General features: G+C 48.0%; 1 protein-coding gene across 1 annotated transcript; it reads right to left on the minus strand.

The window, feature by feature from the left end:
- Positions 1-48,242: 48,242 nt before the first annotated feature.
- On the minus strand, positions 48,243-49,100 carry LOC146851632 (uncharacterized). The gene has a single exon (XM_085650845.1). It carries the CDS (start codon positions 49,098-49,100, stop codon positions 48,243-48,245), a length of 858 nt encoding a protein of 285 aa, XP_085506971.1.
- Positions 49,101-72,089: the final 22,989 nt, after the last annotated feature.

Below are 72,089 nucleotides of genomic sequence, written 5' to 3' on the forward strand. Positions count from 1 at the left end.
TGTGGGAGAGCCAGATCTCTAGATTCCCCCTTGATCTACCTCAGTTTAGGCCTCAGCCTTGTCCAAGCCAGGGAGTATACCCCTCAGGCCATCCAAATCTCTACAAGCTGGGATTGGGTCAAATCATCCCATAGTACCTCAGGAATGTGAACTGATTTTCAAGTGTCACTGTTGGCTTTTATTATTTATTGAGAGCACTGTATTTATTGTATTTATCCTATTTATTACCTCACAGTATTTATTGCCTCACAGTATCTATTGTTTCACAGTATTTATTGTCGCACAGTATTTATTGCCTCATAATATTTAATTGCCTTTCATGTAATGCACTTATATTTATGCCTTGATTATTTATGATCTACCTTATTTATTGAATCGTTAAGATGTTATTTATTTGACTTACCCTTCCACAGGAAAAGCCTTGTGTACTGTGATTGTATTATTATTTATTCAATCAGCAACTAAGAGAAAAGAAGATAAAGAGATATATTTTCAGTATAATTTTTAAGGTGTAGTGTCGTTTTTGGAACGGATGCACGCATGGTTATTGTGTGGGTATGACGTATGCTTAGCACGGTGCCTGATCCCTGACCACTCGAGCCAAGCTACCACAGTGTATGTCGGGGAAAAATCCCATTACCACCCTTCCGGTGTGGGAGTGGGGTTTTTTTCTAACAGGTATACAGAATAAAGGTAGTTGGTCTGAATAAGACAGTGCTTAGCGGAGTTGGTGGGTTCCTGAGGGGCAATAAGTGCGTCTCTCCAGTCCTCTTCCTCCATGGGGCCTATCCAACCCTCCCACCAGGTCCTAATGTGGTCCAGCGATCTGGGAGCATTGATAACAAGTGTGCTGTAAATTTGAGAAATCCTTCCCGGCCCAGGTGCCCCATTAATAGTTTCGCTTCCAAGGGCTTGAACTCCAGGAGAGTATCCGTTGGGAGGGAGTGAGCATGAAGGGAGAGTCTGAGTAGAAGATATTTATAAAACTGGGTATACGTAAGCCTGTATGCCTGCCGGAGATCTTGAAAGGAATGCATATTCGTCCCCAACAATACATCCCCCAGTCTTGTAATGCCCATGAGGTCCCAAAAACAGAATCCGCTAAGAAACGCTGTTTCCTTTAACCAAGTTCTATGTCAGAGCAGTGTCTTCTGCGTAAGTTTAGCCTCCCGTTGTACATGCCACAGGGCCGCCTTCCACGCATGGAACAACACCCGGATCACCGGGGGCAGAGAGAAAGAGATTGGAGCCCCATAGAGCATGGCTTGAAGAAGGGATACTTCCAGAAAGAAGAGTTCCAACCGGTAGGCATGGTCTGACCACTCCCCATTAAACCAATCATGGAGGACAAGCAGATGAGAGGACAAATAGTAAAGATAGAGATTGGACATGCCCTGGCCTCGTCATAGGGCCCCCGTTGACAATGCACAAAGGCAATGCGCGGTCGAGAGCCCCGCAATAAAAATGTTTTAGCTGCACTGTCAAGAGCAGAGAACCAAGTTCGGGGCAAATGAAGCGGTACGTTTTGGAAGACATAACGGAAGCGCGGGAGAAACATAGTTTTACAGAGGGCAATATGTCCTTGGACGTGCCTTCCGAACCAGAGGCTGGAAATTAAGGGGCCAGGTAAGCTCGGGGTGCAAGGTGATCCATATACCCAGGTATTTAAAGCTAAGCCAACAAAGAGGGATTGTCATTTACCAGTCAAAACTGTCCCTAGATGGCGTCAGAGGAACCAACACTGACTTAGAGGGGTTCATACGAAGACCAGAGGCCCGCTCAAACTGCTCAAGCAACAGGAGACATCTGGGTCCACTCACCGCTGGCCGGGCAAGATATAGCAGGACATCATCCGCATACAACGCAATGCGATCCTCATGGCATGTACCCCACATCCAACCAGTGTAGTGGAGGTCTGCGCGGATGAGTACCAGAGCAAAGAGGAGGGGAGACAGGGGGAAACCCTGTCTAGTCCCCCGCTCTATGGGAAAGACGTCGGAGAGGACCCCATTTACCCAGACTCAGGCAGTGGGATTGGAATAAAGAACCTGGACCATGCCCCAAAATTTTGGTCCAAGGCCAGCCCGAGCCAGCACCAACTGGATATAGCTCCAGTCCACCATGTTGAAGGCCTTTTCGAAGTCAATAAGAGGCAGAGCTAGGTCCGGAGGCAGTCGGTGACGGTGGGCTAGGGCCACAAGCAGCCTTTGGACACAGTGTCTCATGCTCTGGGATGGCATGAAGCCACATTGGTCCTGGTGCACTAGCCCCACAAGGACCCACCTAAGCTAATTCAGAAAATGGCTGCAAAACGTCTAACTTCCCAGTTAAGGAGTGATGTCTGGCGGTAATCCGCACATGAGGTGGAGGGGGGCTGCGTCTTAGGTATCACTACTATAGTGGCTGAGTCTACCTCAGTCAGAAAGGGCCCGACCTGACAAGCCTCTGGGTGGAGCTGCAAAAGATAGGGGGTGAGGGTTTCCCGGAATGTATTATAGTATTCCATGGGAAAGCCAACTGGGCCTGGGGTTTTGCCTGGCGCCATGCTGGACATTGCCTCTCCGATCTCTTCTGCTGTAAGGGGCTCATCCAGTGAAAGGGCCTCAGAGGGGGACAAGCGGGGAGTGAGTCCAGAAAAGCCAGAGATACCATTGCGTCCCTAGCCATGGTTTTGGCGTATAATTTTTAGTAGTAATGTGCGAAAGTCTGAGCTATCTCTGGGAGGGAGTGCCGAGACTGACTGTCTGCATCCAGGACCTCAGGGATGGTCCTGTTGGCCTGTTGACGGGAGACCAACCAGTAGAGTAGTTTCCCGTTTTTTTCCTCCCAGCCATAAGTCCTGGCAGTTGTGGCCCTCCAAAGGTGCTTTCCCACCTCAAGGGAGTGCAACCAAATAGTCTCCCGGATGAGGCTTATCTGGCGGCGCCCATCTGAAAACCGGACCCCAGCTGCTGCTCCAGCTGGAGGGCCTGTGCCTCCAGCCGAGCAACGAGAGCCGAACGGTCCTGTTCCCGGCCCCTGATATAGCTCTTAGTTCTCGAGGTGGAAGTTCAGGTCCCCGAGGAGGATGTAGTCTGTGGAGGCGAGGGCGTGTGTGCGGACGAGGTCGGTGATGGAGTCGCTGAACTGTGCTCATGGTCCGGGAGATCTGTAGATGAGGGTTCCTCTGAGGGTGGTGTTGGGATCTGTGTAGATCTGAGAGTGCAGGTGTTTGGCGGTGCTGAGGGTGTCGTCGGTGTTGGTTGAGACTTTGAGAGAGTTCCTGTGGACGATGGCGATTCCTCCTCCTACTCCATTGGTGCGGTCCCTGCGGGTGATTTTATAGCCTTCCGGGATGGCTATGGCGATGTCGGGTGCCGAGGAGGGGTTCAGCCAGGTCTCCGTCAGCAAGGCGACGTCTGTGATGTAGGAGTCCAGTTGGTCCTAGAGTTCCACGGAGTGCGGAGCGGTTGTTGAGAAGGATGCATCTGAGGTGGTTGGGTTCTTTGGTAGGTGGGTTGGCGGGCCGGATGCTGGTGAAGCTGCAGTTCCGACAGTAGAAGGGTCCTTGGGTGCGCTTCGGGGCTGCCAGGCAGCAGGTGCGTGATCGTCCGGCGTTGAGTGCGTGGAGGGTGCTTGAGGTGGGCGTCGTGGCGTTCGGGGGGGCCAGCAGGTCCTGGTGCTGGGCGCGGTCCAGGAGCGGACGGGCGCAGATGGGTTTGCTTAGGCGCGCCTTCGACACGCCAGCTGTGCGGCCGCCATATATGGGGGGGTGGGAGGAGCAGCTGGGAGGCGGGAGGTGGGAGGTAGGGGCAGCGAATGGACAGTCAGGGGGCGGGGCTGCAGGGGATGCAGCGGCAGGAACGGGAGCAGTGGACGGCACGAGGGCAAGGGCACAGAATCACGGGGGCACAGAAAGGAACAGGGCACAGATCACGGGGGCACAGAAAGAAAAATGGGGCACAGATCACGGGGCACAGAAAGAAAGAAAAATGGGGCACAGATCACGGGGGCACAGAAAGAAACAAAGGGCACAGATCACGGGGGCACAGAACTTACCTCAACAGCGGCAGCTGGGGCAGGGACAGGACGCACAGGCGGTGCTGTGCGGAGGGGGAGCGACCTACCTAACAAGGTCAAGGGTTGCTCACCTCACCGCGCAGTGGCTGCCATATATGGGGAGGAGGGAGGGAGGAGCAGCTGGGAGGCGAGAGGTAGGGGCAGCGAATGGACAGTCAGGGGGGCGGGGCCGCAGGGGATGCAGCGGCAGGAACGGGAGCAGTGGATGGCACGGGGCAAGGGCACAGAATCACGGAGGCACAGAAAGAAAAACGGGCACAGAACACGGGGGCACAGAAAGACAAGCATTGGCATAGCCAATAGGTCTCGCCTTTGGGATCTTATAAGTGTTTTGTTATCCAGCACAATATCCTTGGTGCAACAACATCAACTGTTGCATGGCTGAAGACTTATATGGTTCCAAAGGCGAGACCTATTGGCTATGCCAATGCTTGTTAAGTCTGGGGGTTGACAGTGCCGTTGTCAAACAACACTATTGCTAAAATAGATAGGGGTTGGCTTGGGTCTGCCCCATTCAACTTTTGTCTCTTTTTGACCAGTCTCTTTCAGCCAATTGTATGAGACTTTTATCAATCACGTCTTGACTCCGCCCATTGGAGTATTCATCTCTCACCTAAAGCTATTGTCTGATCGGTTATATCCTTCCACCTCTACTCCAGTGCTTGCATTGAACTGCACGAGAGGCTGTTTTACAACTATATCCCCTCTCTGTCCTTTCCATGTGTAGCACTCTAATTGCTCGTCACATGCGTAAGCACAATAAACCCAGAATATTGGCTTCACGAATATTGTTTTTTTTTTTTTTAGTGCTGTAGGCTGTTTTGATGTTTTAGTCAGGACTCAGATTGCAAGCCAGGCTTATTGGCTTTACCAACTTTTGTTGATCTTCTAGCATTTGGTAGTCTACTCTTACTTCCCCAAAACTAACAAACTAGGTGAATGATGGAATATAAACCTGGCCACCAATCGACCGTGCTCCGTGTTCTTGTGTAGTGTGACTTGGTCCAAAAGCTATAGCTGAAGTAGTGGCAACATAAGTCATTGCCTACCTGCTGATGTGCCAATGCAGACTAAGTCTGTCCTATGGACTCCTCTTGAAAGGGGTGAAATGTGTATTAGGACTTTGGAATTTCCTGGTAATTCTGCACTCCTGTTCCAATTGCAAGACCCCTCTAGGGTATCCACGCACTGAACCCATTGAGGGGGACATATGCAGGGACGCAGGAAGAAAGGCAACGGCTTAATGCTCTTGTTAAGATCTGTTTGAAAAAGACAATGTGTAAGAAAAGATGAGGGTCTCCTTTTCCAAACAGTCCCCAGTCTCTAGTGGGGAGTGGGGAGACTGGCCACATTTATAGAAAGGAGCAGAGAATGCTTGCTAAATCAGATTTAAATCTTTTTTGAATTCTGCATCAAGTGCATGTACACAAGACCACTCTTCTTCCCCGCAAAAGCACCGGTAGACTTTCCTAGGACGATTTTCAATCTGTCTTTATCATTTTTGAAATAGGGTCTTCAGAACTGGTCAAGGAATCCCACATTTAACCCCTTTGCTTGTTCCTTGGGGTTCTGTGCTCTACCTGCGTTGCTTTGCACCTGGTTGTATGAACTGAAGTTAACACCTACAAGGCCGTTTCACAGCTCTTCTGAAGGGCACCTCATTGAAGGGATTCCCTTTAAGGAGTGACAATAAGTATTCCTACTTCAGATATTTGTCTGGGGCATGGGCCTGTACATGAAACTTTCTTGTGGTATTGAATGGCCACCAGAGCGGTCACAGACATTTTGAACATGTGCAGCAAAGATGATTCTCCCTCACAAATGTATAGTATTTTTCTATGCAACGGCTGAGTGCATGCAGTTTTGATTTCAATTATTTCCAGTCTTGTTATCTCTAAATAATAGTATCTGCATGTGCCAGTAATGTACAGGTGTATTCCTATCTCGAAGACATTGAAAATTATTTTGCACTGTTCCCAAGCTTCTAAAACACAAACAGTGGATGACGTAAACAGAGTCTGGTGTATTTTTCCTTTAGCTTCTGCATACATTGGGCCCGATTCACAGAACTAACTTAAGACAAAATCCTAAACTTACTACCATTTTGGTATTCACAGAATGCACTTACTGCTTTTGGTATTCACAGAATGCACTTACTACTTTTGGTATTCACAGAATGGATTTACGACTACTAACTTTACGTCCGCACTCGGGTGGAGATTTTGGCCATGGCTAAATCTCCGCCACTGGCCGGAATCCCCACCGCCGGGCCGGAAGCTCCGCCTCCGGCCCGGAAGCCCTGCCTCCGGGTCGGAAGCCCCGCCTCCAGGCCGGAATTTCCGGCCCGAGTGCAGACGTAAAGTTAGTAGTCGTAAATCCATTCTGTGAATACCAAAAGTAGTAAGTGCATTCTGTGAATACCAAAAGTAGTAAGTTTAGGATTTTGTCTTATGTTAATTCTGTGAATCGGGCCCATAGTGTCAGATCCCGGAGTACTTTCTGATATCCTCGAAACCCAAAAAAAATATTGGATTCAAAGCTGTGATTTATGAACCAACATTGTACTCACACATCCAGCCATAAGTCCAGCATTGCTTTGCTAGACCGGAAGCACCGTGACCTGCGGCCTCTGCGCCACGGTAATTTACACATAATACCTGCTTTCTGGAGCATGGGCCTTTCAACTTGTGGCACCCATTCCACTGAGGGAAAAGCTTGTGTGCAGTGAAATATAATCGCGGCACCGCAAAAAGCTCCGCACTGTACAGCGGCACCTAAACATTACAAAAAAAAATACGCTAATGTGTGCGCACCTAAAAAAAAAACTACCGTGCTAGGAAATTGAATATTGCTACACAGGCTCGATGTTATTAACAGAAAGCCACAAACTGGGTAACGGGGCTGTGGCCAAGACATGCAGGAGAATGGAATCTATTTACAGCGCTCCGTCTGCTTTTGCCATACCTTGTACAAATCCTGCAATAATTGAGGCCCATGAGTTCCGGTCGGGTCCAGCGTTGTCATCCAGGGGAGTGAGAGCCTGTGGGGCTGCATCTGCCATGTTGGAAGCCGCAGTGCACTGGGAGAGCTGGACTCGGCGACACCCGTACCATGCTCTCAAGATGACGACCGGAGGAGCGGCCACAAAGCCAGGGGAGGTTAGCGCAGCCCTACTTGAGTGCCCAGTTGTACTTGTGAGCTCCGGGGGCTGCAGAAGTGCTGACCCACGAGAGAAGACCACTGGCCCCCACAATACTCTAGAATGCATGATGGCAGCCAGCGACACGACGAAGAAGCCCGCGGAGGCTGACGCTGCCAGCACAGGAAAGAGATGAGCAGCCCGATGGGTGGGCTCAGCCAACATGGCCAGCAGTGCTGTTGAGCGCTGCGAGACCTGGGTGGGGCACTCAAAATGATGGCCGAAGGCACGCCGAGAGGAGGTGAGCGGCTCGGTGAGTGCAGCGGGTACTGATAAAGCTCAGGGGTGTAGGGCTGATTAAAAAAAAGCTTTCCCCATTGCGCAAAGGCAGCCGCTTGCTTATATTTGCATTGTGCTTTCACTTTAAGTTATGTTATGTTATATTTAATTTATAAAGCGCACGGCTACTCGAAGTGTCCCGGCGCTTGCCCCAGAATGTTGAGTGCACACAGATCAGAAGCTAAAAAAGCAACGTTTTAAGTTTTTCTTAAAAAGCAGTGGGTCCTGAATGTCCCGGAGTGCCAACGGTAGCATGTTCCAGGCCAAGCCAGCTTTACGAACAAAAGGACTCCCGCCGAGCCTTTGGCGATTGAACCTGGGGATCTGTATCAATAGCTGGTCGGACGAGCGAAGCTGTCTACTAGGTTTATAAAAGGCAAATCTCTTCTGAAAAATAGATGGGGCCTAGACCATAAAGGGCCCGATGCGCAATGGACAGCATTTTGAATTTTAGCCGAGATTCAGCTGGGAGCCAGTGGAAGTTACGCAGATGGATACGAACACTATGTCTAGAGGATAGTCCCAGTAGCAATCTGGCTGCTGAATTTTGGACTACTTGACTTGCAAGGTAGCCTGGACTGCCAACCAAAAGAGCGTTGGCATAGTCCAGTCGGGACAGGATCAGAGCCCGGACCACAGTTTCCTTGGCACTATCAGGCAGAAGAGGGAGAAACTTCCTCAGGATTTTCAAAGTGCCAAAGCAGGTCCCTGCCAGTTTCATCACTTGTGTCGAGAAGTTCAAGTTTTCGTAGAACCAGACACCAAGGTTTTTGGCTGTGCCCTTACCCACGGTGGGTCGGGGGAAATCAGGGGGCCACAGCCATTCGCTGAAGTCCACTGGAAACGAGCCACACAGGAGCACTTCAGATTTTCCTTCATTGCACTTCAACTGTGCACTCGCCAACCAGTGAAACACAGAGGACAACAGTGCTGCGTCGCCACAACAGAGTCGTCGCCCTTCCTCTAGGAAAACAAAAGCTGAGTATCATCCGCGTAGGCCATCTCTTTAGCCTCCAGTGACTCCGCGACATAAACCAGCAGAGTCACATAGATGTTAAAAAGGAGAGGGCTGAGTGATGACCCCTGCGGTACGCCAGTTGTCAGCTGCATAGGCATAGAGGCACATGGAGGTAGCCAAACCTTCTGCGACCTATTTTCCAAGAAGGACCTGATCCAACACAGCGCAGATCCAGAAATACCAACTTCCACTAGGCGATCAAGGAGCAAAGAATGAGGCACAATGTCGAATGCCGCCGAGAGATCAAGCATAACCAAGGCTGCTCTCCCGCCGGCATCCAGACACTCCCGGATCGCTTCTGTCACCTCCAACAGTGCTGACTCCACGCTATAGGATGGGCGGAAACCAGATTGTGCTGGATGAAACAAGCCAGACACCTCTACATAGTTGGTGAGCTGAGACGTGACAACCTTCTCGCATACTTTGGCCAGACTTGGCAAGAGCGAGATGGGACGGTAGTTCTCAGGAACCAGAGGGTCAAGTGATGGCTTCTTGAGGAGGGGGAGAATCAACGCCTGCTTCCACGATAGTGGAACACACGCCTCGCGGAGCGACTTGTTGACCATTAGATTTACTTCAAAATTAATAGTGTCTGCCACTTCGGACAGAAGCCTAGCCGACCGTGGGTCGTTAGGTGCTCCAGATTTAAGTACCTTAAGAATTCTAAGGGTGCTAGGCGGATCAACAGGTCTAAATGCAGAAAAGATGGAAACAGTTTCTATCACTTGCTTCCCCAGCGAGGCAGCAATAGACTTCCTGGATGTGGTCGAAAAAGTATCCTGTATGCTGACAATTTTGTCCCTAAAAGATTTCGCCAAGGTGTTACACCAGGTATCCGAGGTGGGTACCACCAAAACCTGGGTGCTGGGAGCCACAAAACTCTTACACAATAGCAAATATTTCTTTAGAATTATTATTAGCCCGATCAATGCGAGCGGAAAAATGCCGGCTTTTGGCCATTCCAATAGCCGCATAATAGATTTTCTGTTTGGCTCTAAGAGCAAGTTTGGCAATGGAGCAGTAGCCGCTGGAACGCCATGCTCTCTCCAATACCTTGCAGGCATGTTTCAAAGTCTTCAGCTCAGGAGTAAACCAAGGCTTGGAGGGGGACTCTCTCCTCAGCTTAAGCTGACCTGGAGCAGAAAGAGCGCCGACCGAATCAGTGATCCAATCTGCAAACCTGGACACATTATCCTCTAGGTCCTCTGAAAGGGAAGACACGAGGCTGCCAAGCAGTTGCTAAGCTGCCTAGTATCCAGTTTCCTAGAGGTGGGAGGCCGATGAGAACTAACTAGTCGTGAAAGTGAAAGCACGATGCAAAAATAAGTACGCGGCTGACTTTGCCAAAGCAGAATGAGAAGAAAAAAGTGCGTACCGAGTAATGAAGGAGAGAGTGTCATGCCACCAGTAAAGCATCCAGTCCAGGTGGGCGGGGCTAAAACTGGACAGAGTGGCAACTAGGAGAGACTAAAAAGCCTTACAAACAATGGGAAGCCAGGGCTTAGCATGCACAATGATGGTAGCTAATGGAAACAGGGGGCGGAGCCTACACTCCACTTCCAAAACTGTATCGATTAAAAGAAGCCCTCTCATGGCGAGAGCAGCGCATATGCGCTGCTAATGCCTGCGAGACCTAAAAAGGGCCCCCTGCTATTGGGTAGGGCTTTCTCTAGGCAGGGAAAAATTGAAATTGCAAAATCCTAGGGCAACTCAAAATGATCAAAGAATGCGACAATGGTTCATACATAAACATGAAGGGACAGAAATACCATGTTCTAAACCACGAGTAATCATAGTACGGCCCGCGGGCCGCCAGCGGGCCGGCAAGCCTTCCTTGGCGGCCTGCGGACCTTGCAGGCAACATACCTCTGTTTTTTTATATCGCCGGTTGCAGCAGCGCGGAGCTATGGGGGCCGGGCGATTCTTTTAAAAACCATTCACTTGTTAATAAGGCTTTGTTGTATTTCACCTCTTCTTAGCGCCCCTGCATCTCCACTCTGATTGAGTGGATGTAGCTTGAGCCATTAACAGTTTTATTCATGAGAACATTATCAAAGTAACATTGATGCTGTCTACTGGCTTTTTTTGTGTATCCTTTGAAAATACAAACTGCAGTATTAAATCCTTGGTGCTTCAAAAATCCATTTTCTCCTGCATCATTTGTGCACCTCTAACCTGTTGAGACATTGTTGTATGGTACTATAGTGCACCTAAGTCTCTACTGGGTTTCTGGGTTTCTCCTGTTGTCTTTAATCTCTCCATGTTATAGCCTTCAGGCCAGGGTCATTTCCACCAACATCCTGGGCCATTGTCTGCAGTTTGTTGGAAGTTCATTGTTATCCATGCACGTGCGTTAAGAGCTGTGATGAAACTGCAGAGAAGCTGTGGCTGAGAGCTGAGATGTGCACGAGGCCTTCATCTATTGTGACAATTTCTGTATTGTGGTTTAAAAAAAGATTTGATTAAATGGCACGCCTGGAGTCTAAACTAGAAAAACACATGCTTGACCCCACTCTGGGGGATAATGCTTTTTAAAGACATCCATTGTAGTGTTCACATAAGCATGACGTCACCGGCGCTTGGGTCTAGCTGCTCCAGGGTGCGTGTGGGAAAGAGAAACACTGCACTCTTATGGGACCTGATTTAAAAAGCACGTGGTAGGCAGGACCAGACCATGCTTTGGATAGCCAGTGCGTGGCAATAACAGGCACCGCGGTGCGAAGGGCCATGTCTGCTTCTTCTTGACCGTGACACTACAGAGCTGACCAGTCCTGCTCATGAATCCGCCCTTACCATGCTCCATGTTCAGCGTCCAGTAGGGACTCCGTGGGGCATATTATCAAGCCGATAAAATTATCGCCGCTTTAGCGGCAGAAAACTGCCGCTATAACGGCGATAATGGGCTTGATAATATGCTCTATGGAATTCCAATTGAAGCCCATGTTAGACGTCCTTCACATCTAACATGGGCTTCAATTGGAATTCCATAGAGCATATTATCAAGCCCATTATCACCGTTTTAGCGGCAGTTTTCTGCCGCTAAAGCGGCGATAATTTTATCGCCTGGCTTGATAATATGTCCCCGTGTTCTTTGGCGTGGAGCTATGCCTCATGCGATCTTGATCTGAGTCATGCGCTTTCAACTGCACTAGAATGCTGAAACATTAACCAATATATATTAGGGTGGTCCCAGTATCATAACATCATTAGTGTCAAACAAGGGAAACAAAAATACTAAACAGTTTTTGAGAACAAAATAGGGAAAACTTTATGAGATTTTTGCCCCTCCGCCATTGATTTGTGAGAGGATCTCCCTTTCACTTATGGTAATTACATTGATTACGCCCACAGCTTTGGGCCTTTCTTTTAAACCCTTTCCAGTTTTAGCATGGATGTGTTATACCATCCTTTGTCTCCCTAGGTGCTCATCAACCCCACACTCCCTACTCACTGTCCTGAGGAAGACCCCGCTAGTAAGGTCTGGAAGAGCCTACACGAGTACTGGGGTCGAAACGTCGACATTCTATTAATGTAAGCTCTTCCAACAGTGCTTGGTTGACTGTAGAATTATAAGGTTCATGGCAATGGTCTAATAATACTATGTAATGTGATTAATCTACGAATGATTTTTGTTCCCCAAGCATATGAAGAATATATGCTTGAACTGTTTGTGATTCCTTCATCGTTATCTTCACTTTGCCTACTTCACTACCTCACCTAAATCACAACCTTCCCCTTCCTCCTCGTTCTTTGGGCACTGCAATGTTAATATTTTCGCAGAAATGTATGACTTTTATTGCTTGTCTGAAGAAATTTGTATGTGTTTCAGTGTGATTAAATAACACTGACACTCATAAAGTTTTCCCTATTGTGTTCTGAAAAACTGTTCGGTATTTTTGTTTCCTTGTTTGACACTAATGATGTTATGATACTGGGACCACCCTAATATATACTGCCTTATACCCAGGTCCCAGTGATTCCGGGTTAACCCTTTTGTGTAACCGAAACATTAACCAAGGCTATTTGTTCTTTCAAGATGGTGGGCAGTATTCCCCAATCCAAAATGGTACACAATATGCCCCAATCCAAGATGGAGAATGGTATCTCCTATTCCATTATGCGAGATTACATAATTAGGAAGGATGAGAATGGGAATTCAAGGTGGGAATTCTGATTATTTAACTGTCATAGCCATATTTCACCTGCAACAGTAATATCTAAGTCTGCAATCTACTTACTATATAACGGTACTTGAATTCCTTAAAACAATGATTTAGAATCAGTAAAGTAATAAATGCGTTTTATTGGTTATATTGTAATCTCGTTTTCTCCAGGTCTTTCAACTGTGCTACAAAATGTTAAGCATATGTATATTTACAATTTCTCAGTAAATTGCTGCTTTGCGACTGGGTTTTGTCCAGTTACTGTTGAGAAGGATGTTTTTACTTGAGATGAAGTACTGATTGATTTGCTTCTAGGCACTTGTGCATAGAGTGTTTTCGTGGCACTAGTTTGTGAGCATGCAACACTGAAGTATCCAACAAAATGCAATTTGTGAGCATCTCAGGCACGAATCATGTACTCAATAACGTACATATTTAAAGGAATGGATATTTGGGGCATTGTGGGTTCAACACATAGATCCTCTTCACCCCTCCCTTCTTTCTACCACCCACAGGGTACCGGTTTATGTCATGATCACGCGCCTCTAGCCCTTCAAATAAACGCTTTGAGCCACTATATGATGTTTGTTCTTTCATTTTCATTCGTGTATGTTTTTGTGTGTTAACTTATTTGTGGTTGTATATAGCAGGGAGTAGGCCCGGTCGGGCGTCGGAGCGCTGTACAATGTTCAGGGCCAGGTGTACACCCAACATAGTGAATAATGTAAGTGATGGTATCGTAGCACCGTGTTATTTTATAAAATACACGCATGGTAAAAAATTGTGAAAAGAGGCGTGGTGAAACATCATAGAGTCTGGTTACACAAATAATCTTTATTGTGGTTTATATAAATGATGGACAATGAGGGTGGGTGCAATCCAATTCAGTACACAACTGAGGACAGACAGGGACAAGAGGCCACACAATGTTATGGTGATTGCATCTTTGGTACTAGAGGTGGGATGAGGTATGAGTTGCTGTCTGGGTCTGATAATGTCCTTTGAGGAAGTGTCTTGAAAAAACCACCATTCGGATGTCTTTCTTGAAGTGAGCAAGAGATGGGGCTTGTCGGAGGTCGGGAGGGGTCAGGGGGCAGGGAGGGGGGGTGGTTCTAGATAAGTGGAGCTCAGCCAGAGAAGAAAGATTGGGAGAACACGGTTTCCTCAGTATGTGGATGTGGATTAGAGATTTGATTGAATTGTGGGGGTGTCCATCTTTTGGGTCCTTTCACTGCTGATGCTGTGATGGCCTCCAGAGACCTGGGTCTTCTGATAGGTGTCCTGAGAAGCTGGAGAGGGTTGCTGGGTATGTGATGCGGCTAGTTTGAGGGTACAGAGATGCACTGGGGGACCAAGTTAGTATTTGTGACTGATCTTCTGGCACCTGAATCAAGACAGATGTTAGATTAAGTACACTGGAACAGGCCTGACCTTCAAAGCACCTTCAACAAGCATTGGCCGCACGGCCGTAAAAGTAACGGCCGAGCAGCCGTGAAAGCGAAAGTAATCGCGATCAAAGCGAAAGTGATCGCGATCGTGAGGATGGGACGCGCTGTGTGGTAAGCACGCGAATGGTGCGCGTGCAGCAGTGATTGGCGGCTGCGCGCGTGCACGCTCGCGTGAACGCAAGTGTTAGGCAGCGTTAGGTAGCACTTTGGAAACGCGTATAGAAAATGTCTCTCCGGGCAGCGCATGCGCTAGCTCAGGCGAGACCTAAAAAACGGGGCAAAGATCACGGGGGCACAGAAGGAAAAACGGGACACAGATCACGGGGGCACAGAAGGAAAAACGGGGCACAGATCAGGGGGGCACAGAAAGAAACAGAGGGCACAGATCACGGGGGCACAGAAAGAAAAAACAGGGCACAGATCACGGGGGCACAGAAGGAAAAACGGGGCACAGATTACGGGGGCACAAAAAGAAACAGAGGGCACAGATCACGGGGGCACAGAAAGAAACAGAGGGCACATATCACGGGGGCACAGAAAGAAACAGAGGGCACAGATCACGGGGCACAGAAGGAAAACGGGGCACAGATCACGGGGGCACAGAAAGAAACAGAGGGCACAGATCATGGGGGCACAGAAAGAAAAAACGGGGCACAGATCATGGGGGCACAGAAGGAAAAACGGGGCACAGATCACGGGGGCACAGAAAGAAACAGAGGGCACAGATCACGGGGGCACAGAAGGAAAACGGGGCACAGATCACGGGGGCACAGAAGGAAAAACGGGACAGAACTTACCTCAGCAGCGGCAGCTGGGGCAGGGACAGGACGCACAGGCAGTGCTGTGCAGAGGGGGAGCGACCTACCTAACAAGGTCAAGGGTCGCGGGTTTCTTCAGTTTCTTCTTTTCTGTTGGGTTCGCTTTGCTGCCACTATACGACTTAATGTTCAAATTGGTTTGTATAATGATGACGTATTTACCTTCTGCTAATATACCTCTCGGTACCATTGTTAAACGCACCATGTCATGGAACTGTATACTGGCATGGGCGGCAGAGTGAACTTTATCTTTTATTATGTTGGATTCTTCGGGTCTCCTGCCTGAATTACTACACTTACTGTCAATACAGTGTTGTTGCTGGATGTTGTTGTCACGCAGATGTTGATGCTTTCATTATGTCAAAACTTAATAAAGAAGTATTTTTTTTTAAAAGGACAGAATCTGAATCTGGGCCCACAATTGGCAATCGAAAGCGGGTAAGAAGCAAGGTCTATCCCGGAGTGGGTGTATTGAGCCACCGAGGTGTGCGTGAATTGCTGACGCCGGGGGTGCCTGAATCTCCAAGTGTCACAAAGTCCCCAGGCCTCGGCCCAGTCAGTTAGACGACGGGCACCAATTTAACGGGAAGCCGTGGTGGTGCCAGAGCAGTCCACGTCCAGATCAGGCACTGCATTAAAATCTCCCCCTATCACTGTGTGCCCCTGTGGGAGGTGTGTGAGAAGATGGGAGAGGTCTTGAAGACCAGAGGACAGAGATGTGGATGGAACATAGACTCACACCAGCAAAGCCACGTGGCCCTCTAAGGTGCCCTCCAAAGTGATATAGCGCCCTTGCAGATCATGTATCACACATTTGACCACAAGCGTAAAGGAGCAGTGCAACAGGATGGCAACCTCCCTGGCCCCCTGGGAGTACCCCGTGTGGAAGACTTTATCGTTGCCTTTCTGGGCTAGGAAGAGGCATAGGTTGCCCAAGAGGTGAGTTTCTTGCAGCAACCGGATTTCAGGGCAGTACCGGTTGGCGAAAGTGAATACCGCCGCACGCTTCACTCGAACCAACAGGCCGTTGACAAACCATGACATAACTCGGAAGGTCATATGGGTGTGGGTTTGTGGTTATTATGGAAGATGTGTATCGGTCCGCCCATATAGCGGGGTGCCCAAAAGGGCCGATGAAACCCTAAAAAGTGTGCTAAAGGTGTGTAGGACAGGGATGATACCCCAGGACTGTGCATAGAAGTACAGCAAGTGAGTGTGCCAAGACCTAAGGAGGAAAACGAAAGATTAATCGGAGCAACAAATAACAGTGTACAAACATAGCCCCACACACCAATGCCTACCCCTCCTCACACTTCTACCCCAGACCCATCCGTCGCCCAGAAAAAAAAGTAAACAAAAGAAACCAATTTCCATAGCAGCATTCTGTATGTCTTAACAGGTGGCAGAGAACCCCCATCTTAGCATAGCAAGATAGCAAAAATCGACCAAAGCTGCTGTCAAACAGGCCGGTGGGAGCCGCATAACCGTCTGGCAGGCCCGAAGGGCCCATTGGAGATAACTAAGCCACATGACGAATAGGCAAGTAAGGCAGGGTAATGATGAGAAGGAAGCATCATCATTAGATTGAGGTTCTCGCTTGTAGAAGGATTACAAGACACCCCGGGACCAGCAAATGGGCCAAGAGGCATATTAGGAGGAAGGAGGCCTTTCCCTCCTCGGGTGCCACAGTGTCTTCACCCGTTGCCAGTACAATTCCTCGAGTGGGCTGGAACATATGGGGGGGGGGAGGTATTCACAGTCTCCTGGCCTCCTCTGGGTATTTGTGCCAGCACAAGAAGGCAAGTGAGGGCTCGCTTAGATCAAAGAGTAGGGCAGTGAACTGACCATTAGATCACGGGGCTGCGGGACAAGTTGGAGTCAACGTGGGGGATAGCCAAGTCCCGAAGTGAGGCCCCCTGCTCTTTAGTCGCTACTTCTTCCTCCTCACATCTGGAGGCAGGATTTCAGGTTAGCAGAGAAGATGTGGGGTGGAGCTTCTTGGGGGGCCACATGGGACATAGTGATCTCCCCATCATGCGCCCCCTCTGCGACCGGTTACGTTGTCTGCATTCCCAGGGTGACGGCTCCTCCCGGTGTCGAAGTGGGGCAGTCAACAGGGCCATGCAGTGGACACTCCTCCATGAGCCACTGCCAGGCAGATTCCGGTGTGTCAAAAAAGTGTGATTTGTTGAGATGAAGAACCCGAAGGCGTGCCGGGAAGAGAAGGCGGTAATGAAGCCCCATCACCCTTCGCCTCCTGCTTAACCTCTGTGTAAGAGCGCCGGTGTTGCTGGACCTCACTGTGTAGTACGGTAAAGAAGTACTTTAGTGTCTCCATAGCGGAGGTCAGGCTGTTGTCGGACTTCTCGAAGAATGGCATGATGGGGCGGGGCGGAGCCCCTGGTGGAAGCCTGAGAGTTAGGGCTCTGTATGCTCTTTCAATGGCAAACCATGAGGATATGTGATCAGCTGGCATCCAAGATTTTATCCACATCCATCCATCACCTGCTGAGGATCGTCTCCCTATGCCCGCTCCGGGGCACCAATCAGGCGGATGTTGTTGCGCCGAGAGCGATTTTCGGCATTTTCAGCATGCCTTTGGAAATCCGCCATTCTTGTGAATAGAGTGGAGACTTGTTTTTTGAGAGTGGAGATATCATTTTCAGTGGAGGAGATCCAGGATTTGGCCTCCGTGAGCCGTGCCGTAGCATTACGGTGGTCCAGGCGCAGTAGGGCAACGTCCCCTCGAACCTCCCCTATGTTGCTCTGCACCGCTGACTGTGAGGTCTGAATCGCCTGTAATATCGTGGTACGGTCTGAAGTTGAGGGGCCAGGCCCGTCCGGCCGACGTGAGGGACCAGTGGAAGAGCCAGGCGTGAACTGATTTGCGTCTGCGTCTGTGTAGGTGCCAAGCGGGCAGACCTGTCTTTGCCCATCCAGCTAAGGTGGAGTGTGGTCAGACCGGCAGCGCAGTGTCGGGGTGCTTCACTTCTAGGCCACCAATAACAACGTTGGAGAGGGGCGAGGGGAGGACGCCCGGCCCCAGGCGAGCAATCACCCAGTCCAGTCGCAAGGAGTGGAGCCACAGACACCGAGGCGAGCCCCTCCACGGTCCTAAGGTATGTCCCCAGGGCCTGTTCAGTCACCGTGGCACCTGATCCATGGGAGGAGAGGGGAGCACCGGGGGCAGCTCAGCAGGAGACCGGCGGATGCAGGCAATGTGAGGCCAGGACCCCCCCCCCACTAGGCTCCAGGGGAGCCCCTGGCCTACTCCCACGAAGACTTGCAGGGGCCACGGACTAACCCGGGAATAGATCGCATCTGCATGGACTCAGCAGTAGTCCCCCCTCCTCCAAAGCTGCACCCAGTCGGGGCCTGCACCACAAGCAGTCAAGAGCAGCTTGATGGCAGGGGCACAGGTGCAAGGCAGGGGTCCAGGTAATGAAATCGGAGCCCTTCACCAGTCACCTGGCTCAGGAATCCCCCGCAGAAGGATGCAGGTGGACAATACAGGTAGGGGGTCCCACCCCAGGTGGAGAATACAGGTGGGCACCCCCTCACAAAGGCGACGTACCTCACGGGGCCCGGGCTGATCCGAGCTGCAGCTGCTGCGAAGAGGCCGCACTGCCCCAGCTCCCGCGCTGCCTAATCTAGACCTGGGGGCAGTCGGATTCGAGATCACAGCAGCCCCGGTTCTAGTGGGTGGGCTGGGTGGTCAAGGCCCACCCAAAGATGAGCCTGGCCCACCCAAACAGGAGCCTTGGCCCTCGCAGTGAGGGCTTGAAGGCAGGGGCACAAAGCACACGTCGTGTGTGTCAGCCCAGGCCGAGACAGCTTCCCGGGTGTTGAGGGCCACACGGCCTTTACGCGCACGAACATAAGCACGCTCCTCTCGTGACCGGGCTCGGTCCGAGGGTATAGAATAAATGGGCCGAGGTCGCATGTGATCTTACGGCCGGAGCATACTTATGAGTGGTCGCATACATGATTGTCCGGCACCTAGTCTAGGCCGCATGCCCCGTCCCAGCACCTCTACACTGGCGACGAAGGTGCTTTGCGAACCTCTGCTGCAGTCCTCCATTGTGTCTGCCGGTGTGGTGAGGAAGGCGCGCGCGCCCGCTCCACGCAGTGCGCGTCAAAGAGGTGGCCGAGTTCCGATCGGCCGTGCAGCTGTCCCGGCATTCACTGCTGTGTAGCGCGACTCCGGTGTGAGTCCACGCGATCGAAGGAAGCACTGCTGGGAGGAGCTCAAGCGAGGCAGAGGACTGGTGGTGCTGCCTGACTCCCAGCAGGGACTGTGAAGCTTTCCTGATGGTGCAGGGGTGATTACTTCCCCAACGGTGGACACAACCTACACCTACCCCCAGCTGAGGAGGAATGAAGAAGGGGAGAAGGCAGGCTAGAGTGCCAGCAAGCGGAGTGCAGTCCCAGCATTAAAAGGGGGATATAGAAGAAGGGCACATCACCTCCCCTTGGACCAGGCCCAGAAGAACAAAATTACCTGACAAGGGTGCACGTCCAGAACAAGGTCTTCTGCACAGTACTTCTGGCTAAGCCTTACCTCGCGGTGTTCGGTGTTGCCAGTCTGCGGTGCATAGCGCGACAATATGGCGGATGACCCGGCGGCCCCGGCCCCAATCGTGCACTCACATGCCTCTGTGACGTTCCTACCGCCTTTCAGCCAGTTGGCTGATCCGGCCACTGCGGCGCCTCGGTGGAAGCAATGGGTGGGCCGCCTCAACCACTACTTTACGGGCATGTGAAAAAACGATGGCAAGGTGAAGAGGTCCCTCCTCATGCACTTTGGAGGTGATGAGCTCTACGAGCTCTTCGAGTCGCTACCGAACACCGGACAGGACGACGACTACGATGCCGCGATTGCAGCTCTGAACAAGTACTTTGATCCACAAATGAATCCAGATTATGAACGATTCAAATTGAGACAGGTCCGCCAAGGGGAGACGGAGACAATGGATATGTACTACGCGAAGCTCATGAAGCTGGCGGCCACCTGCACAGGCATAGACCACAACAATGAGATCAGGGCACAGCTAATCGCCGGATGCAAGGCCGTGTCGTTGAGGCGCCTTATCCTGCGACAGCCAGGTATCTCACTGGATGAGATTCTGATCCTCGCCCGCTCACACGAGCTCTCGGACAAACGGGCAGAAGAAATGGAGACGGTGAGGCTGCGGAACACGTCAGGGGCGGTGGCACCCAAACCAGTGCGGATCAAGGAAGAGGTAGTGGAAGTCGTACAGAGATGCCCCGGAGGTGCATCACGACGGAGTACAGGACCAAGGCCCAACAGTAGGTGCGGATACTGCACTTTTGACCACGGAGACCAGGAGAGGTGCCCCGCGAGAGGGCAGGCATGTGCGAAGTGCGGGAAAGCCAACCACTATACCAGTGTATGTCGGGGGCGAGGAGGTAGAGCACGTGGCGGTTTCCCCCAGGACGCCCAGACACCTCACACTAGAGGACAGCGAGTCTGGGGTGTCGCCAGATGCGGCTCCGGAGACGGCGTACTACGAAGACGATGATGACGGTTTTGTCATCTCATTCACAGGACGCGGGGGCAAGAAGAGACGCCCACCGCCCATGTGCCAAATCCAGGTCAATGGATCGCCCATACAAGCCCTAATAGACACGGGAGCGTCCGTGAATGTCATGGATTCTCACCAGTTCGACGGGCTACAACCTAAGCCAAGGCTCATCCCGAGCAGAACCAGGATCTTCACGTACGGGGGCACGGAGCCACTTCCCCTGCGGGGTATGATCGAGGTAGAAGTGTCCAGTGGCACTCACACACTGACCACGACATTCCATGTCACGGAGGGGGGAACAGGCACGCTCGTTGGGTGCCATACGGCGGAAGACCTCGAGCTAGTGTTCTTTGCACGACAGGTGCACGACATCCATGCGGAAGACATCATGAAAGACTTTCCCCAACTCTTCACGGGGCTAGGGAAATTAAAGAACCTCCAGGTAAAGCTGCATATAGATAGGAGTGTCCAACCAAGAGCACTCCGGCACCGAAGGATACCACTGCACATCCGCCCGCTGGTGTAGAAAGAGCTGCAAGCACTCGAAGACTTAGGAGTCATTGAGAAGGTGTCAGGGCCCACACCATGGGTGTCGCCCCTGGTTGTGGTGCCCAAACCCAAACAACCTGGAACCTGGCGCCATTCGCCTGTGTGTGGACATGCGACTCCCCAACCAAGCCATCAGACGGGAGCGGCATGTGACTCCGACGATGGACGACATCGTCGCGGACTTAAACGGGGGACAGTGGTTTTCCATATTGGACCTCAACTCAAGATACCACCAACTGGAGTTAGTTCCAGAGAGCAGGTACATCACAACCTTCTCAACACACGTGGGGTTGAGGAGGTACACCCGGCTCAGCTTTGGGGTGTCGTCGTCGGCAGAGGTTTTTCAGAACGTGATTCAGGAAACCCTGTCGGGGCTTGTCAGAGTGATCAATCTGAGCGACGACATTCTCATATACTCCAAAAGCCTGGAAGAACATCACGCCAGACTCCGGGCGACGCTACAGCGGTTAGTGGACTGTGGTCTCACGCTGCATCGGAAGAAGTGTGCATTCTATCAAAGCTCGATCGACTTCTTCGGGTACGTGTTCTCCAGGGATGGGCTCAAGGTGGACCCTTGGAAGGCGGCGGCCACCCGGAATGCTCCAGTGCCGCAGAATCCCACGGCGATAAGAAGTTTCCTTGGCATGGCAACATACTGCAGCCGGTTTCTGCCGAATCTTGCCACGCTGTCAGAGCCACTGAGACAGCTAACGAAGACCGGGACGCCGTGGGCATGGACACCATGGGAGGACGCTGCGTTCCAAGAGGTGAAGAAGGCGCTACTGGACCAAAAAACGATGGCGTATTTCCACCCGGGGCGGAGCACAGAGTTGGTGGTGGACGCCAGCCCGGTGGGGCTCGGCGCGGTACTGCTGCAGGAAACAAGGCCAGGAGTCTACGCAACCGTGTCATATGCCAGTCGGGTGTTATCACCAACGGAAACGCGATACGCGCAGATCAAGTGCGAGGCCCTGACTATCCGCTGGGCCTGCCAGCATTTTCATCTATACCTGTTCGGTCACCCATTCAAAGTCATAACGGACCACAAGTCTCTGCTGCCGCTGTTCAGCGGATCGAACAGACTGGCGCCACCAAGGATCGAATGGTGGGCGGTACAGCTGCAAGCATATTCACTCCAAATGATCTTTCGCCCAGGGGCCAACAACCCAGCGGACTTCCTGTCAAGGCACCCACCACTGGGGGACGTGCGAACCCCTTCAGACGACAGCATACGAACGGAGGCGTTCATGCAAATGGTGGAGGAGGACGCTTGCCCGTTGGCAATCACCAAGGCGGAGATGTGCGAAGCCACGGAGCGAGACACCACGCTTCAGCGAGTCAAAGAAGCTCTCGCCACGGGCCGCTGGCACAGGTTCCTGGACGGAGTAGCAGGCCTGGTGGAAGATGAACAATATGCAAGGAGGCAGCTTTGGAAAGTGCGGCACGAGCTAAGCACAGGAGAGTCAGGCCTGGTGCTGAGGGGCCAGAACATCGTAGTCCCACAGGACCTCCAGAGGTGTCTGGTGACCATAGCACACCAGGGCCACCAGGGAGCTGGGAAGACGAAGGCGAGGCTCAGGTCCAAAGTATGGTTCCCGGGCATGGACAGGCTAGTCGAGGAGGAAGTGCGGACATGCCACTCGTGCGCAATAACCGGGGCAGACCCTGTTCCAGCACCGGTAATTACAGAGGAGCCCTGCAACACGCCCTGGATGAAGGTAAGCATTGACTTCGGCAGCTTTCCGGACGGACGACACACGATGGTCATCATGGACTCGTGCACCAGGTTCCCGGTGGTCAAATTGGTGTCATCCACGGCGTTCACGCAGGTACAACCCGCCCTGGAAAAGGTGTTTGCAACGTTTGGTCTGCCGGAGGAGATAAAGTCGGACAATGGCCCGCCTTTTCAAGGGCAAGAGTTTCAGGACTTTCTACAGCGGAGAGGGGTCAGACACAGTAGAATCACGCCCCAGTGGCCTCAGGCCAACGGGGAGGTAGAGCGTTTCATGAGGACCCTCAACAGGGCAATGCGCATAGGGGTGGAGCAACACCAAGACCCCAAATGTGCCTCCATCAGTTCCTGTTTGCATATCGGCAAACGCCACACGCAACGACCGGGTGTGTCCCGGCTACACTCCTTCTGAAGCGCCATCCACGGGATCTCATCCCCGAGGTGACTACCTGGATGCCGCCGGACCTAGATCCAGTGCGGACACAGCAAAGGCGCCAGCAGACCAACGACAAGACCACCGTGCGCCGAGGGGCCAGAGTCCCAAACATTCAGGTGGGGTCGAGAGTGATTCTGAAGGACAGGCACCCCGGCTGGAAGTTTCGCACACCCTATGAGTCGGAAGGATGGGTAGTGACCCAGGTGAACGGGACAATGGTCACAGCACAGAGGGGGCGACACACAGTCGTAAGGAACGTGTCATGGTTCAGGGTAATACCAAGCAACCCGCCTAGGGTGCCCCGCGACCCGGAGGATGGTGAGGACCATCAGGAATCCGACACTCCGCGCAGTCAGGAAGAGGGGATCACCGGACCGGAGCCCCCGTCAGCGTCGCAGCCAGGATGCGAGGGCGAACGTTCTAGGAACCCCAGCCACAGTGTGGCCGTGGAAGAGTCCGGCCCGGCCGGGCCTCACAGCGGGGCCACAACCGCTCACCAGGAGCCAGAGTCTCGGAGTCAAAGATATCAGCTAAGACCGAATCCGGCTTCCAGTCAAAAATTGAAGGACTACGCCTGTCGAGTGGACGGCAGCATGGGGATGCCAGCGCGGCCTGGACCGGAGGCGCTTTGAGAACAGTGGACACTGGTGTTACAGCTACATGTCTCTCTCTCTCTCGCTCTCTTTCTCTCTCTCTCTCCATCTCTCCCTCTCTGTCTATCTTGGTCTCCATCTCGCTTCTCCGCTGGGTGTTTGACCAGCTAAAGGTTTGGAGGGCTGTAGAGGGCCACACGGCCTTTACGCGCACGAACGTGAGCACGCACCCCTCGTGAAGGGGCTCGGTCCGAGGGTATATAATTAATGGGCCGAGGTCGCATGTGACCTTACGGCCGGAGCATACTTATGAGTGGTCGCATACATTATTGTCCGGCACCTAGTCTAGGCCGCATGCCCCGTCCTAGCACCTCTACCTTGCCTGATACTCCCACCTCAGAAACCTCCTCTTCCCATCAAAGGAACATTACATGGAAAAAACACTTTTTTGAGAGTGATAATATTTAGAAAGAGATTTGGAAAAGAGTGCGTTTTACTGGGCCTTGTAAGACTAAGAAGAGATAAAGGAGGGCCCTGAAGCAGGCCTGCCTAGACATATATGCGACAAATTGTGCCCGCAGTGGCCCACCCAAATGCACTCTTGGCCCACCCAAATAAAAATTCCTGGAGCCGGGCCTGGATCACGGGCCCCACCCAATGCTCACTGGGAGCTCCGCTGTGGAAATCAGGTGGAAGGGGGAGCCCAGGCTCAAGAGTCAGGGCCGGGGTCTCAGGCAGGCAGGTAGGCTGACGGCAGGGTCGCAGGTGCAGGTGCAGGGTACCAGGCCAGAAAGGTCGGAGCCCTCCACCAGTCCCAGGGCTCAGGAAACGCTTGCGGCAGCGTGCAGGTGGGCAATACAGGTAGGGGGTAGAGGGGCAATACAGGTAGCGGGGAGGGTCCTGCCCCGACAGCCACACCACAGGTGGGCACTGCACAGTCCGGGCCTGTCGCAAATAGGGAGTGCAGGTGGGGGGGGCCTGGTGTCCACCAAATCCCAGCCGGGACACAGTACCTCTCAGGGCCTAGGCCGACCCCAGTCACTGCTGAGGGGCCGCACCGCCCAGCCCAATCCAGTTCCAGGGGCAGCAGGAGCAAAAGTCACAGGTCTCAGGACTCACCAGGGCCTGCGCTGCGACAATCCGGCGGGAGAGGCAGCAAAGGCCTGGAGTCAGGGTCACGGGAGAGTGAGGCCCTCAGCGGGCAGAATATGCCCCGGCAGCAGCCTCGCAGCACTGCACGGAGGGGTGAATGACCAATCCACAGCACCCCTACACCATGTGGCGGTGGATACTCGACCCAGGTGCCGGTCCCCGTCAGGTCATAGGAGCCAACAAGACACCCGGAGAGCACAAGGAAGACGGCCCGTTGCTCCTCAGAGCATTCCAGGCAGCCTGGACAGCCGATGTCAGCCACTGGACCAGATTAGGTTTGGATCTCGGGGGCTTGTTGCGGAGAGGCGTTAGGTTGTGTCTGTCATGTTGGTCTCCCTGGCCACCCCTCCCGTATTCATCATTTATATGGGTACATCTATAAGTGCTCACACATATTTCATAAGTAGCATCACGCCCCGTTTCACAGCGGAATGGGATGGACCCAATGATGAAGCATGCCACCAAGGGGAAACCCTGGTGGGCGAGGGTTATCTAAAGAAAACATCATGTTTTCTAATACATGTGGAAATTGGTAAACAACGTTTACCACAAAACTTTTTCCCCGCAGGGAATCAACGCGGTCATTACAACGACCGCGTTGTGATTCCACATACCATTACTCCGCAAGTCGGAACAACGACTTGCGGAGGGGGGGAAGGTGTTGGATTTTAGTGTCCGCACAGACTGGAGTTGGAATAGTAAATTATACTATTCCAACATCCAGCGCCCCCCTCCTCAAGTCGTTGTTCCGACTTGCGGAGTAATGGTATGCGGAATCACAACCCAGTTGTTGTAACAACCGCGTTGTGATTCCCTGCGGGGAAAAAGACTGCGGGATGACGACATACATTCTTGGAAATTTAGTCCATAATTAACAGACGGGCTATTTTTGTTCTTTGACATTAGAAGGAGATGTTTCACCACAAGGTGACATAGCTCTCAGTGAAGGAGATTCCTCTCTCCCCATTGTCGGGATATCTTTTGGTTGACTTTTCTGTAGCTAGGATTTTTTAACACAGTGTGGTAGCAAGCCCATCCATAAGCCTCCTCCTTTTGCAGCCAGGCTTGAGACTGGCCAAGGCAGAGTTAAAACCCCTGCACCGCACCAGAAAATAACTCTGCAGGAAGTGAGAGTCACACTCTTGCTTTCCCTCCCTTTTTCCAGGTGCCAGACTCCATTTGGGGCCAAGGAAATCCACTGGTTGTGATTCCAAAAATCCTAGGGTAATCCACAGTATTGATGCCGAGTGGGAGCAGGGTCACATTGGGAAGACAGGCAATTGACATGTGCCTGAAGCCCAATGGCCGAGGCCAGCTGTGGGTCATTTCCCACCGGCCCCCTGCATTTATTGATGCGCTGCTTCTGCCAACCCCAAAAGTGTGCATCAGCGCTGGGAGTCATGATCTGGGCAGCATAGACCTCAACCACAGACAAGCCTAACAAGCTCTGGGCAGCATAGACCCCAACCACAGAAACTCCTAACATGATCTGGGCAGCATAGACCCCAACCACAGAAACTCCTAACATGATCTGGGCAGCATAGACCCCAACCACAGAAACTACTAACATGATCCGGGCAGCATAGACCCCAACCACAGAAACACCTAACATGATTTGGGCAGAATGGAACCCAACCACAGACACGCCTAACATGATCTGGGCAGAATGGAACCCAACCGCAGAAACGCCTAACATGATCTGGGCAGCATAGACCCCAACCATAGACATGCCTAACAAGATCTGAGCAGCATAGACCCCAACCACAGAAACGCCTAACATGATCTGGGCAGCATAGACCCCAACCATAGACATGCCTAACAAGATCTGGGCAGCATAGACCCCAACCACAGAAACGCCTAACATGATCTGGGCAGCATATGCCCCAACCACAGAAACTCCTAACATGATCCGGGCAGCATAGACCCCAACCACAGAAACTACTAACATGATCCGGGCAGCATAGACCCCAACCACAGAAACGCCTAACATGATCTGGGCAGAATGGAACACAACCACAGAAACTTCTAACATGATCCGAGCAGCGTAGACCCCAACCACAGAAACGCCTAACATGATCTGGGCAGCATAGACCCCAACACGTTGTCCGGATTCTGAAACGTTTCAGACATCGAGTCACTCGCAGGGTTGCAAAGCACGGATGACAGAGCAATGCGGACTGGGCTCACACTAACTCTAGACCACACAATACGTTTGTACTGGATATCCTCACTTCCAAGTTAGCCTTAACAACACTGACTCAAAGTCAGTATTTAAGACCCTTTTGAGATAAAGCAGATGCAGTCTAGTTGCTTTCGTTCTCTGATTCTCTTTAGTTGTCATCCAGTTAACTGTTCTTGTGCTTTTGTTGTTGCTCCCTTTACTGGTTCTCCACAGTTTGGACTTTTCCCCTAGTTCGCATCATTTTTATTGGTCCTTGTGCTACGTTCCTTGTGTTTTCCTGCTGTTACTTTAGGTTCTCAGATTGTGATCCGACTGTCTACTGGGATCCTGAGGTCCCCAATTGGTAACCTGGCTTGACTGGAGCGTGCCTTTATAATCTCATCGTTTTACCATAATTCATATTTCCAACAACTGTATTCTATTTTCCTTGAAGATGGAGCATAACTCCTTGAAGCCCAGATGTTCCCTGGTAGAAGTCCTCAGCTGGAGCCACTGAGGGGATCAACTGAGGGATTCACCTAGAACCGAGAGGCAGAATCAGTCCTGGTTTCCACTTAACTCTTTTCCCCTATTTTGCTCCAGTTACTTCGACAGGTGTATCCTCTACCTGATAACTCTGCACAAGGATGTAGGGACATCAGTGGTTCTTGGCAGGTGTGAGGCATGAGGCCAGAGACGTGCAACCTCACCACGCAGCGCGCTCAGATCCCAGTGAGGCGCCGCCTTCCTCTAACTAGCGGCCATCTTGAGTAAGTACCAGTCACAGATTTAACATAAAGACACTGTGGGAGAGATGGGTAAATAGAGACAATTTACAAACTGTTTTATACAATCCATTATCATCAATTCCTACATATTCAGAAGTAAATCAATGTGAGTGGCGTGAAAGCACAACTTATCAAAGAGAAATGGGAAGAATTCCAAAGATACACATTATACACCACAGCTTAAATAGAATAAGAAAACATAAAAAGTGGTCTCCTGGGATATTAACGGTTCCAATCCTTGGAGAAGAAAGACTGCATTGAAAGTGTGATTTAAAATATATTATATAGTCCGCCTCCAGGAAAACTGGGCTTCAGACCCTCTGATATTAGGTGATTTTTGCTCCTTTTTCTTCAGTGCTTGTGAATCTGCCTTCTTGTTTCTCTTGGAATACCACTCAAAAGCATTGCTCGATTTTTAAATATGACTTCTACAGTTAATATTTAAAATCTATGTTATGAAAACACAGTCAATAATTTAGAATTTTCAGTCTATTGCTTTTATTTATTGCAGTTGTTAAAATTATTATGTGTATGAGGGCATCTTTGCCTAATATTACATCAAAATGCAGTGGTATAAAACACACATTGAACAGAAATATAGAAAATATTTCTCTGTCAGTTCCCTGTGATACGGATTTCATAATTATAATCATGGCCCCAAAAGCCATTCTGCAGAGCTCCACCACTCTCAGAGCTACTCGAATTGGATGGCACAGAGGACCAAATAATGTGGCAATGTAATCTAAAATATGTTGTGAAAACGCACATTATGTGTCGTATCCTACGGCTGTATTATTTTCATCCAGATGAGCCAGAAACAGTATTTCAGTGAAATCTGCAAAAAAAAAAAATTGTGGCAAATAATATGGAAGATTCAGTTAATCCGTAACTGTGCAGTAAAATATGCAGACACAGAATTCACATACATCCAAAGACCTCAGAATTGTCCATTGTTTTATTAACAATGTATTTAATAAAGGTAAACAAAATCTAAACATAGTCATTCCAGTCAGTGCCTATTGTTAGCTGCACTCTGAAGAAAGCAAATTTTTTAAGCTAACTATCCTAAAATCAATGTGCAATATAAAAAACACAACTGAGGGTTCTGGTGACCTTTACAAACCACTTAGCCGTCAGCCTAGTTGTTTATGACATCATCAGAATTGCCTTACAGAATTCAGTACTGAACGTGCTCCTCGTGGGAACAGTTCACACAGAACTGCCAGGCACGACCCGCTTCAGAAGGGAACACAAGAAAGCCCAGACAGTTGTGGTATCTTGTATTCGTTGCCATGCATCTTTCCTACTTCCCTGCCTTGCTGCTCAGCCACAGTGCATGTGGATGTGCTGTGGAATGCTGGTGCATGTGATGTAATGGAATGCTGGGGATGCCTGGTGGATGAGGGTCAGTTGGGAGTATGGGCTGAGCAGCAAGGGAGCTGCTCCTGGCGGGGCTCACTAATATCTATATCCTGATCTTACCATCTACAACCTTTATCAATAAACCATCTTCATTTGATCCATACCTCGGCATCCAATGGACTTATTTATATTGCAACAACAGTGTTAACCTGTTCGGCCTTGTCAGTGAGTATAGCTTGGACCCTACAGCACGGTGAGCAAGGGACCCATGACTGGGCATACCCATGTCCACTTAGGGCATTACATCAATCACACAAAGATGATGAGTTGAAATGCTACCCTGAGCGATTACCAGTGGTTGGACTTACTGCAAGCGTTCCTCCTGTCACCTTTTGTGTATGGAATGTACCACCGTAGGAGGTCAAGGGTTTGCCCATACGTGGGTCCCTTCCTCACTGCCAATGAAACCCCGCTATACCCAAGTGAAGAGCCCCAATCAGGGCGAAACTCATCTTTGGTTGCTTGTGTTCCGGTTCCACGAGGGCCTGGCCTGATATTTCGGGATCAACTGTTCCTATTGGAACATGGACAAGACTGATTTGCATATGGGTGGGTACAAACTGAGGTGGCATGGTGGGCAAAAGAGCGATGGGTTGGAATGCTACTCTGAGCGATTGCCAGGGGTCAGACGTGTTTTAAACGTCCACCTTATATGTGTTTGATTGACATACACACAAACACACACATATATGAGATGATGCATACCATATATGTGTGTAAATAGATTGTGGTATCTGGTTCTCAGTGCTATGCATCTTTCCTGATCCTCTGCCTTGCTGCTCAGCCAGAGTGGATGTGCTTTGGAAGGCTGGTGCATGGTGAGGCAATGGAATGCTGGGGATGCCTGGGGGATGCGTGTCAGTTGGGAGTATGGGCTGAGCAGCAAGGGAGCTGCTCCTGGTGGGGCCCGCATTATAATCTACAGGCTTACCCTATGATCTACAATAAACCTTCATCTTCTATCTACACCTCGGCTGCATGGACGTATGTACTATTACCACATTTGGCAACGATCTGGAAACATCTACGTGTACCTGATGGATTACAAATTTTCAATTCTGAAGAAGTTACAAGGCAACTTCAAGAATCTTTTGAAACTACAAGGCAACTAAAAGTATCCCTTGAAACTACAACCTATGAATTTCAAGACAAGGTAAAGAACATTTAAAAATTACCCGATACATATATTTATTGCATACTGGCACCCCTGAGAGCCCCACCAGTGACCACTTCACCGGTCGCCCACTCACCAAGTGTGCCAGTCCCTGCTGTAATTCACTCTTCTTCTGCGGCCTGCTGTTCTGCTGCTCCCGGTTTCTGCTACCTACTTGCCTTTAAGCTTGCCTCTCCTGCTGTTTTGAAAAGATGTCGCTGCCTTCCTGCTCCTGTAATGGAAGTTCTCCAGATTCAGCAGCGAGCTTGAGATTTCCGTGTTTGTCTCAGCTGTGATTCTCTACATCAAACTGCTACAGCGCACCAAAAGTTCATCTTTGCTATCATCCCTGTGGTGGACTGGAGAACTTATTTTCCTGTTATAAAGAGGAGCGAGCAGTGTGTGGTGAAGTTATTTTAGAGAAGGTTTAATTGGGATTGTGTTTTGTTTTTCCCACTGTTGAGTGCACTCTACTTCAGCACTCGTGTGTTTGAATTGCTATTGGGTGATTGTCATTAAGCGTGTATGGGGGCATATCAACAAGGGCTTTATCTCTGCTTTTTTGGCTTTAAAAGCCAAAAAAGCAGAGATAAAACCAGCACCCTATCAACAACAGGGTGCTAACATGCAAATTTGCATGTTAGCACCCTTTTACTCCACGCTTCCCCTTGCATCTCTAATGAGATGCAAAGGGGCCGTTCCAGAGTAAAATAATAGGAGAAATGTCGCAAAGCAACATTTCTCCTATTATCAAGAATATCGCTAACCCTGGTAGAGACAAAAAATGCAGCACTAACCTCGGTTGATGCTGCTTTTTTACGTCTGGTAATCTTCTGACTTAGCCATGATATCCTATGGAAGGAGGATATCATGGCTAAGTTTGTCTGTCCCTATCAACAATCTAACGTGAGATTATCGCTGGGTTTCCAGCGATAATCTCACGCTAGCCACTTAGCGTGAGGATTCTTATCGCTATTGAGATAAGCGTTGCTAATAGCACGCTATCTCAGCGATAAAAATCAACGCTAGCCGGCGATAATTATCCTAGCGCTAAGTGCGCTTAGCGATAATTATCGCCGGTTGTTGTTGATATGCCCCATGGTGAGTCCATTTTTATCTGCTTTTGGGAGCTCAGACAAGACTTGGTTATGCTGCCACGAGTTCTTTGCAAATTGTTCACGAGCTCTGTACAGAGCGCACCCATTTTCCGCGCGCAGCCTTACCCTTTGTCAGAGTTTCTGCAACGTGACGTCCCTGTTTGTTCGACGAATTCTTACTGCGTCACCTCAGCTGTATGGCAATTCTTGAAGCGTCTTCCTGCCATGAGCCACCTGGTTTGAACGTCTGAAACGTGCCGCCATCTTAAGTTTGGCCTTTTCTATAAGTTATTGTGCTATTTCTGCACATTACGTGTCCTGCCAACCACGTTTTTCAATGAAGTCATTTTAAGTTGAAACTCCACGCATGGCACGTTTAGATTTACCGCTTCGTGGGAGAACATTGGATATAGTAGAGGTACTGTTCACTGCTGTATTTACAGTGTTATTAGTGGTTTACTATGCCAATTACAGCGACGCACGATACCAACTTCTTAGTCACTCATTTCTTATTACAAATCTCAGCAACAGCAGTACGTTTCTATCTCAGCAAGTCCTATTTATCATTGCGATACAGCGTCATATTTTTTGTTTTAGTTCCGGTCTTCCTGATTTCAACTTTCTCCTGATTAGTATATCCAAAACATTTTGTGGTTCCTGGACTTTACACGGACTTTGGGTGAGGAGTCGCTCACCGGAGAGAAGTACCAGCTCTTTAAACTGCTTTGTTTCTAATGTTCAATGCTTTTTACTGTACTGTTGATTTTCACTTTGACTATTCAAATTACTTTCTTCATTTTTATTGTTTGCCTTTATGTGTTTATCCACCTTTTGGTGCATATCTTTGCACGTGGATTCATCACTGGCTGTGTGATGATGATTTTAAATTTACATCTTCTTGTATGATAATTTAATTTTTCAGCAATTTTTTACAAATGTCCACATACATAGAACTCTTCGCTGTTTGAGGTATGATTTATAATAGTCTTTTGCTATGTGACTTTCCACGTCACCTTTATTTTCCTTGCATGATTTGTTACATTACAGTAATTTGTTGACAAGTTTATTTAAATGAATTTTTCTTATTGAAGTATGCTTCATAATAGCTTCCTAGCTATGAGACTTTCCACGTCACCTACATTTTTCCTTGCTTGATATGTTACATTACAGTAATTTTTTGTCAAATTTAGTTAAATGAAATTTGCTCATTGAGGTATGCTTTATATAAGTCTCTGGCTCTGTGACTTTCCACCTGTGCAATTCTTTTTGCGTGGACTCGTCACCTATGTTTTCCCTGCATGATTTTACAGTATTTTAATTACAAGTTTACAAGAAACCTTCCTCTTGTTAAGGCACTAGTTATTATAGCTTTCTAGCTATGTGACCTTCCACTCTATGCAATTATTAATGTGTGGATTTGTCATCTACATTTACATGAGATTTTACTTTACAGTAATTGTTTTACAAAATTCCTGTTATTGGAATCTTTTGCTGTGATTCTTATTTATTTCTGTCAAGTTCTATTCTACCTTTGCACTAAAGCATGGTAATGTGCGTGGATAGTCTGGCATTTGAGTTTTTGTAATCAAATTTTATCATTGTAGGTACTTCCAGCGGGTGTACTTTTCACCCCTTTATGTGTGCGTGTATGAGTGTCCTGTGTGTTTCCCGAGTTGGGAGTACCTCTTCTCTTTCCTGGTCGTTCTATATTTTCATTTTGGCATTTGCTGTTTGTCATGCATGCTTGTCTGGCCAACTGGTGTGTACTGGTGTACTCTGGACGTTTTGTCCTGTGTTCTTATCTCTGCTTGTGCTTCTATTACTGCGCGTTTGGTGAGAATTATGATTTATGCTCATATTCTTCTTTCTCATTTAAGTGCTTCTTGCAATATTTTGTTCTCCTTCAGGCTTTAGAAACTTTGGGGCATATTAGCAATAACATGCGATATTCATTGCAAAACGTGCTTAGCGCGTTTATTTTTATCGCTGCCTATCGCTGGATATTTTAGCGGAGAAAACATGCTATTGGCAACGTTTATCTCCACTGTGCTAAAATATCCAGCGATATTCACGCATTAACGCCATGGTGGACTTAGCCTAAAGATCGCCTCCCATTGAGAAATACAGGTAAGTCAGGTTTCCAGCAGGTGTTAAATACCAGCGATAATCGCGCTTAGCGCAATTTTTTTTATTGCTTCGCCTGCGTTGGTAATGGGCGATAGCTGTGTTAGCGACTGCATTCAGTCGCTGCAAGTTTGGGTACGCCCACTTTGCATGTCATTAGCGATAAATATCGCTGACATGCAAAGCGGGCCCCGATGATAGGGCGATAAAAAAATCGACGCTTTAGCGGCAAAAAATGCCGCTAAAGCGGCGATCAAGCCCTTGCTAATATGCCCCTTTGTTTTTATTGTAACCAGGGTTTGTATCTTGCATTTTCTTGTTATGTTTTACTACGAAAAGGGGAAGATGTGTGTCATGTTTTCATCTTATGTATTTATTGATTGCCTTCCCGTGATTTCATCTTATGTATTATTGATTTCCTTCCCATGATATGCTCTGTGCTGTCCTGTTTCCATTACGTTGTGGGCAGCATGTTATTCTTTGTTGTTGATTTGTAAAGGGGGAAGATGTGTGGTATCTGGTTCTCTGTGCTGTGCATCTTTCCTGATCCTCTGCCTTGCTGCTCAGCCAGAGTGGGTGTGCTTTGGAATGCTGGTGCATGGTGAGGTAATGGAATGCTGGGGATGCCTGGTGGATGAGGGTCAGTTGGGAGTATGGGCTGAGCAGCATGGGCGCTGCTCCTGGTGGGGCTCGCATTATAATCTACAGGCTTACCCTGTGATCTACAATAAACCTTCCTCTTCTATCTACACCTCGGCTGCATGGACTTATTTGCCATTACCACATACATACCGATATAGATACAGATAAGTAGTAAGTAGTGCATTTTCTTTAACTGCGAAACAAAGAAACAGATGAAAAGAAGAATTATTGGAATACATATAAGAATAACACTTCTATGTATAGGCCTCATCAGGGTTGTCTATGGCGCCCTCTGCTGGGGCCCTACAAAAATGGCAAGCATGCAGTCCCACGGTGTTCTGCAGAAGGTATGGAGCAGAGAGCATGAATGCAGCTTTAGATGGTATCTCAGACGCTCCTTCTTATCTCAGAACGGGGGTCATGGCGGTATACTGTAACTGCTGACATGTACTACAAGACAGCAGGGGGCTGCAGTCTGGCCTTCAGCTTCCTAAATGTACAACTGCCCCATAGACAGGCTCAGGTAACGAAGTCTAAATTAATTGTGAACTGTAGAACACCACAGGGACAGAGTGTTAATTTTGGCACTCTTCCAGTGGTGGCTGGAGAGATGTACGCAGCTCACTTATTAAGAGGAGTAAATGTGAGTGGGCATTGAGAAGATTGCTGTATTTACAAACAATTATAGCCCCAAATCTGTAGCCCACTGCCTTCTGTGCACTGAGGGCTTGGACGCTTTTATCAGGGCGCATCCTGTTTTATCAGGAAGGAGCCTGCTTCTGACTGTAATAATAATAAAAACTTTATTGTTGGTAAATTAAAACCTTACAATATTAAAGCATGCATCGTGTTCATAAAATGGATACATTTCTTAAAATTGTTGGTATAACATTTTAGTTAAAACTCTACTTGGCTTCTTAACTGTTGTTAAAAGTCTCTTGGACCAGGTTCGAATCAACAGTTTGTTAATAGCCGACAAGGCGTTGGTGTGTCCAATGATGGAGTTTCCCTCAGTTCTAATGGGACAGGGTTGGCAGCCCCGATAACTTCCAACTGGCTTAGTACTTTAGTTACAAATTTTGTTAGCCCTATATTCAGCTTTGTATTATCCGGGTTGAAAGCTGCTTTTATACCTTGGCGGCAAGATCGAATTCCAAGTCTTATCCATTCTTCTCACAATAATGAGCGTCTAAAAGTGAGCATTGTTGGGCATATGCAGACGTAGGGCCCGATTCACAGAACTAACTTAAGACAAAATCCTAAACTTACTACCATTTTGGTATTCACAGAAGGCACTTACTCATTTTGGTATTCACAGAAGGCACTTACTCATTTCGGTATTCACAGAAGTTAGTAGTCCTAAGTTTAGGACTCCTAAATGCCTTCTGTGAATACCGAAAGTCTTAAAATTAGGATTTTTCGCAGTTTAGTAGTAGTATAGTTAGGACTCCTAACTTTAGGACTCCTAAATGCCTTCTGTGAATACCGAAATTCTTAAAATTAGGATGTTTCTCAATTTAGTAGTCCTAAGTTTAGGACTCCTAACTTTAGGACTCCTAAATGCCTTCTGTGACTACCGAAAGTCTTAAAATTAGGATTTTTCGCAGTTTAGTAGTAGTATAGTTAGGACTCCTAACTTTGGGACTCCTAAATGCCTTCTGTGAATACCGAAATTCTTAAAATTAGGATTTTTCTCAATTTAGTAGTCCTAAGTCTAAATTTAGGACTACTAAATTGAGAAAAATCCTAATTTTAAGACTTTCGGTATACACAGAAGGCATTTAGGAGTCCTAAAGTTAGGAGTCCTAACTATACTACTACTAAACTGCGAAAAATCCTAATTTTAAGACTTTCGGTATTCACAGAAGGCATTTAGGAGTCCTAAACTTAGGACTACTAACTTCTGTGAATACCAAAATGAGTAAGTGCCTTCTGTGAATACCAAAATGAGTAAGTGCCTTCTGTGAATACCAAAATGGTAGTAAGTTTAGGATTTTGTCTTAAGTTAGTTCTGTGAATCGGGCCCTAAGTGTTCCAACCCCTCGGTGTGGTAACCGCACAGCCTGCATTGGGTGTGGCTGTCTTTCCGGCGCCATTCTGGAAGACTGCTTCTGACTGGTGGCTGAGAAGGAGACTGTCTAGGACTCAAAAATGCCTCCTTTGTTGAGTGACATTTTCTTCATCACATGGGCAAACAAGCATTGGCAAAGCCAAGAGGTCTGGTTTGCATTTGGAGTCCAAAGCAAAACATTAAAAAAAGCCTGCTACATTGTAAAAACAAAACATATATGATTTTGTTCTGCATACAATGCATCTATGAGATGCCAGATTGAATGTATGGTGATTCAGATTTCTTTTTGGATGGTAAAACAGTACCTCATACATTGGGATGCAAACACTATATAGGAGCCAGAATGACACATCAGACATCCAATAGCTTAAGGTGAGAGGTAAGTACTCCTTTGTCAAAGCCCATTCTATGTACACATAATTAAGTGGTAACAGGTCTGCACACAGCTGTGTTGTCAAGCAAACATTTTAGCACTGTTGTGTCCTAGACTAGGCTCTCACACATGGCAGGTGTGTTTGGGAGAGGCGCACCTCGCCGGGTATGCGCGGTATAAGGGAGGCAACTCACACAGGTCATTGGCTCCGGACTGAAGCTGATGCACACCTATATCCATTTTATTCCGCCTGCTGTGGGAGTGTGTCTCTTCTCAGCACTGACATCCAACCTAAGATGTCAGAGTGAGTGCAGAACATCAAATCAATACCTACTAATGACAAGAAAGCATCTGGTGCAATATGGAATATTACAATCAGAGGGACAGTACATGTAATCTGCCAGTAGCACTGAGCCTTTGTGAGCTGCTGATCTATTCAAAGGTTATATCTTCCTAATCTAATTTCTAATTTAAAACACTTGTAGAGCGCGGCGTACACCTTGCGGTTTCTTGGCGCTGGAGGTTCAGTAACTGAGGAAAAAGGACCATGGAAGGGTGGAGTAAGTATTAGGCGGGGAAAGCCTGGCTGAAAAGGAAAGTTTTCAGGTCTCTACGGAAGGAGAGATACTGAGTTGCAGAACGGAGATTGTCTGGAAGTGAGTTCCAGAAAGTAGGGGCCAGAGTTGAGAAGTTAGAACCGCCCCACTTTTTGCGTGAGAAGCGGGGGGTCTGGAGAAGGGACTTGGAGGAAGACCGGAGATTTCTAGCGGGGACATAGGGTTTAATTAGTGAGGCGATGAAAGCGGGGGCAGTGCCCTGGCGGGCCTGAAAAACCATGCATCCGATCTTGAAAAGGGAGCGTTGTTTCACGGGGAGCCAGTGAAGCTTTTTTAGAAGGGGGGTGGAGTGGTGGTAGCGTGGAAGGCTGTATATCAGCCTGGCCGCCTGGTTCTGGATGGTTTGGAGTCTACGCAGGCTGTACGCTGGAATGCCATGATAGAGGGCGTTGGCGTAGTCCAATCGTGAGATTACCAGGGCGGCTATGATGATCTTAAGTGCCTGGGGAGAGAAGAAGCGGGAGACAGAGCGGATAGTTCGGAGAGTGAGGAAACAGGAGGAAACCACGGAACTGATTTGTGAGTGAAGAGTGAGCTGATTATTCATTTTAACACCCAGTGTTTTGACCACGGTGGAGGGGGATGGTGCCGGGCCAAGAGAGGGGGGCCAGAAAAGAGAGTTCCAGGGGCTGGATGAACCACCAGTGAGAACCAGCTCGGTCTTGTCAGGGTTCAGTTTAAGATGGTTGTGGTTCATCCAGTCCCTGATGAATGTCATAGTTGACTGGAAATTAGAGACCGAGAGAGGAGAGGGGGACAGATCAAAGATGAGCTGGAGGTCATCCGCATAGTTGTAAACAGTGACCTCCAGCTGCTGGAGTGCATAGATAAGAGGAAAGATATAGAGATTAAAGAGTAAAGGAGAGAGAGAGGAGCCCTGGGGAACACCGCAGGTGACAGAGAGAGGGGTGGAGGTGAAATCGCCTAGTCGGACCGCCTGAGTGCGGTCCCTCAGAAAGGAGGAGAGCCAGACCAGAGCTGATCCCCCGATGCCGGCCGCCTTGACACGGGCAAGTAAGATGGTATGGTCCACCGTGTCAAAGGCGGCGGAGAGATCAAGGAGGACCAGTGCCTGGTGGTTGTTGTCATCCATACCCTTTCTGAGGTTGTCTAGGACTGAGACTACGACCGATTCGGTCGAATGCCTGGGGCGGAATCCTGCCTGGCGAGAGGCCAGCCCCCCATTCGCCTCGATGTGAGCGCTCAATACCGCGGTGACATGGCGTTCCATCACCTTGCCCAGGAAGGGCAGCAGGGAGATGGGGCGAAAGTTAGCCGAGATGGAAGGGTCCGCGCCGGGTTTCTTCAGCAGAGGCACTATGGTGGCGGCCTTTAGTGCAGGGGTCACAACGCCCTGAGCCAAGGAGCTGTTAAGAAAGGCGATAGGGGGATCAGGGCAGCTAGAGTAGATTTGCTGTAAGATGCGTGCGGGGCAGACGTCCGCCGGAGACCCCGACTTTACTTTGGGAAGTATTGCCAGAAAAGATTCCTGAGTGAGGGGAGGGATGAGGGTGAGAGGGTTCTGGACGGTGGGGGGGGAGGGATCAACAAAAGCAGACGAGGGTAATGGAATATTAGCCTTGATAGTTGTGATTTTGTCCGAAAAGTAGTGATTGAGTTGATCACAGAGGAGCTGGGAGGGAGGGATTTGGGACGAAGTTCGGTCAGAGAATGCCAGGTCATTCACAATGCCAAAGATTACCCTGGGTTTGTTGTCGGCAGACGTTATTTTCGTGGAGAAGTAGTCGGTTTTTGCAGCCAGGATTGCTGATTTATATTTAGCCAGTGATGCCAGGAAGTGGGTTTTAGATGAAAGGCTATAATCTTTCCTCCACTGCCTCTCCGCCCGTCGGGCGCTCAGTTTGAGTTCTTTTAGGTGGTCGTTAAACCATCTATTGGAGTCCTTGAGTCGGCGAATGGAAATGCGACGTAGGGGAGCCACTAAGTCGCAACCTCCAGCCAGCCAGGTGTTAATGGCCTTGGCTTGAGAGGCAGATGATAGGCCAGAGAAGGAGGGAATGGAATTGCGGAGCAGGGAGGTCAAGGAGGGGAGATCCAGCCTGTTCCAGTTCCGCGCCCAGGTGTTTTTGGCACGCGGGGTTTTGGAAAGTGGGTTGTGGAGGATGGAGAAGGAGATGAGGGCATGATCAGACCAGGGGCATGGAGAGACAGCCACCGAGGCCAATGGAAGGTTGAGAGACCAGACCTGGTCGAGTGTGTGCCCGTGAGAGTGAGTGGGGACAGTTATATGTGACACGAAGTTGAAAGATAGTAAGGATTCTGTAAATTCCTTTGAGGCAGGGCACTCGTGTGGGTCTGAGGGCCAGTAATTAAAATCCCCCAGCACCAGAACCGAGGCATAATTGACCACCAGATTGGCCAGTAGGTCTTGAAAAGCAGGTAAAAATGAAGGTGAGGGCTGAGGAGGGCGGTACACGAGAAGGCAAGTGATGGGAGGGGAGGATAAAAGGGAGCGGACTACTAAGAAGTCAGCAGGGAGCATAGGGGGAAAAGGAAGTGATAGAAAATGCAAATCTGACCTGGCGATTAAGGCGACCCCTCCGCCAGCCCTGCCCGCCGAACGATCGGCACGTAGGGCCACGTAGGAAGGCGGAAGGGTAGCCAGGAGGGCGGGGAGGGAGGAGTCACAGTACCAGGTTTCGGTCAGGAGCAGTAAGTCCGGTTTCCTTGTCTTCATTCCCCACAAGGTCTTGATGATGTGAAGGTTCTGGAGTTGATGTTCTAGATGAGCTGTGGTTTGTGATTCCAAGTACGTCATGGACACGGTCAGGGCTCTACCACAGGTCTTCAGAATATTGGTGCAGGCAGCAAGCAAGGAATATGGCCGCCCGCCCAACGTTTTGGTTGTAAACAAATATGTATAAAGTGCAGTTTGGCCTTTACATCTCTTGGACCCCAGTGCCACTGCACCTGCTGCCCTGCTGATAGCTATGCCCCAGCATCAGCATCTTCAAGATGATCGGAGGGAATGGATCACGTGTGGACAACACACCTGGAACTGGCCCTTTGGATCTGTTGAACATGCTAGCATCTCAGGTGACCTGTTTCTAGAGTTTTTCAGCAGCGATCATTTTGCATCTGCAGACTGTTAGTGTCCATGAGGCACATTTGAAAGCCATTTGAAATGTGTTTCCTGGGTGCTTGTCTTACACAAAGACTGTGCCCCCTACATCTATCCCAGCCACTGAGCTTGTTGTGAAGGCACGGTCTTCTTTCATTGTCTGTGGTGATGGTCTTAGTGGGAATCTATGTAGGTCTCCCCAAAATAGCATTAAGGCTGTGGCGCAGAGTATGGAGGACTGACAGCTCTTTGCAAAAAAAGGTTGTGGGTGTGATGGAGCGGGTTACCAGCTCGGGTTACTCACACATACCATATACTCACTTGGGCTCATAACATTCATACAAGTAAGCTAGTAAAAACCCGCTGTCATCAATTTTGTGATTTACCTGTAATTTTATATTCACCTTTACCAAATCTTACCAACTCGATCTCTTTGTCAATACATTTCCTTTGCTCAATGGATCAGGTTGCTAAGTTAGTTTAAAGTAGAAATGACACTAACTTTACTTTGAAATAACCACAAACTCGAAAAGTTTTAAAATCTTTATCTAATCAATAATTTTGTGAGTCAAAGATCAAATACAATGTTAACATCGAGCTTCATTCAGGAAAGAAATCAACTTTAGTTCAATAATAAATCTCAATAAAGTATTGCAATGAAAGTACCTGTAAAGGGTGGAAAAGGAGAACAGGTACAAAGGCAGATTTCACAGAATTATATTTATCTAGGGTGATAGATGAACCCAACTCCTTGAAGATGGGCCAGACGGAGTCCACCGGGACAGGTGGAAGACAGAGGATCAGGACAGGTTCAGAACTAGGAAGGTGACCTCTTCTAAGTGCAACGCTAGCGTCGCACCCCTCTCTGGCACTACTCTCCTCGATCTTTCTTCCGCAATTCCCCTCCTTGATGATTGGTTTATCGATCAGTGTTTCGGTCTCTGGAGCAGGGTCTCTGGCATCTGCAAGGTCTGAGACAGCGTCTCGCACAGCGTCTGTGGCAGCATACGTGTCGGGTCAAATTCGGAGTCAGAGTCAGACTCAGAACTAACTAACTTACCTCAATTATACTATTCTGTGTTCATGTACCACCCCCCAATGTTTCAATATTGTGTTTTCACCTATTATGATTGGACAGGGCAAGGAGGTGAGTTCATCGCACCATACTAAAACTAATATTTTTCTTAAGACCATTGTTCTATGTTTCTGACCCTTAGTTTACTTTCCCAAAGCTTTATTCCCACCCGCATTTCACACTATGATCAATAAACTTTGAAACATTATTTTAAGTTTCTTCCTTTGCCCGGGTCAATAGGTTGAGTTGTCAGGTGTCTCTGTCCAGTGTGGTCTTGGCTGAGTTTCAACTGTGCCATCATGGTTTCCGCTGGTTTCTGTGCGCCTGCGCGCAAGTCAGGTGGAGTAGGGATTTCAGTCACCCTCTGAGGCCCAAATACGAACTAATAATAAAGTCAGAAAAAGACATGTTAGAATACGAAAATAAATGAATTCACGGTATACCACTTATCTATACTCTATCCCCATTTACTTATTTTAATGTTTCGCATTAGTGTTTAGTAGAACTTATTAGGTTTAGTTTAAGCAATAGCAAGCACCTTATCATGTGAGTTTCAAGTGGCCATATTAAGCGCTATTGCGCAGCTGCAAAGTTTCCCTCAACCATAGAAGACGTCATACTACGTAGATGCAGCAGACGCATGCGCAGTGAAGTTCCCACATTTTTGGTGGCCATTTTAAGACACTCGGGTTACTTACACATATAAAAGCTTCCCCTAGATACAGTATGTCGTGTGTAAGGCAATATTAGTATTTACCAAACAGATTGGTTACGTGATTACATGTTATTTGAGAGGATTGCATACAAGCAAGTTTCTTTTATACAAAACCTTGCTCCATCAGGTGGTCCCTTCCAAATCAGACTGATGTTCGCCCTCTATTTACAAAAAGAACAATTGATGGACGGAATGCTGAACAATGTCAAACATTCACCCCCCAGTACAGAGATCTGGGCCTAAATGAATCGTTTTTTTGCTTACCACACCATTCCAGTTTGGACCCAGCCATACGCTTATCAGTCTTGACGCCTCTTCCCATGAGAACAGTCCAGTCTGAACTGCCAGGCCAGGTCCTCCCTGGACTGAAAAGAAGCATTATTGTGAAGGATTGTGTGTAAATCTGCTCTCCCTTCGCCACTGGACTGGTGCCATTTGGACATTACTTTCTGATGTTTAAAGGTTACGTTCAGTACATATCTGTCATCAGTCTTGACCTCTAACACCTCTAGACCATATGTGGCAAAGGCAACTGCCTTAAAAAGTTTGACTGGGGAAGGTCTGCAGCAGACTATTTGGTGCGAGCATCTACAAAACCTAGCAGGGCTTGTGCGTCAGAACATTGAGGTTTCCAAGATATCAAGTGCCCACATATCATCAAGGTAAGTAAAGTAATGTAAGCATATATTTCTTATTCTCTATTCCACGCCAAATTACCTATCTATACATATACATTCTTATCTTCACAATATTGTGGTAGTCAATATTCTGGATTCAATATTTTTGCAGGTCAATGTGAAAAAATCAGTGCTCTAGTGGTACACCACCAGCAGATGGTCTTTGTCCCGGATGATGTTCGGCATTCCTTCCCTGGAGAGGGCAGTTCTGAGTAACCTGAGGATTCACACATTGGGAACTTGCTATTTCCAACTCTGGTAACCACACCTTCCCTTGAATCTGGACTTGGTTTTGACAATGACTTGATATCTCTGTTGGGCTGTTGGGGTACTGTGGGGACCATGTTGGTTGGTATGACATTTTGTTCCTCTATCTTACTAGGAATCATTGATGTTGTGTCTGACTCTCCAGAGGGCATGACGTTTATCATACAACTCTAAGTCCTGATGGTGTTGTCCCTTGAGGAAGTGTTTTGAGCAATGGTCCTGATCTGTGGCTTTAGCGAATTGAAAATGAGGCATTTTACAAGACACGCTACATTTCGTCGACAGATACCACCTTGGACATGCACCCTGCATGCGTTCTTCCATCGGGTTGCTGCTCGCTCTTCTCTTCTGCTCTTTGGTGGGAGTGGGAGCATGGCACAAGCAGTCGTTGGATGGATTATCCACTCCTGGTCGACAGAGTGGGTTGAAACTGTCCATTTGTAGTGAAGCACCCACTTTTTATTCAAGGGGGTCGGATCTGGTACCGAGTCCAAGACAGTGATATCAGAGATTTGTCGTCAGAGATTACATCAACAGAGTTTTCCAGCAGTAAGAGATAGAGATCTATGCAGCTGCACTTGATTGCTAGAGATTCCTTCTTCATTGCTTAAGACAGTCTCAACATTTGAGAGGCTCAGCTGGCACATGAGATGGGGGACACAGGTTCTATTTTCCCTGCTCCTGCAGCAGGATTACAAGACAACGTTGACTGCCATCTACAAACAGCTTTTGCCTTTTTGGGGTCGACATTCTTCACGGTAGCTTCTTGGACTAGGACATCGTTTGCGGCTCGAAATGTAAAATATACTCTGAGATTATCGCCACCAACAAACAGGAGCTTGGGGCCCCCAAGGCCATACAGACCAAATAATATTTCAATATTTAAGGGAGTAAAGGGGCTAGAGGGATTAATGAGAATTTTACCGGAAGTCACCAGGGGACTGCTGGTACAGGTATTACTCTGTATTGTACGTTTGCCCTTTCTGCAGGGTCACCTCACATGTTTTTGTCGGCATTCTAAACCTATTTCTTTCTGGCTGTAGAACTCTCTGCAGTTTACTCCGGCTAACCAGAGTAAAAGGGCTTGTGCTCCTCCTTTCAACTTGGTAAAATCGGTATATACCCAATTAGCATATTTAACTTACCTATACGTCCCTAGTTATTGATGCAAAGTGTACCCAGGACCTTTCATTTAAATGTCAGAAGTGGACTACAGAACCCATTGTGCCACTGACTACAGTGACAATGTAAACATGGCTGCAGGCCTGCCACCAGTAGCCTGGCTGGGCAGGTTTTTATTGCAAAATCGACCTGTCAAAATGGCCAAATTTGACAGGCTTAAACCTTCTGTCACCGTCCACAGATGCAAAGGACTCGGATGTGTGATAGGGGTTCTTTAATAGGCTCAAGACAAGACGATTACAATAGTTGTTTTGTCTTCCTGTAGCTCCGGGGTACTTCCTTGGTTCCTCTTCTCGGTTCTGGGGCTGCTACCGGTCGTCGGGGCTCTTTGTGGGGCAGGTATCTCCGGGCTTCCCCTCGGTGCAAAAAGAAAAGGACAGGCGGTTAGTGGCTCCGTTTTACGGCTCTTCTGGCCCTATCCTGCCTGTTTCTACTCAGGGATACCTCTCCATAAGGACTATGACGTGGCTGTGCTCCCAGGAGATCACTCCCCTTTCCCCCCCCTACTCTGGGCCCTTTCTTCAGGAACCTCTCAACGGGGTATATACGGGTGAGCTTTCCCCTTCTCTTGCCTCTATGGTTAGGCTTCTCTTTGTTCTGGGCTGGTGATGTGGGTGCTCGGCGTTATCCTCTCTCGTGAGCCCGGGCTGTCCAAACCCACCCCACTACAGGCCCGAGAATCCCGCCTCCCTTGACCACCACCCGAAAAAGGACCTCCCTGTGCTCCCCACTACTCGCCTGAAACTGGAGCCCCGTGACAGGGACCCGGCCGCCTCGTCCTGAGCGTCCTCCTCGGGTCTCGCCGGAGCCCTCGTTTCCGTCTCCTCGCCTCTTCTACCCGACGTGCTCCTGCTGGTCTTCTCCTCGTTCGCCTCCCTGCTGCTTCCGTTCTCCTCTCCGCGTTCCTCTGTCTCCTCGCCGTCGGTGTGTCTCTCCGTCTCCCGCTCGTCTCCCCCTCCGTCTCGCTCTTCCGGGTTCTTGTGCTCGCTGTGGCTCCGCCCACCAGCCGACGGCAGTGTCAGCACCAGTTGGGATGCCGGAATGCATGCTGGAGTGCCCCCGGGGCACTCCGGGTGTCGATCCTCTCCCGTGTCGTCACTGTGCCTCCCCACCTGGCATGGGCGATCGGGCCATGAAGCGTCCGGACAGCGGGAAAGAAAGTCCACGTTGGCCTGCTGAACCCCCGGCCGATGAGCCACCTGGAAGGAAAAAGGTTGGAGGGCTAAGAACCACCGTAGCACACGGGGGTTGGTGTCTTTATGCTTCGCCAGCCAAACCAGCGGGGCGTGATCCGTCAACAGGGTAAAGGAACGGCCCAGGAGGTAGTACTGCAGGGCTTGCACTGCCCACCGGATCGCCAAGCACTCTTTCTCCACCGTCGAATAGTGGACCTCCCGGGGTAGGAGTTTGCGGCTCAGGTAAACAACGGGGTGAGATTCCCCGGAGGGGGCTACCTGGGAAAGGACCGCTCCTAAGCCCCTGTCTGAGGCATCCGTCTGGAGCGTAAACGGAAGGGTGAAGTCCGGACAGATCAAAAGGGGGTCGTTACACAACCGGGTCTTGAGGACATTGAAGCAGCGTGTTTGTTCGGGGTTCCACGTACGGAACGTGTTTGGCTGTGTTTTCTTCAACATGTCTGTGAGTGGGGCGGCCTCTTCGGAGAACCTGGGGATAAAGCGACGATAATACCCCACGAGCCCCAGGAACGCCCTGAGGCCCCTTTTTGTGGTGGGTCTGGGTAGTGCTTGGATGGCGTTTACCTTGTCCACCTGTGGTTTAATGTGTCCCTGTTGTACGTGATAACCCAGGAATTTAATGTTGTCTGTGGCTAACATGCATTTGTCTGGGTTAGCCGTAAGTCCGGCTTCTCGAAGACCCAGGAGGACGGCTCCTATGTGTGTTAAGTGTTCCTCCCAGGTTGTGCTGAAGATGACTATGTCATCTAAAGATGCGGCTGCATACTCGTGGTGGGGTTTTAGCACTACGTCCATGAGGTGCTGAAAGGTGGCAGGGGCCCCGTGTAACCCAAAGGGAAGGACGCGAAAGTGGTATAAACCCGAAGGGGTGGCGAAGGCCGTCTTTTCTCGGGAGTCTGGGGACAGAGCTATCTGCCAGTACCCCTTCGTTAGGTCCAATGTTGTCATGTATCGGGCTGTCCCTAAGCGGTCGAGCATTTCATCGACCCGAGGCATGGGATAGGAATCGAACTGTGACACGGCGTTTAGGCGTCTATAATCAACGCAGAAGCGCACGGTGCCGTTCGGTTTGGGCACTAGTACGATGGGCGAGCACCAAGGACTGCAGGAGGGCTGAATGATGCCCGCCGAGAGCATGTCCTGTACTTCTTTTTCTACGACCTGTCGTCTTGTCTCTGGGATACGATAGGGTCGTTGTCTTATCGGTGTAGCCCCATTAGTCCGGATCTCGTGTTGTACTAGGGTCGTTCTCCCGGGGTTTGTGGAGAATACGTCCTGATAGTGCTGCAGAAGGTCAAGGAGGGATTGGTTTTGTTTGGGGTCCAAGTGGGTTCCTTTCGGTATGGATTCGAGAACAGTAGTGCCGCCCATGGAAGGGAAAGGTGTGTCAAGAGGGGTGCTGTCTGTGATGAGTAGGGTAGGGGCTGACTGGTTTGGGCCGTTTGCGTCCTCTACCCACTGTTTCAACAGGTTGACGTGGTAGATCTGCCCTTTCGTGCCGCTGTGTGGGACGGCTACCCTGTAGGTAACAGGTGTGATTTGGGCGAGGACCACATAAGGGCCTTGCCAGCGGGCCAGTAGTTTGTTATCGGAGGAGGGTAGAAGGAGTAGTACCTTGTCACCCACGGTGAAGTGTCTAAGGGTGGTGTTTCGATCGTATACTTTTTTTTGTTTTTGTTGGGCCGCATCGAGGTTATCCCTTACTTGGTTCCAGAGAGTCGATAAGCGGGCCTTCAGCTGTGTGGAGTACGTGAGAAGGGGTTTTCCCTCGTCCTCCTCCTCCTCCCACTGTTCGGCTGCCATGTCTACCAGAGTCCTAGGTTTTCTACCGAACACCAGTTCAAAGGGGCTGAACTCGGTAGAGGATTGTGTATGTATTCTGATTGCAAAAAGAGTTAAGGGCAACTGTCGGTCCCAATCCCTCCCGGTCTCAGATATGGTTTTCCTCAGGATGAGCTTCACCGTTTGGTTATATCTTTCAACTAGGCCGTCCGTCTGGGGGTGGTAAACGGAGGTGCGTATCTGTCGCACCCCTAGTAGGGAACAGATCTGGGCCATGAGGCGAGACATGAAGGGTGTTCCCTGGTTGGTGAGAAGTTCTTTGGGAAACCCCACCCGGCTGTATCTCAGTGTTATATAGGGGTGCGTTCTGTAACCATCCCCGGGTCTCCTTCTCTTCGATGGCCCTTGAGAGTAGGGAGGGGAAGTGAACATAGTCGGTTCCGATAATCATGGCCTCGACCATTCGGGGAATGCCCCCTACCCTGATCCACTCCTTAATTTCGCCGTTGTTGAGACATACCACCACGACGGGGTAGTTTTTCTGATCCCCGTGGACACATGTGATGGATACAGTCTCCCCTTCCTGCCACTGGTGGGGTTGTATCCGTTCCTGAGAGATGACCGAATGCCTGCCCCCTGAGTCTATGAGGACCTTTGTGTCTACGTCGTTAATAGGTAAGGTTAGGTGGTACGCCTCTTTCCCGTCTCCTGCCCAGAGTATCTTTCCCTTTGTGTACCCGATGTCCATGGGCTCGGTGTTGACCTGTTTCTGTGGGCAAATACGGGAAATGTGACCCCATTCCGCACAGTGGAAGCATTGGGGTCCCTAAAGCCCTTCCTTTGGACGGGGCAAAACCCGGGGATAGAAAAGGGGTCGAGGGGCAGGAGGTGAAGGGCTGGGGTTGGCTGCCCTCCACCGATGGATGAGGGTAGTCGGGAGTCGGGGTGTGAAGGGTCTTGTTTCCGGGTTCCGCTGATGTGCACATGCGAGTTCGATGGCATAGGGCGCTGTAAGGTTTGGGTGTTGACGGACCCACAACCGGGTGGCCGTCGGGAGTCCCTCTATGAACTGTTCCAGCAGTACTTTATCCATAACGTCATCCATGCTTGAGGAATGGGGTTGTAGCCACCTAGTCCCGAGGTCCTGAATACGATAATAGAAGGCCCGGGGATTGTCCTGGGCTTGCCACTTCTCCCTTCGGAACCGGGCACGGTAGTGTTCCGAGTCACACCCTAGTCTCTCCAGTATTGCTTTCTTGATCATTTCATAGGGCGTGGTACCTCCGGGGTTTGCGGCCTGGTACGCCGTCTGCAGGTCCCCAGACAATAAGGGTGCGATGTACTGTCCCCACCTCTCCACGGGCCATTGGGCTGTGCTGGCCACTCGCTCAAAGTTGGTAAAGAAGAAGTCCGGGTCCTCTCCGGCCCTGTATTTCTGGAGAACCGAGCTCGGGACGTTGGGATGGACTTTCGTGCTTGCAATGGTCTCAGTTAACTTCTGGATGGCCGTATCTTGGACTACCTGGTTTTGCACCATGAGCCCGGCCTGGGTCTGGAGGGCCTCCTGTAGGTGTTCTCTGTCGCGTTTGGCCTCTGTGGACTGTGCCTCTAATACCAGTTGTAGGTGTCGCTGTCCCTCCGCCAATTGCGTCAGCATATCGTTCAGTCCGATGGGTTGCGACATGGCGTGCGATTCCGCGAGATCCCACTTCTGACACCACTGTCACCGTCCACAGATGCAAAGGACTCGGATGTGTGATAGGGGTTCTTTAATAGGCTCAAGACAAGACGATTACAATAGTTGTTTTGTCTTCCTGTAGCTCCGGGGTACTTCCTTAGTTCCTCTTCTGGGTTCTGGGGCTGCTACCGGTCGTCGGGGCTCTTTGTGGGGCAGGTATCTCCGGGCTTCCCCTCGGTGCAAAAAGAAAAGGACAGGCGGTTAGTGGCTCCGTTTTACGGCTCTTCTGGCCCTATCCTGCCTGTTTCTACTCAGGGATACCTCTCCCTAAGGACTATGACGTGGCTGTGCTCCCAGGAGATCACTCCCCTTTCCCCCCCCCTACTCTGGGCCCCTTCTTCAGGAACCTCTCAACGGGGTATATACGGGTGAGCTTTCCCCTTCTCTTGCCTCTATGGTTAGGCTTCTCTTTGGTCTGGGCTGGTGATGTGGGTGCTCGGCGTTATCCTCTCTCGTGAGCCCGGGCTGTCCAAACCCACCCCACTACAGGCCCGAGAATCCCGCCTCCCTTGACCACCACCCGAAAAAGGACCTCCCTGTGCTCCCCACTACTCGCCTGAAACCGGAGCCCCGTGACAGGGACCCGGCCGCCTCGTCCTGAGCGTCCTCCTCGGGGTTCGCCGGAGCCCTCGTTTCCGTCTCCTCGCCTCTTCTACCCGACGTGCTCCTGCTGGTCTTCTCCTCGTTCGCCTCCCTGCTGCTTCCGTTCTCCTCTCCGCGTTCCTCTGTCTCCTCGCCGTCGGTGTGTCTCTCCGTCTCCCGCTTTTCTCCCCCTCCGTCTCGCTCTTCCGGGTTCTTGTGCTCGCTGTGGCTCCGCCCACCAGCCGACGGCAGTGTCAGCACCAGTTGGGATGCCGGAATGCATGCTGGAGTGCCCCCGGGGCACTCCGGGTGTCGATCCTCTCCCGTGTCGTCACACCTTCTTTTAAATATTTGTAAGTAACCACGAAGTAGGCATTACTGCCCATAAGGCAGGGTGCATGGTATTCAAAAGTAGGATTACCTGTTCCATAGGAAAGCACTTGGATGCCAGATTAAATACTAATATTGCATCTCACGAATGGGACTAGCTAGAAAAATAAATAAATAACGATATTTACTAGTTATTCAAAATCAATTCAATGATGAAGTTGGATTTTTAAAAAATATTACAGAAAAGTAACCTTTAGAAAGTTTGCTTTGCCCTGCCTGAAGTGCCTTTGCTCTGCCTGATATGCACTTTGCTCTGCCTGATATGCACTTTGCTCTCCCACCAGTAATTACTATTTGTTTTTTTAACGATTCTTTATTGGTATTTGTCATAAGTATGCATACCATAATTATAATATAATTTACATATCTGATAGTATTCCCCACATGACAGTTGGTTCATTTGATAGGAAATTATCACATAGCTCTTCTTCCATTATCGCTCTTACAATTTCCGTTTTACAGTTTAATATCAGCAAATAGAAAGGGACTGGTGGATGGAAAAATAAATATATGTTTAGGTAGTATTTTTACAAGAATCATATACTTTGTCAGAACCCATATGTTTTAATAGTGTTACTATCGATATCAGGTCCCATCTTGTGAGTTATTACTGGAACGAAACTAATAAAACAGCTTTATATATAAATATGCGCCATCATTTTAGTTGTCCCCCTATCTTTAAATACATACCCTCCATAGCTCCATTTGTCCTATTCCGTTTACCTATCTTGTTTCCTTTGTACTGGTGAGTTCCTCTACCCCGGACTCTTTCATGATAGCAAAGGTATGCAGTATGGAGGGAGGGTGGCATATGGTAGATCTACTGCGATAGTTGATATGATGTATGTAGGCAACCCACATTGCCCCAAATGTTATTATCTGGTCTTGTACCGTTATATTCGCCCTTCGTATGTAGCTAGCCTGAACAACTCCGTCAGCCATTCTTCGCACATCAGTCTGTTGGGGGAGCGTATACAGATTTCTGCCAGCATTCGTGCGGTTGATATCCATCTTTTCCAGTGAGACTTTACATCTTTCGTGTCAGATACATCATGTGGAAGAGCTATTTTGGCCTATTCTGTAAGGTAACATAAACTACACACATTGGGATGGTTAAAGACATGTTTACTTACCCATCCACAGCTTCCCTCTCTATGCCTGAATTTCACTTATGACTAGGCACTGATTAGAGTAGCCTTGACAAAGGCCAGTGATCCTGTGGGTGACAATATATCCCAAAGCATGTTGGTAAAATGATAAAGATTGATGACCAGTCCATTATGTTCATCATGAATCCATGTATCTGGTCTACCCGGTAAATAGAATGGAAAACTCTTGGGTATACCCTGAGATATTGTTAGGTAAAATATCTGGATCCATGCAATTGAACAGAAGAATTCTTATCAAGAACTTCCGACTAGCAGTTCAGTCTGCTAAGGTGGTATTTACCAACCTCTGCGTGGTTTGGTCACCGATGATGAAGCATGCCACAACAAGAGGTGACCTATCCAATTCTAGTTGAATTCCTGCAAGAAAATTAGTGAAGTACCAATCCCCCGGTTTAAAGGACCTATGTACTAGTTGTGTGTTATACGCAAAATAAACTAGCATTATAGAGTGCTTACCACACATCCCTCCAGTAGTGATCTATAGTACATGACCATAATAAGTGAATCAGGTTACAATTCAGCTTCACACATCTCCAGAATTTATAGCCCGGGTCTAGCCTGGTGCTTTTTAATCTTGTACACGGACCATTAACAGTCTGGCTTCTCGTAATGTATGGTCGTGGTGCTCCATGAGACCCACCAGCAGTCCTCCGTATTGTCTATCCCTAGCCTCACCTGACAATTGGGCATATTATCAAGGACGGCGTTAAAATTATCACCAGTTTAGCCGCAGAAAACTGCCACTAAAGTGGCGATAATGGGATTGATAATATGCCCTGGAGAATTCCAATAGAAACCCATGTTCACACCAGAACATGGACTTCTATTGGAATTCTCAAGGGCATACTATCAAGCCCATTATTGCCGCTTTAGCGGCAGTTTTCTGCCGCTAAAACGGCGATACTTTTTAACGCCGTCCTTGATAATATGCCCCAATATCTTTTAATTGTGGATCTTGTAGGAGATGAGTCTAGTACATCAATCAGTATCTGAGATAAGTTTCAGACCTTGCCCCTGGGTTTTCCCCCATATGATTTGTGTATTGGTGAATGTGGTAAATCGGGAGACATCCATTACAACGTGGCCATTGCATCGCAATGCCTTTAGATCGCGGTCATTACAACGCAAGTCGTCACAACGACTTGCGCTGGATGGCGCTCTAACCTAAGGAATAGTATGATTTACTATTCCAACACCTTCCCTACTGTATGTAGACTGGAATTGGAATAGAAAATCATACTATTCCCAAGTCCAGCGCCCTCCAGCGCAAGTCATTTTAACGACTTGCATTGTAAAAACCGCGATGTGACATACCGCGTTGAAATGGAACGCGTTGTATCGTCATATATTCGGTAAATCAGTTAGATCAGATGCTAGACAACACCTCAGACATTGTTTCAATCGTCGGTATGTCCACTAATGGGAGCGTGGTATCCCATATTCCCACATAGCGTGTTGAAGAGCTTGAGGTTATCGTCATAGTACGAATCCCCTATACTTTGTACCCGCCAGCTGACTACTAGGCCCAATGGACCGTTTCTTGACCGATCTTAGTGTTCTTGTTAGACATCTCTACGTGTACAGCCATCCATTTTCAGCAATTTGTGAGAGTATTCCCAGGTTCCCCACATAGCTTTGGTCACCAGGGAATATGCACTGGTTTCCACGGATTTGGTATTGTATGGTATTCCCAAGACAGGTGGCGCTTTTACTGCTGCTCACTCTATATGTACCCACCTTCTTGTCCCCTAGTAGAAAAACGAATTGTGACAATCAGTGAGCTAGGTACTACAGATAAATGTCTGGGAGCCTCACTCCCCCTGTTCCCATGTCTGAATAACACTTTTCAAGTTTAAGCCTGGGGTTTCGTCTATTCCATAAAAAGGTTTGTATGCTCCTGTTAATGTTGTAGAGCAATTATTTTAGGCACAGGGAGTGGCATCATGCAAAAAGATGTAGGTATATCTTGGGGCCGTAACTATTTTTACCACTTGGACTCTGCCCCAGGGTGACAAAGGGGGAGAGGTCCAATGGAGAAAGTCATTGGTTTCCTTCATCATCAGTGGTTGCAGATTATCTAGGACCATAGATTCTGACCACTGCTCAATAATAACAATTTCAAATTGTTAGCTTTCCCAGTGAAATCACTATAGTCTTGTTGTATTCCGAGTGAAGGCCATATTCTCAGCTTCCTGGAAGACCTCACCTATTGGGGTACTAGTATTTGTTTGTTTATATTATAGGATTCTGTAGGGTACACATCGTCCCCCGGCACATGTCCGATATAGGGTCTGAGATTTCCTCTTCTGTGATTTTTCCCTCTTATAGTTGCCTACCTTTTTTCGAGAGTCGGGAGACATAGTCCCTCCATAATATAATTTCACTCTGGGACATCTGTGCTTTATCATGTGTCTAAAAAGTGGCCATAAATCTCCGCTATTTCCGCTGGGTGGATCACCAGTAGACCGTTCTGATCTCTCACATCCAGAATGGCTTGGTGGGCTTCCTGTTGGTGTAGCTGTGCCGCCAACCATCGGCCTACCTTCTCACTCTGCTCATAGTGTTGCAATTTTAGGTGTAGCAGTGTGTATTCTAACTACCACTTAAATTGAGAGTTTGCGTTATTTAGCCCTTTCAGGTTGATGTAAGAGCTGTGGAATGAGTAAGGCGTGTATTGGCTCGTCAGTGTGGCTATTTCGGATTTTAACTGCCCTTGCCTGTGCTGTGTTTTCCTTTTCTGCACAGCAGAGTCCCCCATCAGCGTTCAAGTCAATCAATCAATAGATTTGTAGAGTTCTTCTTGTCACTCGTGAAGGTATCCAGGCACTGGCAGTGTCCAGTTGATTAAATGAATAGCCAGGTCTCCTGAGACTTTCAGAACTCTGGAAGAGATAGGGAGGTCCGTAGATAAAGCGGTAGCTCATTAAACGTCTTCTCTGCTAGGTAGCAGAAGGAGTGACCGCCGCATCTGCTATGTCAGATGCGGATGGTGAGAGTTAGAGAAAGGGACGCGGAAGTGGAGGAGTCTGGTGGGCTGATGGAAGTTCAGGTGGTGGTTCAGGTAGGTGGGTCCGCAGTTGTGTAGGGCTTTGTATGCATGGGTAATGAGCTTGAACTGGCATCTTTTCTGAACGGCGAGCCAGTGGAGTTCCCGGAGGTAGGGGGTGATGTTGGTTTGCCTAGGGAGATCCAGGACGAGTCTAGCTGCGGCGTGCAGTCGGAGGAGGAGGTGAGCTGAGATACCTGCATAGAGATCGTTGTCATAGTCTAGTCAGCCGGAGATGAGGGCTTGGGTGATGGTATGTCTTGAGCTTTGGGGTAGCCATTTAAATATCTTATGAAGCATGCTGAGGATGAAGAAGCAGGAGGAGGAGGCGGAGTTTTAGAAGAAGATTAGCTTTATTCGATTTTTATTACATAAAATCATAAAAGCAACAATTCATATATATACATATCATTACAAATCATTACAATAAATAGCATTTAATTAAAACAGTATTCAATCAATTCAAATGAGTTCGCTAATCTCCAAATTCCGTTTTCTAAGAACACTTTTTAAAAAACCGGACATAACCATAGTACAGGTAGCATTTCCCAATTGCTGCAGACTAAGGAACGCAGGACGGTATTGACGACAAACACCTTGCTTCAAGTACTGTTTGATCCACCTATTACGCTCACTCCCATATAATTTACAAAACAATACTACATGGAAGGTGGATTGTACATAAATACTATCACAGGGGCAAGGAGCCAGGGCTCTAGACCAGTCATTTTTGGTTGGATTTGTAACTAACCGGTGAAATAGGTTAAACCTAAATCTTGTCAAAATGAATCGGTCAAAGCCCAGATTACACATGGTTAGATATGGCAGAATTGTGTAGGTAGTCAGTGACAATTGATGTTTACTCACTGTTTTCTTTGTCATTTCTCCTACACACCTGAGAAGTTCAAAATGGGCCATACATAACCTCTTTAATTCTGGTTTTGAAATATTCAAAATTGAAGCTGGAATGCTGAAAAACTCCGGCCTTTGGATGTCAGTAAATATTTTCCTGATATACTCAAGCCAAGGTATACTCTTGGCGTTATCTAGGCCCATGACATCTTTTATTATTTCCTGATTTAAACCAAGGTCCACTGAGACCCATACTCTACGCCAGAGTAGGACAGGTTGCAGTTTAATCAGGTCGGATATATAATCCATCCCCAATTCCTGATGGCAATTAAAGACTGAGGTGCCTTTCGGTAGAGCTAATAAGTATCTGAAAAAATTATTTTCTTCAACTTGTATCGCCGATGTATCCTGGTACCCCCAAATCCCTGCCCCATATAACGCAACACTTCTGCATTTAGATTTATAAATCTTTAGCATGATCTCAGGGGGTCTTTTGCCAAGCTTAGCGGCGAAGTTCTTTAATGCTCCTATGGTGCGTTTAAAGGATAGGGTCCTATTCTTGACCTCAGGCCCCCAGGAGCCGGAACCCTCAATTATAACCCCGAGGTATGGAAAAGTTTGAGTATGCTCTATTACAAGCCCCGACGCTCTAAGATTCTTACAGCTTGGACGAGCCTTACCACACTGCATCACATATGATTTTTTAGCATTTATCGTAAGGCCCCTTTCTTCCATAAATTCAAGATATTTTGTCAGGGCTTTCATTGCTCCGACCTTCGTTCTCGCCATTAGTACCTCGTCGTCCGCGTACAAAAGCGATACAATTGTCTTGTTGCCGTACTTTGGGGAGTCTATTTTACAAGCGCCCAATTCCTCCTCAAGTTTATTCGTATAAAGGGTAAAAAGAAAGGGGGCCAAAACACGCCCTTGTCTTACCCCTTTTTCTATCCTAAAGGGGGCAGTGCACTCCCCTCTCAGCCCAAATCTAACTTTGGCCGTTGCCCCTGTATAAAGTTGCCTTAGAAAGAGTATAATGGCAGGATCGACTTCCATTTCCTCAAGAATTTGCCACATCTTGGCATGTATCACGCAATCAAAGGCGGCAGAGAGGTCGACAAAAATGTCGTATAATTGCCCTTCCTTAGCCCGAGTGTATTTGGCTTGTAACAAAACAAAATTTAGGACCTGCTCTACCGTGCCCATCCCTTCACAAAAACCGTACTGTACAGGGCTCAAAATATCATGTTCCTCGGCCCACAGTTGCAATTTATTTAAGACCACCCTCCCCGCCATTTTCATGAGGGAGTCTAATAAAGAAATAGGTCTATAATTAGATCGGCAGTCCCTGTCCCCCTTTTTGTATATCGGTATTATGACCGATTCCGACCAGGTACCGATAAAACCTATGGCGCAACAAGCCTGTAGGACCCGGGTACAAAGTGGGGCCCACAAGTCTATATTTAATTTATAAATATCATTAGGGATCCCATCCGGTCCCGGGGCTTTGTTACTTTTACTAGCTTGTAGTGCCAGCTCTACTTCCTGTAGGGTAATCCCCATGTTAATGGGGTAATAATCACTCCCTCTCAATGGGCACCCTATCAATTTATCTTCTTTCATGGATGACCCCTCGGCATTTTTATATACCTTTGAAAAGAAATCAATCCAAGTTTTTTCGTCAATAGCGATGTCCAACCTTTCTGCCACCTTCTTGTTAAAAAAGGGTGCGTTGACTGCCTCCCAGAAGGCCCTGGCGTCTTTGCTCTGTGAGGCAGTCAGCAAGTTCTGCCATGCTACTTCTTTGATTTCCTTTTTTCGCAGGCACCTTGCCTGGGTATACGCCTTCCTACAGTATCTAATTGCTTTGTGGTCCCTTGGTTTAGAACTCAAGGCAGCCTTAAGGGCAGTATACGCCTTGGTACAACTGGAGTCAAACCAGCCCACCCCTTTATTGAGTTTGTTCCTCTGCACCCTGGTTAGATTATCCTGGATCACCCTAGTAATTCTACCAAAGGCCTACAAGGTTTGTTCTTCTGGGGTACTCTCATCCAAACATGACAATATATCCGTTAGAGCCCGAGTAATTATTTCTTTAAATTTATTGACCGAGTCTACGGTGCTCCACTTAAGTGTCGTCCCATTATAGATAGCTATGGCGATATTTTGTGTCCAAGTGAGTGACTCGATAGTAGTAATGCTACTTAGCTCTCCTGTGGTTATGGTCATGCTAAAAGGGAGGTGGTCACTTAGGCCAATTACTGGGATCACAAAGTTTTCTACACAATGTGAAAAACTGTTTGACACAATCACAAAATCAATAACGGAGTGACACCCTCTAGCTAGAAATGTGGCACTAAATTCCACCTTAGGTGTACACATTAGGTTTGCAAAGCCAAGGTCCAAATTGCCCATAATATTATTTAGAACCTCTCCTTTTAGTGAATGCGTAAAGTGACACCTACTCACATTTTCCCCCCTGCCATATTCCTGGAATCAACAGCTTTCTTGGTCACAAATGTTTAAATTAAAATCCCCTACCCATACCAACATTTTGTTTTCCCCCCTCAACAAATTCTGAGTATTTAATTCCCCTTGCAGGCTACCTAAAACCACTGCAAAAACCCCATTTTTTATGTTATTATAGAAGTTAACTATTAAAAGCTCAACCCGCTGGTTTAAGATAACTGAGACCATCTGGTAGTAATGTGTATTACTTCTTCTTACAATTTTGGCAACTTTTAGCAGATTAGAGACATAAATACAAATCCCTCCTTTATGTCTTCCAGCCAGGGAACGAACTGCTGGAATATGAAAAGTTTTAAAACCAGGAAGATGTATCTCATTAATAAGCCAGGTTTCTTGTACACATAAGATGTCAATGTTTTGGACAAAATCTCCCCAGATAGTATCGTGCACTTTACTCTCTAACCCACATACATTCCAGGAGACAATCCTCACTAGACCAGCCTGCTCCCTAAATTTATTCTGTTTTGGCAACAATTTCTCCTTGTCGATGTTCACCCCAATCAGATCCGGCATGAAGACCAGGCCGACATCATCTTGCTCATGCTTTAGTTCTCTGTTATCAGTCAACATTAGGTCAATAGGGAGATCCAGGACGAGTCTAGCTGCGGCGTGCAGTCGGAGGAGGAGGTGAGCTGAGATACCTGCATAGAGATCGTTGTCATAGTCTAGTCAGCTGGAGATGAGGGCTTGGGTGATGGTATGTCTTGAGCTTTGGGGTAGCCATTTAAATATCTTATGAAGCATGCTGAGGATGAAGAAGTAGGAGGAGGAGGCGGAGTTGACCTGAGTCGCAGTGGCGGCTCCTCCGCTATGGCAGAGAAGAGTCACCCCACTGCTTTCAGCAGTGCAAAGTATGAAAAATAAAATGATAATAACTTTGAGTTATTATCAATTTATGCTTTGTGTTTCTTTGCGCGCGAGCGGGTAGGTGGGTGGGCAGAGCTGCTCTGCTCTTGGAGCATGGCAGGGGAGGAGTGGTTTGCCCGCTCCTAAGTGTGAAATGACTGTTTGGTCTGCCCTCTCGTGCCGCCCAAACCAGTTATGCATACTTTGCTTGTTCTCCGTGCAGGCTGCATTACAGCCTGCATGGAGAACATGCGAGAACATGCCCACCCCTCCAGTCCCTAGCTGAACGCCGCACCATGGCACTCAGACCAATCACAACGCTTTACCAATCACAATGCTGCATTGCAGCTTTGTGATTGATCAGTGGGCCTGCCTGTGCTTCCTGTTCCAAGAGAGCAGGGATGCAGGACCCGACGGCAAGGTAAGTTTATTATTATTTTTTTATATTGTGCACCCCAAACTCTCCGCACGACTCCCTCCCGCGACACTAGCCCCACCCACCTCACCACCCACAAGCCATGCCGGCCGCTACTGCTGAGTCGTCATGGTTAGCTTGTTGTCCAGAATGATGCCTAGGTTTCTAGCATGGTCAGAGTGGGTAGGAGTAGGTCCGAGTTCTGAGGGCACCAGGATGTGCTCCATGGTGAGCTTTTGTTTCTGGAAATCAGCACCTCCGTCTTGTTCATGTTGAGCTTCAGTTGTTCTTCCTCCAGTTGGCAACATCTGTTATGCAGTTGTGGAAGGTGGTGTTGGTGGAGTATTTGGAGAGTGAGAGGATGAGTTGTGTGTCATCGGCATAGGATATGATGTTGAGTCCATGCGTTTTGGCAATGCTGGCCAGAGGTGTCATATAAGTGTTGAAGAGGGTGGGGCTGAATGAGGATTCTTGGGGTACTCCACAGATGATTTTCTCGGGTTCGGAGGTGAATGGACTTTTTGCTGTCTTCTGGTGAGGAAAGGCGATCCACCTAAGAGCGGCATCTTGGATGCCTATGTTGTGCAGCCTTGTGATGAGTGTGTGGTGGAAGACCATATCGAAGGCTGCCGAGAGGTCTAGGAGGATCAGAGCTGCAGTCTCTCCTTGTCGAGTAAGGCTCGAATGTCATCAGTGGTCGCGATGAGGGCTGTCTCAGTGCTGTGGTTGATGCGGAATCCAGATTGAGAGGAGTCAAGTAGGAAGTTCCATTCCAGATGTGAGGAAAGTTGTTGGTTGATGGCTTTTTCTAATATTCAGGCCGGGAATGGGAGCAAGGAGATTGATCATTCGCTGTTGAGTTCACTGGGGTCTGCCAATGGTTTCTTTAGTAGGGCATTGACTTCTGCGTGTTTTCACTCCTCGGGGAAGGTGGCCAAGGCAATTGAGGTGTTGAACAAGGTGGTGGGTATGTGGCTGATTCTGGCTTTGCTTAGGTTGAAGATGTGGTGAGAGCATGGGTCAGTTGGGGCCCCTGAGTGGACTGAGTTCATGATGGAGGCGGTGTCCTGTGGAGGAGCTGGCCATTCGATTAGTGGGATTATCATGGTGGTAGCGGAGCTGTTGCTTGATTAAGTTAATGTCCTTGGGCTGGGGTTTGAAGTTTCTGTACATAGGCATTGTTACCTTTCCTGCTGCCCATAACAGTTCTGGGGATGTTACTGAAGCTTCATTGTCAGTCAGGAATTGACGTAAAAGGCTAGTAAGATGCTGATTTTATGGCAAGCCACGGAGTCCGATATTATGCATATTTCTTTAATTGCCAACTCACAGCAGCAATAGCAAACAATGCAAAGTACTTAGAACATAGGCTTAACATTCCAATGTCCATATAATTCTGTGAGAGGCAGCCATATTCCTTCTTTGTTGCTGCTCACAGCTGAGATAAGTTAGCTATTATTTATGCTTACATTAATTGTATGAAAGAAGTTGATTTTTACTCTGTATGATAGCGTTATATAATGTTTGGATTCTGATTGCTTATTAGGCTTATTTTCAATGTATTCTTGACTTCATATAAGGCTTATTTTTGTATGTATTCTCGAGTTTATAATATTTTGATAAATTTATTTTGTGTTAAATAGTATTTGAGTCACTCACGACTGACTTTCAATTAAATCCCTTCTTTTGGCTTCCATTATGTTTTTAGCACGTTTTTATTTCATACGGTGATCCTTGTTAGACAGTATCGATGTCAGCACGAGCGGGACCGTTGCTTCACGCTCGTGCACTTTGCGTATTCTGAAGAATATATAAGTTTTAGCCTTGCTGCGCATTCGTGCGCATTTAATATATGGCAGATTTGGGCTTCATTGTGATTCTGTTATCAAAAGCGGGAGAGTTTTAAACATTCTGGGCCCGATTCACAGAACTAACTTAAGACAAAATCCTAAACTTACTACTATTTTGGTATTCACAGAAGGCACTTACTCATTTTGGTATTCACAGAAGTTAGGAGTCCTAAGTTTAGGACTCCTAAATGCCTTCTGTGAATACCGAAAGTCTTAAAATTAGGATTTTTCGCAGTTTAGTAGTAGTATAGTTAGGACTCCTAACTGTAGGACTCCTAAATGCCTTCTGTGAAAACCGAAAGTCTTAAAATTAGGATTTTTCTCAATTTAGTAGTAGTAAAGTTAGGACTCCTAACTTTAGGACTCCTAAATGCCTTCTGTAAATACCGAAAGCCTTAAAATTAGGATTTTTCTCAGTTTAGTAGTAGTATAGTTAGGACTCCTAACTTTAGGACTCCTAAATGCCTTCTCTGAATACCGAAAGTCTTAAAATTAGGATTTTTCTCAATTTAGTAGTAGTAAACTTAGGACTCCTAACTTTAGGACTCCTAAATGCCTTCTGTGAATACCGAAAGCCTTAAAATTAGGATTTTTCTGAGTTTAGTAGTAGTAAAGTTAGGAGTCCTAACTTTAGGACTCCTAAACTGAGAAAAATCCTAATTTTAAGACTTTCGGTATTCACAGAAGGCATTTAGGAGTCCTAAAGTTAGGACTCCTAACTTCTGTGAATACCGAAGTGAGTAAGTGTCTTCTGTGAATACCAAAATGAGTAAGTGTCTTCTGTGAATACAAAAATGGTAGTAAGTTTAGGATTTTGTCTTAAATTAGTTCTGTGAATCGGGCCCCCTGTCTCTCTCGCTACCTCCCTTTTCACATATGCTCGCGTATGAGCTTACCGCTTCACTGAGTGTGTCTTCGCTGAGGCGCGTAAGTAATTCAGTTGGCTTCAGCTGTTCAACGCGCGGACCCGCTGCTCTTTCATCTAGTGAGCGCGTGGTGTGCTTAACAGCGCTTCCGACATCTTATTACTATTACCTTCTTCATCTATGTTTTGACACTTAGAGACCGCCGTAATTGCATCACATGATGCAACGGCCATCTTCAATCGAGCACCTCTATCTTTTGGTTATGAGATTGTGGCAGCCATCTTTTGGACATGCAAAAGAGGCAGAAGTCAGTTTATTCCTGTCAAACTAAGGTGCTTTCAGTTGGACTGTCATCCGGAGTTCAGCTGGGAGTCTTTTAAGGGAAGTGAAGTTATTACCAATAATTTAGGGGCATATCATCAACGGCCGGAGTTAAAATTATCGCCACTTTTGCGTCCGTTTTCGGGCGAATAGCGGCGATAATTTTAACGCCCTATCAGCATGGGCACGCTAACGCGTGGATCCATGCTGTAGGGCCCATTATCCTTTCGCCTCACCTCGCATCGCTAATGAGATGCGAGGTAGGCGTTCCCGTGTGAAAGAGACACGAAATACAGTGAAAATATTTGCTGACAGGGGTCCTCCCTATCAGCAAGGAAATCGCTAGCCGGCCTAGCGATATTTAAACTAGCACTATCAGGCATTATCGCAGGTTCCTTACGCCTGCTATTTTTCCGACTTGGCTATGTTCATAATGGGAGGTGGATTAATATGCTGAGTCCACATCTCCCTATCAGCAATGTTTTTGTGTAACTCTCTTTTTTATCGTAGGTAATCCTGCAATATTGCCCCTCTTCGCCGATATTGCCTGGATTTCTATTGCCTCTGCAATGCGCGTTGCCGATAGTGTGCTCACCGGGCGACAGAATCCGGCGATAGGCGGCGTTAATTTTCTGCACGCTAAACAGGGCCAGCGATAATTATCGCTGGCCGTTGATGATATGCCCCTTCGTGATTAGTCTTGAAACGCTAATCTTTGTGTCAGGTATTTAGAGTAGCTATATTTTAGTGATTTGTTTTTAAAGGATTATCTTTGTGTGAGGCATTTACACTACTGTGTTCTCATTTTTGTATCAGACTACTTACCTTTTAAAATAGTTTGTTTGGAGTTAGTGAATGTGTGAGAAAAATGGAACACCCAAATGGAAATACTGATGAATTGGACTTAAAAGTAAAGGAATGTGTGGATAAAGCAATGTCTGCCCTGGCATCTCAGCTTGGTAAAAAGCTGGATGACTGTGTAGATAAAATAGAGGGCATGTTTTCAAGAGCTATTGCTAATGATGAGCAGTTTTGGTCTGTGGAGGAGGTTCTGGATGGTTCCACAGCTAGTGGCTCTGGGAAAAAGGTCGCCCAGAAAAGAAAACATTTATCCTCTGAAAAAGAGAGGAAAGGCAATGGGGCCTTAATAACGAAAGGCACTGGGATCAAAACTCGCAAGGAGTTAAGTAAACAGGCTATAAAGGCTTCCAAAGGGGATCGCAGGGCTATTATCTGCGGTGAGTCCTCAAGCAGCGGGGACATTATCAATTCCTGTTCCTCAGAATTTGGGTCCTCTGATGAGGAAGATGTACCTAGGAAGAAAGTTAAGAAAGAGAAAAATGTTGATTTGTTGGATCAGGTAACAGGCCCTTTGGGGGAGCTCATGTTGACCCTAACACCATACAGCACCCCCTCTCTCCACAGTGGGTGCCTGCCAAACATGTTGCTCATGTTGCTCAATACGTGGAGTATTAGATAAGGAAAGATATGCCTAAGGAGGTTAGGACAAGACTCAGGTCTGAGTGCCCTAGACCCTTGCTAGCCAATAAGGTAGCATTCACGCCAGAACTGGATGCTAAAATGCTAACATTCCTGAACAAGATGGGCATGGACCCTAGAAGGGAGCTTGACAAAGGACTCAAGGGGTGCCAAGACTGCCTTCTTGACGCATTTGGTCCCTTGACCAAAATGTTTGATCTGTGCGAAGAGGCATACTTACAAGAGGGCATGATTAATACTGAGGAACTTCGCCAGTGGGTCCAAAGGGCTGTTTGTTGGGAAACGCCAACGCCTCCCCGTGTACTGAGAGGAGGAAAAGTCTGTTGATGAAGATAGACCCTAAGTTGGCGGAACTCGCTAGTAAGGAGTCGGGCCACTTAGCTAACGGTTTACTCTTCGGTGAGGAGTTTGTTAAGGAAATGGCCTAGTACGCAGGGGCATTTAAGTCCATCCAAAAAGTTCAGAAAGACATAAGAAGGGTTTTTGGTTCGGCCGGGAGAATGCGGGGCCAAATCCCCGGCCGTGGTATTGGCATTTTCAGAGGCTCTTTCACAAGAGGTGGCTTCAGGTCTGGAGGTTTTCAATCAGGGTCGTACTCCCCTGGATTCTACCCACAGAGACAAAGAGGAGGAAGAGGTTGCTTTAGAGGCGAAAGGAGACCAAGATTCCAAGGTATGTTTGGCAAAAGACCCTTTCTCTACTCAATTAAAGGTGGGTGGCAGGCTCGCACTGTTTTTAGACAGGTGGAAGGAAATCACATCAGACCCTTGGGTCTTACAGACGGTGTCTGCTTATCAAATAGACTTTGTTGCAAATCGACCCAGGTAAGGAGACCTCCTCTTCTAAGATTCGCAAAAGAGCACGGGGACTTGGTAAGTCAGGAGGTATTAGACTTAGAAAAGAAAGGTGCCATAGAGAAGGGAGAGAATTTATGCGGTGGCTTCATAAGCAATCTCTTTTTGGTAGAGTAGAAAGACAAAACTATGAGGCCTGTCATAAACCTGAAGGATTTGAACGAATGGGTGGAATACAACCATTTCAAGATGGAAGGTATCCATATGCTGAGAGACATCTTGAGGAAGGGAGATTAGTTAACTCGCCTGGATCTGAAAGATGCTTATTTAACTATCCCTGTTTGTGTAGAACAAAGAGACCTTTTAAAGTTCATTTGAAAAGGGACCACGTGGAGGCTCAACAGCCTCCCTTTCGGCTTGACTTCCGCCCCTTGGTGTTTCACGAAGGTGATGCGTCCCATAGCGGCTTGGTTACGATCAAGGGGGATAAGGTTGATAATTTATTTGGACGACATTCTCATAATGTCAGAAAGCAAGGATCAGACTCAGGAACATACCAACTTAGCAGTCAGGGTGATAGAGGACTTGGGCTTCATAGTAAACATGAAGAAATCTTGTCTAGTCCCCAGTCAGGAAACTGTTTTTCTGGGTTTTCAGATCTCGACCTTGGATTGTGTCTTGAAATTACTGATGGAGAAAGTCAGGAAGATTAGCAGAGAGGTGTGAAAACTTTTAGCAAGCAATTGGGCTGCTTTTAGACAGGTAGCAGGAGCTATAGGACTTTTTACGGCTTCTATTCAAGCGGTTTTCCCGGCTCCCCTTCATTACCGTGCTCTGCAGAGAATGAGGACTTTGTATCTAAACAAAGGGGTGAGCTATTCTCAGAGAGTGCAGATAGATTCAGAGGTGCAGGAGGAACTAGCATGGTGGTTGGAAAATCTCGAGGGATGGAATGGGAGGGCAATCTTTGGCCCGAACCCAGACATGATTATAGAATCAGTCGCCAGCCTTCAGGGTTGGGGAGCCAGGTGTGAGGGAAAATGGACAGACCAGGAGAACAAAATGCATATCAACTACCTGGAGTTGTTGACAGGTTCCCAACCAAAAAAAGAAACTAGGGGGTCCTCGTTCAAAGGCCTTAGCGGACTTGGCAAGAGAGTTTTGGCATTTTTGCCTGAGCAGAAACATTATGCTTCTCACTCAGTATTTGTCAGGGGGAAGAATTCAATTTCGGATTGGAACTCACGGCAACTGAAGGACTTCAGCGATTGGAGACTAAACAGACTAATGTTCTTGTCCTTGAACAGGAGATGGGGTCCTTTTGTGCTGGATCTTTTTGCAAATCGCTTGAATGCGCAGATTCGCAGATTTTACAGTTGGAGGCCGGACCCAGCTGCAGAGGCGGTGGACGCCTTGATGCAGGTTTGGAACGAGTCTCGTTGCTACGCGTTTCGCCCCTTTGCTCTGATTCAGAGGGTCCTGCTAAAGGTGAGAAAGGACAGAGCAGAGTTAGTTCTAATAACCCCGTTCTGGACGTCTCAAGTTTGGTACCCAGATGTTATGGAAATGTTGATTACCGACCCCGTACTGCTACCAGATGTGGCGGATTTGCTTACCAACGCTTCAGGAGATTTCCATGAGATGGTTCTTCAGGGTCATTTAAAGCTAATGGCTTGGTTGATTTCGGGAGAGCCTGGCAAATGTTAGGCTTATCTACGGAAGCATCAAAGCTAATTAAGGAGTCATGGGCACCAGGGACCTTAAAGGCCTACAGGTTGGCTTGGGGGAGATGGGTTCGTTGGTGTGCTTCGAGGAGTCTGGATCCTGTTTCAGCTCCTTTAGTTGAGGTAGTTAACTATTTGTCTGAGGTTTTCCATGACGCTAAATCATATAGTTCTGTAAATATTGGAAGGTCTGCAATTTCAGCAGGTCATGATTTAGTGGAAAGCGTGCCTGTCGGTCAACATGATGTGGTTAGGAGGCTTTTGAGAAGCGTGAGAATTAAGGCCCCTCCGGGGGCAAAGTATTCTTCCTTTTGATATGTGGATGTTGTCTTGAAGGAGTTGTTGAGTTGGAGTGATAACGAGTTTCTAAATCTCAGAGATCTTTCTCTGCAACTGGTTATTGTGTTGTGTCTTATTTCCTTCAGAAGAGTTTCGGACGTCAAGGCTAAAGATATTACAGGGCGTAGATTTGTCCCAGAGGGTGTTTGCTTCTTTATCTCCAAAGGAACCAAGACTATGTCTAGAACAATTTTCAACCCAAGCTTTGATGAATGTAGAAAACTTTGTGTGGTGAGATGTTTTCGGGAGTATGAAAGGACTGAATGTCTAAGAGACTGTGCTGATCCACAGTTGGTTATTTCTTTCAGGCCTCCACATAAGGCAGTCTCCACTCCTACTTTGGCTCGTTGGGTCAAGGAGGTCATGAATAAAGCGGGGATCGATTTAAATAAGTTTGGCGCACACTCTGCTAGAGGGGCAATGGCTCCTAAGGCCTTCATCCTGGGTGGTGGCTTATCAGCCATCCAAGCTGCGGCTGATTGGTCTTCTGACTCTGTGTTTAAGAAATTTTATTTTAAACCTGTCGATTGTCCAGTAGGGAATATTATGTCAAGGCTTTGAACATGCATAATATTGGCCTCCGTGCCTTGCCATAAAATTCAGATTTTCCACAGCCTGGGTGGGTAGAAAATCATGATTTTATTAAAGACATGGAGGCTGCTATTATCCCTCCCTGTTTCTTCCCACCCTTTAATGTTTGTTCTTGACTCTTTTCAGGTGGAGACATCAAGAAGTAAGATACTATGAAGAAGGATCTTTGGCTCATTGGACTTTTGTTTCTGTTACTTGACATGGATCGAATTTAAGGACATGTTCGCAGCATTAAAGAAGGAATATGGCTGCCTCTCACAGGATTATTGGACTTTGGAATGTTAAGCCTATGTTCTAAGTTCTTTGCATTGTTTGCTATTGCTGCTGTGAGGTGGCAATTAAAGAAATATGCATAACATCAGCCTCCGTGTCTTTAATAAAATCATGATTTTCTACCCACCCAGGCAGTGGAAAAACTGAATTATCTATTGCCATCTTATAGTGCATCATGTTTAATCTCCAACGTTTAGCAGCAGCTGCTATGTGTGGCAACTCAAGTTCCAATAATACTGGAGCATAGTCTGAGATCCAACCTTCAAATATCTTGCATTCTCGCAGCATAGAAAGTAGTGGGTGGTAAGGAAGAAAGTAGTCAAATCTGGACCATGGACACAAAATACAAAAGTATATTCCTTTTCCCTTGGATTTAGCAAGGGCCATGGACCGGCTAGGGATTGTCCCCATTATGTCTCTCAGTATCGCTCTGTCTCTAGCATTATGCTTATCATGTGGGCTGAATAGTCTATATGTGGCTATATGGCAAAGTTCCAGTCTTCACCCACTACTACTCTGGTACAGCCAAACTTAGTCAGGATCCAGGGTAGGTAGGTGTTGTGTACATATGGAAATATTGTGTACATATGAGTTTGCTGTGCATCTTGTGCTGCATCACAAGATGCACAGTAGTAGTTGTAAGTCTGATTATTGTTGTTTGATTCAGGCCGACGCTTCAGGGCTCATTGGGAGTTGTGGCAAAATTCTTTACTTTTTTCTCCACCACCGCTAAACATTTCTGGAACACATTCAGGTCCTTCCTTAAAGATTTAATCTTGCTATAATTTGTTTTAGTATCATCATGGACTGAGTCTAGATTTGAAGGTCGTAAGTTCTCTCATCATGGGGTCTAGATTAGGTCTACCATCCCGGCCTGCAGCGGGTTCTATCATCCAGCCACCACATCACTAAAGAGCAGTTGGCACATCGCCTTACCCTTGAGCATTCATCGTGTGTATGGAGGTGGGTCGATAGTAGAAGGCACTCCTGATCACTCAGCTGAAGGTTCTCGGTGTGGGGAAGAGAGATACTACTTTCCCCTCTGGTTGGGTTTATTAGTAAGATGTCTGTGGGTCCTGTAATTGCTTGCAAGGTTTCAGTATGTTAGTCTGAACTCGTCATGCGGTATGCCAGGCTTTCCCTCAGTCTTTTCCCAACAGATGTCTTCTCCTGATATATTGTGTGGCGGGAGGAAGGGGGTCACTTCTCACAGTTGCTGGACCCCGATGTCTATATGCGCCCAAGACTCCCAAGTGACCAAGCAACAGGTTTAGAGTTGCCAATCAACCTCAGAAGTTATCTCTCCTTAGACCTCTCCCACCACTGTTGCCTCCAGAACTTTTCTACCCCTCAATGCCGAGTACAGAGGAGGGTGCATTTCAGAAGGAAGGGGGTGTTTACATCACCTTAAGAGTCCTTCCCTCCTTTAAGACCTTTAAGATCTCCCTCAGTCTTCACATTCAACCTTTATCTTCCTGGTGCCATTTGCAAGGCCGGAGCCACCTGTCAATTACAGCATTCAGTCCATTGTCATGTACTCCTCCTGATCCTCGCAGACTCTGTAGATCAATATTATCGCATTGTCACATTGGAGGGAGCATGAGTGTTGTAGGCTCAGGCAAACCACTGCTCAGTTAGTGTTTCAAATGTCTAGTTTAAATGAGAATTGACCCTTGGTCCCCTGGGTCCTTCTTTGGATAGCCTGTGTTGTTCTGAGCTTTATTTCTTGCCCATCAGGCCTTGCCACGTTGTCCGTGTTTTAAATTACCATTGTGGTGGAGTGTGATGAACATCTGGCCCCCTCCACATCACAGCCCTTTTTCCCTACTTGTACCTGTTGTGGGTGGTGTGCTTTGGTGTACAGAGCTTAAGTGGGTACACACCTAGAAATCAGTGACGTTGCTCCAGTCAAGTTCCTGGGCTGTGTCCTGTTGTGTCTGAGATGGGGCAGTTTCGTGGAATGCTGCTCAGCTGTGCTTACTGGCCCTCTTGATGGTTCATGGGTCTCATATGCCACCGCCCGACTCTACTCTTCTGCCTCTGCGCTGGGCTTGCTGCTTTGTCTTACAGCACTGCGAGCCGGATTGAGTAGTATGTCCCTCACAGTTATGAAGGCTACCATCTCCCCTCACAGACAATTGACTGGTAAGTGGATCACCACAGTTGCAGCTGGGACCATCGCTTGCCACCCAGTGCTCCCCATTTTCTGATGCCAGGGCGGATAATCTTAGAGTTGGAAGCAGTTCATGGACAATGGTTTCTGTAGTCAGATGCCGGTCTGCGGAGCACTCTATCAGAAGCCGGAAACTTGGTCATGGTCAGGCTCCACAATAATTTGTATTTAAGTAGGTGTGATGGAGGTGTGACATGGCTCCCATCAGCAAACAATATACTGACCTAAAGTGGCAGAGATGGCCCATCTGATCTCTGCAGATTATGCAGGAGGAGGCTGGGAGGATACTTATTGACATTAAAGTGTCAAGTCCTGCTTGAATGTCACAACCTGGTTGTCAGATCTGCTGTGGTTTTTCATAAAACATTTGAGATGCACTTCAAGGAGTCATCCCCAGTCAAATGCCAGCTGACATTTTAACAGAGCCCTTCTTTTTCCCCCATGCCTCCAGCCAGTCAGGCCCCAATCACAATGGAGCTCTTTTGACATTAAAGTTTCAAGTACTACTTGAATGTAACATCCTGCGTGATAGGTCTGCTTAGTTTTTTCATGTGACAACTGCGGTGCACTTCAAAGAGGCCTCCCCTGTCTCAAGAAAATGTTAGTCAGGGACTTTCCTTGCCCACAGCCACCAGCCTGTCAGATCCCCCAATCACATAGGGCCTTTTTTGACATTACAATGTCACAAGTCTGTTTGACAGGTCTCCTGAATTTACATATAATATTTGGGGTGCACTTCAAAGGGATAAGCCGGAGGCCAAACCTGACGCAGGTTTAATGTAGCGCAGGGCTTTACAACATGAGGCATCTCCCTAGATGTGTCACGTTGTAAATAAGGCCCTACATGGCGCATGGTTTACGCCGCCGCTGCGTCAGAGGTGACGCAACAGCGGTGTAAATGTCTCGCAAGGGACTTGTAAATCTGCCTCTTAGTTTGTTGTAGGTACAGGGATTGCCTAAAACTGTAATTTGGTGTTAGATGTGGGAGAACACTAGGATTCTCAGAGTACACTCCCCACACACACTCCCAGTCCTCAGATCCCAAGTTTACTGTGACCAAAGACTTCGGCCATCTTGAGGGTGTCCAAAATGTGTAGGGTTAGCCCCTAGACCTTTTACCCCATTAGTTAAAGAGTTCCCAGGAGCCATTCCCACCTACTAGCGTGTGCCAAGAATAAATGTGGCATCTCCAAATAACCACTTCATCACTTTCCTGGACCTGTAGAAGATCGGAAGAGGACTAACCCTGCTGTCTCACCCTGAGAAGAGCCTAGAAGACCGGACCTGATCTACCTTATGTACCTAGGACCAAGAAGAGAACTTCAAGCGTATTAGGGCTAAAATCCTGTTAAAGCTACAGGGACACAATAAGCAACAAGAGACCTTTGCCTGCAACTGCCCGGTTGACCAGTTGCAACTGGACCTAGCTGGATCATTCTGTTTGACTTCTGTCTCACACCATGTGAGTTCTACCTACCTCCCCTGAGGTCCTATGGGGCTTTAGAAGTGTACTCCTATAATAGATTGAGATTTAAAGTTCTAGAGTAAGAATGTAAATCCTTTGACCAGGATGAACCTGGTTAGTGTATCCGACCTGTGCTCCATTGTGGACAGTGCCAAATTGCGCCTCGGTCCTGTTCTACCACAATCATCAACTATCATTGACACTTTGTGATTCTTGTCACTATTTCTATTTAAAACGTTTTAATTTATATCTCTGTTTTCCTTATTGGTCTCATTTTGCTGCCATTTTGTTTACCGAATTTTACTCTATTTTCGTAATTTGTTTTTGGGATCTTTATTGGTTTACTTTTCACCTTTATTAGTGTTTTAGTACTGCACAAATATCCTCTAGGTTAAGCCTCTCTGCTGGGTGCCATGGCTACCAGGGGGTTGAGCTCAGGTTAATTTAGTGAGTTTGAGAGTTCACTCTGACAAGGATTGTGATTATTGCTTGAAGTGGGTACTTACCCCCTGACCCACACTAATAACACAATTTCTTACACTCTATCCTCGGTGAATCTGGACGCTTGTGCTGCCAGTACCTGCTGGGGACTGCCTGTCCCAGAATCCTGTGCCTCCAGTGTTCTCCCAGGAGGGAGGAGCTTTGCTGCACCAACGTGCTAAAAAGCGCGACTCACCACCGCGGCGACCGGAGGAGACTGGGCTGGGCCATCCCTCTGAGAACTGCTTTCACTGCCTGAACCGTCCGGTAAGACCGTAAGACTGTAAGACTCCTTGCACTGTTTCAGATTTTTTTACGGCACTTGACTGGGACCTAAATATCTAGGAGTTGATTGCTGTCAGTTTACATGACCAAGATCATGAGTAAACGTAAAGGTGCAGCAGGCACTCTAGATGCCTTTCTAACTGGAGCAGAATATTTACTGACGCATGAAATCCAAATGACACAGAGGCGTTTGTCACTTGATCCTACACAATTTACAATGCATAAACAATCACACACTCTTAATTCAAATGATTCACCGCAACAGTTTCCAGTAAGTCCAAAAATAATTGTCCAAAATAAACCTTTAACACCAGGGTCATCAAATACATCTCTAACATTCACAAACCCCGTACCAGAAGGCCATAGCAGACAGGGCATAGAAACGAGATCACAAGCCCCAAAAGTATCAGAAGAACCTAGAGGTAAAGTTCTCCGAGCGAAACAGAAA

The sequence above is a fragment of the Triturus cristatus genome, chromosome 4_1 (assembly GCF_964204655.1).
Source record: "Triturus cristatus chromosome 4_1, aTriCri1.1, whole genome shotgun sequence".
Lineage (NCBI taxonomy): Eukaryota > Metazoa > Chordata > Amphibia > Caudata > Salamandridae > Triturus > Triturus cristatus.

Excerpts from the sequence above, each read along its gene's own strand:
- LOC146851632 (XM_085650845.1), bottom strand. The coding sequence starts at position 49,100 with ATGTCGCAACCCATCGGACTGAACGATATGCTGACGCAATTGGCGGAG.